General features: G+C 43.2%; 2 protein-coding genes across 6 annotated transcripts in view; both read right to left on the bottom strand.

Annotated features, from left to right (window-relative positions):
• LOC106579405 (cyclin-dependent kinase 14) overlaps window positions 1-23,162 on the bottom strand; it is a 215,627-nt gene extending 192,465 nt beyond the window's left edge. For 3 of the 5 annotated variants that reach the window (XM_014159277.2, XM_045701627.1, XM_045701603.1), the window contains exons 1-2: window positions 22,693-23,162; window positions 17,957-17,988 (exon numbers count right to left, since the gene is read on the bottom strand). In XM_014159277.2, the coding sequence (XP_014014752.1) occupies window positions 17,957-17,988; window positions 22,693-22,786 (126 nt within the window). In that variant the 5' untranslated portion in view covers window positions 22,787-23,162. Of the gene's footprint in view, window positions 1-1,769; window positions 1,905-17,956; window positions 17,989-22,201; window positions 22,376-22,692 lie in introns of those variants that run through there. The other 2 variants (XM_045701610.1, XM_045701614.1) reach the window with 2 other exon arrangements.
• Window positions 23,163-30,338: 7,176 nt separating this feature from the next.
• LOC106579409 (pituitary tumor-transforming gene 1 protein-interacting protein) lies at window positions 30,339-49,967 on the bottom strand. Its single transcript, XM_014159301.2, has 7 exons — window positions 49,657-49,967; window positions 49,306-49,352; window positions 48,539-48,647; window positions 40,012-40,120; window positions 38,973-39,038; window positions 35,320-35,366; window positions 30,339-30,916 (listed from the first exon to the last, which is right to left on the bottom strand). The coding sequence occupies exons 1-7, from the start codon at window positions 49,769-49,771 to the stop codon at window positions 30,867-30,869; spliced, it is 543 nt and encodes a 180-aa protein (XP_014014776.1). The 5' UTR covers window positions 49,772-49,967; the 3' UTR covers window positions 30,339-30,866.
• Window positions 49,968-72,089: the final 22,122 nt, after the last annotated feature.

Below are 72,089 nucleotides of genomic sequence, written 5' to 3'. Positions count from 1 at the left end.
CGGGACGGAAGCTTGCCTAACAACGGGGGAGACAGGTCATACTGTTCATGCCACATTTGCATTTTAATGTCTCAGCAATATTTAATCCATTAGGTATCCTCCTGGGCCTATTGAGGGAAAGGTAATTCGCTAGCGAATGGCTGGATTAACGACAGTTGGATTATACCAATGTTATTCACGATGAGACAGGAGATGGTGGGTTTGAACACCAGGACTGACACTCAGAGGCTTCACACTGGCAGGACTCATACATCCACAACCATCTCATACAGTATTAGCCTGGTCGCAGATCTGTTAGTGATGTTTTGGCAACTCCTATGTTTGAGTTGGCAAAACAGCACAAACTGATCTTGGACCAGTCTAATCATGTATGGATTCTTACTCACACAAACTAAGCTAGCCATAGCATCATTCAACTATACACTAATCCTGTATGAAGTTCCAAGATTATAACAGCTAGCTGGAGTAACATTACAGCCAAATATGAGTGATGGTTAAAAACGGAGAGCGCTAATATTCTCAGATTAGCACTAATCTTAGATTGAGAAAAAACAGAGTACCTCGTAGCTAACGCTTCTTAGATTAACCAGGGGAGAGTGATAAATAGCTGACCGCCTGTCAGAGTCTTGAAGCTTTCAGATGAGCCATCATCCTCAGATTGGGAAATAGCTGACCTAACCCCTGCAGGCTAACACCCCCAGATTAGCTGGCCGTCAATACTCAGACTGACAGAAGCACAGAAACATGGCTGCTGCTGCTGCTGAAAAGTCAAGCCATCGTCACCAGTCATTCAGGCTTACGGCTGCATCAAAGTATCTTCTAGGAGAATGTACACTGATCATGAGAAGTGAATGAGTTTAGAAGAAGTGTGAACTCGTCTTTAATCTTAACCGGAATTAGATTGAGTTAATGGGTTAATAGCAGAGGATGCACACAAGCATGTAGGCAAACACACACACACACACACACACACACACACACACACACACACACACACACACACACACACACACACACACACACACACACACACACACACACACACACACACACACACACACACACACACACACACACACACACACACACACACACACACACACACACACACACACACACACACACAAACTCACACACACACTTCCCTTATAAAGTGAAATGAGTAATGATGTTGGCTCTATATTTCTCCCCACCCTAGTGTGCCCTGTGAGGGGGTGGAGCAGGAGTGATGTAGCGTTGGCAGAAGGAAGACGGTTCCTCCCAGCTTCCCCCCTGGGCCGCTCTGGAGAGAGGAGGATAGAGGGGTGTTCAAGGGTATCTGTCAATATCTTACTCTACTACCTCAGGAAGAAGGAGGGAAAAAAGAGCGAGAGAACAAAACGCATAGGCTTCTGAGGTCAAATGAGTGCTTGCGTAGGACATCTTGAAGTGATTTTCAAACGCGTTGCTACAAAACATGAGCTGGGTCGGACAGGGAGGCAGGCAGGCAGGCCCAGAAGCCTTTTCCCTCACTGCAGAGAGTTAACATAGAAACACACCGCCTGGTGGAACTGCCTGGCTAGCTGTTTCACATGAGGGCTAAACGCCTTAGAGACAAAAAATACAGCATAAACTACCTACTGTAAATTTCATGCACAGTACACTAAAGATACATATTATATGGAGTGAGCAGGCTATACTGACAGCAGAGATGTGAGCGATACCTTTTGGTTTGTTCCACAGTCATTGGTTTGATCATGAACAGACAGAAGTAGGACACCGATGCTTACATTAACCTACATACACCTGATCTGGAGTCCCTTCCAGTCACCTGATAGGAACGCGGTGGTGGCAGTCTATTTTCACAGGCTCTCAGCAATTCCACATTCATTTCAGTGATGGATACATCTTAGAGAAAAATAGGCCTAAAGCAGAACAAGAAAGAACAATTGTTTACTCAGAGAGAAGTAAATGTATTCCTTTGTGACAGTATTGTGACCGAAGACATACATATGGAACTTGTTGTGTACAGTAGTCATGGTGATGTAGCCAATAGAAACATTTGGGGAGCTGACGCCATATTCTAGCCATCCTAATCAGATCAGAGGAGGAGCAGCACAAAGCAGCCAGGAGACCACCCACAGAGAGAGACAGAGAGAGACAGAAAGAAAGAGAAAGTGAGAGAATATAGAAAGAGGGGAATGGAGCGAAAGAGAGAGAGAGAGAGAATGCAGAGAGGAATGGAGTGGAAGAGAAAGATGGCAACTAGGGGCAACATTCCCAGTGTGTGTGTGTGTGTGTGTGTGTGTGTGTGTGTGTGTGTGTGTGTGTGTGTGTGTGTGTGTGTGTGTGTGTGTGTGTGTGTGTGTGTGTGTGTGTGTGTGTGTGTGTGTGTATACGAATAGGTTCTGCTTAATGTCTGAGTGAAGTCAACTCAACGTCTGTTGCATTTCAGGAGGACCAGACTCACAGTGTAAATCTCTACCTGCTCAACAAACAGACAACCTAAAGTAACCTGGCATCGAAAGCTTGCCTGTCTAGGAAAATTTACACACACACACACACACACACACACACACACACACACACACACACACACACACACACACACACACACACACACACACACACACACACACACACTTGAATATATGTTTACAAAGAAGAGACCCTTGAGCTCCTCCGCAGTGCAACAGGACAGTGGGTGAAACTACACCCTCAGAAAACATTTACCCTGGTTCACAGAGAGGGATACTCCAACCCTACAAAATGGCCCCTAAAATGTCTCAGCCCTGAAAGAAACTGAGAAAAGGATTCTCTATCTAGCGTCTCACAGAGAGTAATTTCTGGTTTCGGAAACTATTCCTCTGACCTACTCTAACCTAATTTCATTCAGATTCCTTCCTTATCGTTCCCTCCCTACCACAGCTTAAAACTTGATTTAATAATATTCGCTGCCTGATAGTATGGCTAAGCAGCTTACAGAGAGGAAGGTTAGCAGCACAGTGAGCAAAAAGTGTGAAATGATATCCTGCCGTCATTAAAGCCGGATGATTCCGGTCGGAATATTCAACATGCGGTACAGAACGGGAAGAAACCTCTGGGAATCATCTCTCTCTCCCGGGAACTACAGAGACCATAGAAATGAGTGAGACGTCAGTCGTCCTCTGATCACATTGTAAGAACTCACAGGTTTGGTTTCTCTCTATTTAAAAGCATATGGATCCTACCTGTTCTAATCTGCAGCCTAAGTTACAGCGGATCCAGTCCTACTTACAGATGAATGGTGGATATGTATCTGTCAGTGACAGGATCCACAATCTCCCAGTAGAGCTATTGTATATGATATCAACTACTGCACTGACTGCAGTGAACCATCACCTCTGCAAGGTCTCTCAGAACAACAAAAGGTGTGATATTTCTGATCCTGTCTATGATCCTGAAAGACAATGCATGTCATCTTTGATTATTTTATTTGAGTCCTCGACGATAACATTAATGTTGCCCACGGTGATGCTAAGCGGGAGAGGGACGTTATCTAGATTCCTGGTGACCTCTGACCTTGTCCCTTATCTAGGAGACGCGGAGGACGGGAACGCTGTGGCTTGGGGATGGGGAGGACGGTAATATTGAGACACATCCAGGGGCAGGAAGGGTGACATTGGCGAGCGCACCGCTAGGTGAATCGATAAGCCATAGGCGGCACCTGCGTGTGTTATCAGTGTGCGTGTGCGCATGCGTTATCAACGTTAGGGTGAAGGAAGGTTCTTATCGACACCATGGTGTTTCACACCGCAGGCCACTGCTGGTCTCCTGGTACTCTCCTCTCCTCCTCTCTTCCTTAGCCTCTACGGCCCTTACTCGTTCTTTTTTATCTTCCCTCCTGATTTCCTCACAGAGATGTGGCCTTTACGTTTCCTTTCCACACCTTTCTAGCTCAACAGTTATTGAATTCACGTGGAGATTTACTTGAACAACATTATAGGACATGAAAGTCAATGGGACCTGAAAGCAGGAACCAGTGAGTCAATCCCTGTAATCAACGCTACCACCCCGCATGTTATCAATGTAGAACATTGATTGGATTTTTCAAAGTCACCAAAATACGCTGTTTTAATTGAACTTTGAACAATGAAGACTGTAACCAAAAATCAATAGGGGGTGTTTGTAGCTTGAGTTTTCTACGCATTTTGAATTCTCAATGGGAAGTGTTTTAACCGAATAACAATCACCACTGACCTTGGCTTAGAGACAGATGTGTGCGTCCTGAGACAAACGTGTGCGCTCGTGGGACAGACGTGTGCGCTCGTGGGACAGACGTGTGCGCTCGTGGGACAGACGTGTGCGCTCGTGGGACAGACGTGTGCGCTCGTGGGACAATATGACAATGTCATCAGGATCTGACAGCATTTCAAACGTCATTAATGGTGTGAGACAGACATCCAATACAAGCTATTCAAACTGTCACACCTCTATGTCACTCAGGAAAAATATGATATACATCCATAATGTCCCAGCTGCCCCTCCTCCTCTCCTCTCTTAACCACCAGTGTAATTCCAACCAGTTTCTAACAACAGACATTTGTGCTCTGAGACAGAAAGCAAGGCTAAAGTCTTGGTAAAGAACTGGAGTTCCATGGAGTCAGCAAGCGAGAGATGAAGCAACAGAGAGAGAGTAAGAGAGAGAGAGAGAGAGAGAGAGAGCGAGAGAGAGAGTGAGAGAGAGAGAGAGAGAGAGAGAGAGCGAGAGAGAGAGAGAGAGTGCGAGAGAGAGAGAGAGAGTGCGAGAGAGAGAGAGAGAGAGTGAGATAAATCCATGGTCTATCTGGGTATTCTGCTGGGCTGTGTCCGTCCCCAAGGATCACCATGGCAGAATACGTGACAGCGCCTCTCTCTCTCCCTCCCTACCCCTTCTCCTCCTCCTCTCTCCCCCGTCTACCCCACCTAGCAGTTCCTCACTGGGGCTTAACTGTGACCCAACCCTCCCTACATCCCCTGATGGAGGAAACATTCACTATTCCAGGCATCTCTCTTCTGGCCATTTCTCTCCCTCCGCCCTTGGCACGCTAACATTCTAAGACCTGGGGAATGGCTCCAGCCTATACCATACTGCTATTCAAGAAGTGACTGACTGCTAGTGATGACATAAAAGATGATGACACAGATGATGATGATGACAATGATGAAGGAGAGCACAGTTCCTCCCTTTGTAAAACCTTCAGATAACTCTCAAGGACCAAAAGGTGATTTGTTTCCTGTGAAATAAATGACATTTTCCATCCGGTTCAGTCTTAATGGCTCCTCCACTAATATCGCTGGAGTCTTTAATGTGATAGATGAAGACGTTTATTGCATTCATTTCTGATCCTGACACCAAACACATGCAATTATTCAATGTGCCAGACTCCAATTCTGCTGAGAATAGATAATGAAGTTCTCGTGCGACAGAGACAGAAGAGAGAGAGTGTAAGAGAGAAAAAGAGAAAGTAGAAAATGAGGGAGAAAAGTATTATTAATAGCCAGAAATAATTGAAGACCTTGGCCTTAATCTAACAATATTTAGCAATTGTCATTATACAGAAGTTATTGTTTGTTTGCGTTGCAACACCTTTAAATTTCTCTGTGTGCATACAATGTGTGAAGTGAAGACAAAGTGACACTCATGGAACTCGGCTTACATGTTAACTAAAATTGGATTGAGTCTATGGGGCAGCAGCTGAGGACGTGTGCGCGCGCACACACACACACACACACACACACACACACACACACACACACACACACACACACACACACACACACACACACACACACACACACACACACACACACACACACACACACACAGGCCATCCTTTACGATCTGCCCACTCTAATGAGGCCATTTCAGCATTCCAGTGTGTGTGTGTGTGTGTGTGTGTGTGTGTGTGTGTGTGTGTGTGTGTGTGTGTGTGTGTGGCTGTGTGTGTGTGTGTGTGTGTGTGTGTGTATTACAGTGTCCCAGAGTTCTCTAACAGCCTTCTGTAATAGAACAGTCATACCCACAGCAGTGTTATTTAACATTCAGCCAGGCCACACAGCACAGTGCCTGTGTTTCCACTAGAAGAGGGGAGCAAGGAGGACAAGGAGAAAGAGAGAGAGAGAGAGAGAGAGAGAGAGAGAGAGGGGGGGGGTAGGGAGATGAAAAGAGAAAGATTGAGTGTGAGGGAGAGAGAGAAAGAGAGAGAAAGACAGAGACAGAGAGAGATATAGGGAGACAGAGAAAAAGAGAGAGGGACAGAAAGATGGGTAGAAAGGACAGAGAGCAGAGAGGTATAGAGATGGGTAGAAAGAGGGGTAGAGAGGAAAAGAGAGAAGGAATCAGGGAGGGCAGAGATAGGAGCAGGATGGGGAGAGGGATAAAAACAGAGAAAGAGGGAGAGAGAAGAGGAGACAGGGACAGAGAGAAGAGGAGAGAGGGACAAAGAAAAGAGGAGAAAGGGGAAAAAGACTGCTGTGGATGACTGGTCTCTTTCTCTGGGAGTTATGACCAGATGATATCTCTTTCTGTGCCAGATACAGTCACATTACCTTGGAGCAACAATTTAATATCAAGACAAACTAACAGGGTACTGTTGCTAATTCTTTGGGCAGTGTAGTAGGCTAGCTACTCTGGGTACAATTTAATCAGACTCGTGGTGTTCTGCCCATGATGAATGGGCATCAGCTGAACAATGTAGCAAACAATGGGCCCTTCTTTAAGACACAAACACACGCCGGCTAATTCCTCTCCTTACTGCTCACTCAGAGACAACCTGGTGCTGCATAGGAAATTGCTATTTTTCTTTCCAAAATTCTTTTTAAAAATTATCTGGCGGCAGAGACCATTTATAGCCAATGGTCCGGTCTATTTCCCAGGGCACCAGCTTCTTGGAACGGTCCGGTTCACATTATTTCACCACAAAAGTCCCAGTAGCATAAAATGGACTGGTGGTGGCGATATATCTAATCTATGTTCATCAGCGTAATCACAGGAAACATAACTAATGCCAATGTTAAATAACTTAGATTTTATATACAGACATTTTATATACAGCTAGACTCCAGTGCCAACACAAATAATGACTTGTCCAAAGCCCCAGTGATGGCAAAGTCTTAAAATGAGCATAATCACTTCCTCAGTGCAACCACAGAGCTGAGACTGCAGATTACAAGAGAGTGAGCGAGTGAGAGAGGGAGGGAGAGAGAGAGAGAGAGAGAGAAAGAGGGAAAGTGGGAAAGAGAAAGGGGGAGGGAGAGCAAGAGAGAGATAAAGAGAGAGAGTGAGACCAAATAATACCATAATTAGAGGTCGGCCGATTAATCGTAATGGCCGATTAATTAGGGCCGATTTCAAGTTTTCATAACAATCGGAAATCGGTATTTTTGGACGCCGATTTGGCCGATTTGTATATAAGTATTATTATTTTTTTATCTTTATTTAACTAGGCAAGTCAGTTAAGAACACATTCTTATTTTCAATGACGGCCTAAGAACGGTGGGTTAACTGCCTTGTTCAGGGGCAGAACGACAGATTTTTACCTTGTCAGCTCAGGGATTCAAGAAACCAAAGTAAGTTGCTAGCTGGCATTAAACTTATCTTATAAAAAACAATCAATCAAACATAATCACTAGTTAACCTGTTAGGGCTAGGGGGCAGTATTGACACGGCCGGATAAAAAACGTACCCGATTTAATCTGGTTACTACTCCTGCCCAGTAACTAGAATATGCATATGCTTTGGATAGAAAACACCCTGAAGTTTCTAAAACTGTTTGAATGGTGTCTGTGAGTATAACAGAACTCAAATGGCAGGCCAAAACCTGAGAAGATTCCATGCAGGAAGTGGCCTGTCTGACAAGTTGTGTTTTATCTTGGCTCTTTTTATTGAAGACTGAGGATCTTTGCTCTAACGTGACACTTCCTACGGCTCCCATAGGCTCTCAGAGCCCGGGAAAAAGCTGAACGATATCGAGGCAGCCTCTGGCTGAAACACATTATCGCTTTTGGCAAGTGGCCGAACAGATTACTATGGGCTTAGGCGCGTGCCCGAGTCGACCGAATGCTTTATTTTCTTTCGTCTGTTTACCTAAACGCAGATTCCCGGTCGGAATATTATCGCTTTTTTATGAGAAAAATGGCATAAAAATTGATTTTAAACAGCGGTTGACATGCTTCGAAGTACGGTAATGGAATATTTAGATTTTTTTTGTCACGAATTGCGCCATGCTCGTCACACATATTTACCCTTTCGGATAGTGTCTTGAACGCACGAACAAAACGCCGCTGTTTGGATATAACTATGGATTATTTTGAACCAAACCAACATTTGTTATTGAAGTAGAAGTCCTGGGAGTGCATTCTGACGAAGACAGCAAAGGTAATAACATTTTTCTTATAGTAAATGTGACTTTGCTGAGTGCTAAACTTGCTGGGTGTCTAAATAGCTAGCCCTGTGATGCCGGGCTATCTACTGAGAATATTGCAAAATGTGCTTTCACCGAAAAGCTATTTTAAAATAGGACATATCGAGTGCATAGAGGAGTTCTGTATCTATAATTCTTAAAATAATTGTTATGCTTTTTGTGAACGTTTATCGTGAGTAATTTAGTAAATTCACCGGCAGTGTTCGGTGGGAATGCTAGTCACATGCTAGTCACATGCTAATGTAAAAAGCAGTTTTTTGATATAAATATGAACTTGATTGAACAAAACATGCATGTATTGTATAACATAATGTCCTAGGGTTGTCATCTGATGAAGATCATCAAAGGTTAGTGCTGCATTTAGCTGTGGTTTGGGTTTATGTGACATTATATGCTAGCTTGAAAAATGGGTGTCTGATTATTTCTGGCTGGGTACTCTGCTGACATAATCTAATGTTTTGCTTTCGCTGTAAAGCCTTTTTGAAATCGGACAGTGTGGTTAGATTAACGAGAGTCTTGTCTTTAAAATGGTGTAAAATAGTCATATGTTTGAAAAATTGAAGTTTTTGCATTTTTGAAGGTTTTGGTATAACGCGCCACGGGATTACACTGGCTGTTACGTAGGTGGGACGATTTGGTGCCACCTACCCTAGAGAGGTTAACTACACATGGTTGATGATATTACTAGTTTATCTAGCCTGTCCTGCGTTGCCTATAATCACTTAGGTACACGTTGTTCCAACCATAAACATCAATGCCTTTCTTAAAATCAATACACAAGTATATATTTTTAAACCTGCATATTTAGTTAATATTGCCTGCTAACATGAATTTTTTATAACTAGGGAAAATGTGTCACTTCTCTTGCAAACAGAGTCAGGGTATATGCAGCAGTTTGGGCCGCCTGGCTCGTTGCGAACTGTGAAGACTATTTATTCCAAACAAAGACAGCCGACTTCGCCAAACGGGGGATGATTTAACAAAAGCGCATTTGCGAAAAAAGCACAATCGTTGCACAACTGTACCTAACCATAAACATCAATGCCTTTCTTAAAATCAATACACAGAAGTATATATTTTTAAACCTGCATATTTAGCTAAAAGAAATCCAGGTTAGCAGGCAATATTAACCAGGTGAAATTGTGTCATTTTGCGTTCATTGCACGCAGTCAGGGTATATGCAACAGTTTGGGCCGCCTGGCTCGTTGCAAACTAATTTGGCAGAATTCTACGTAATTATGACATAACATTGAAGGTTGTGCAATGTAACAGGAATAACGTTTTGTTTTCGAGATGATAGTTTCCGGATTCGACCATATTAATGACCTAAGGCTCGTATTTCTGTATGTTATTATGTTATAATTAAGTCTATGATTTGATAGAGCAGTCTGACTGAGCGATGGTAGGCAGCAGCAGGCTCGTAAGCATTCATTCAAAATAGCACTTTCGTGCGTTTTGCCAGCAGCCCTTCGCAATGCATTGCACTGTTTATGACTTCAAGCCTGTCAACTCCCAAGATTAGGCTGGTGTAACCGATGTTAAATGGCTAGCTAGTTAGCCGGGTGCGCGCTAATAGTGTTTCAAACGTCACTCGCTCTGAGACTTGGAGTAGTTGTTTCCCCTTGCTCTACATGGGTAACGCTGCTTCGAGGGTGGCTTTTGTCGATGTGTTCCTGGTTCAAGCCCAGGTAGGAGCGAGGAGAGGGACGGAAGCTATACTGTTACACTGGCAATACTAAAGTGCCTATAAGAACATCCAATAGTCAAAGGTATATGAAATACAAATTGTATAGAGAGAAATAGTCCTAAAATTCCTATAATAACTACAACCTAAAACATCTTACCTGGGAATATTGAAGACTCATGTTAAAAGGAATCACCAGCTTTCATATGTTCTCAGGTTCTGAGCAAGGAACTTAAACGTTAGCTTTTTTACATGGCACATATTGCACTTTTACTTTCTTCTCCAACACTTTGTTTTTGCATTATTTAAACCAAATTGAACATGTTTCATTATTTATTTGAGGCTAAATTGATTTTATTGATGTATTATATTAAGTTAAAATAAGTATTCTTTCAGTATTGTTGTAATTGTCATTATTACAAAACAAAAAAAAACAAGGGGCGATTAATCGGTATCGGCTTTTTTGGCCCCCCAATAATCGGTATCGGCGTTGAAAAATCATAATCGGTCGACCTCTAGCCATAATAATAATAATTCAAAATCAAGAAAAGAGCTGTTAAATTCTACAACCACCTAAAAGGAAGCGATTTCCAAACCTTCTATAACAAAGCCATCACCTACAGAGAGATGAACCTGGAGAAGAGTCCCCAAAGCAAGCTGGTCCTGGGGCTCTGTTTACAAACACAAACAGACCCCACAGAGCCCCAGGACAGCAACACAATTAGACCCAACCAAATCATGAGAAAACAAAAAGATAATTACTTGACACATTGGAAAGAATTAACAAAAAAACTGAGCAAACTAGAATGCTATTTGGCCCTAAACAGAGAGTACACCGTGGAAGAATACCTGACCACTGTGACTGACCGAAACTTAAGGAAAGCTTTGACTATGTACAGACTCAGTGAGCATAGCCTTGCTATTGAGAAAGGCCGCCGTGGGCAGACCTGGCTCTCAAGAGAAGACGGGTATGTGCACACTGCCCACAAAATAAGGTGGAAACTGAGCTGCACTTCCTAACCTCCTGCCAAATGTATGACCACATAAGAGAGACATATTTCCCTCAGATTACACAGATCCACTCCTCCCAGAGTGCTAAGAGCCTTGGCGTGACCCTGGACAACACCCTGTCGTTCTCCGCTAACATCAAGGCGGTGACCCGATCCTGAAGATTCATGCTCTACAACATTCGCAGAGTCCGACCCTGCCTCACACAGGAAGCGGCGCAGGTCCTAATCCAGGCACTTGTCATCTCCCATCTGGATTACTGCAACTCGCTGTTGGCTGGGCTCCCTGCCTGTGCCATTAAACCCCTACAACTCATCCAGAACGCCGCAGCCCGTCTGGTGTTCAACCTTCCCAAGTTCTCTCACGTCACCCCGCTCCTCCGCAAACTCCACTGGCTTCCAGTTGAAGCTCGCATCTGCTACAAGACCATGGTGCTTGCCTATGGAGCTGTGATGGGAACGGCACCTCCGTACATTCAGGCTCTGATCAGTCCCTACACCCAAAGAAGGGCACATCCACCTCTGGCCTGCTCGCCTCCCTACCTCTTTGGAAGCACAGTTCCCGCTCAGCCCAGTCAATACTGTTCACTGCTCTGGCACCCCAATGGTGGAACAAGCTCCCTCACGACGCCAGGACAGTGGAGTCAATCACCACCTTCCGGAGACACCTGAAACCCCACCTCTTTAAGGAATACCTGGGATAGGATTAAGTAATCCTTCTAACCCCCCCCCCAAAAAAAGATATAGATGTACTATTGTAAAGTGGTTGTTCCACTGGATATCATAAGGTGAATGCACCAATTTGTAAGTCGCTCTGGATAAGAGCGTCTGCTTAATGACGTAAATGTAAATGAATTAGAAAACAAACCCAATTTTGATAAACTCCCATATCTATTGGGTTAAATACCACAGTGTGCCATCACAGCAGCAAGATTTGCGACCTGTTGAGACAAGAAATGGGCAACCAGTGAAGAACAAACACCATTGTAAATACAACCCATATTTATGTTTATTTATTTTCCCTTTTGTGATTTAACTATTTGCACATAATATGACATTTGTAAAGTCTTTATTCTTTTGGAACTTTTGTGAGTGTAATGTTTACTGTAAACATTGTATCGTTTTTTTCCCAATTTTGTTTATTATCTAGTTCACTTGCATTGAAAATGTTATCATATGTTTCCCATGCCAATAAAGCCCTTAAATTGAATTGAATTGAGAGAGAGAAAGAGTTCAGTCAGTGCCAGGGGCGGGCTTAGTGATTTGGAGGCCTCAGTCAGAGACCAGTCTGTATTACCTTTTAATTTGAACACAACCAGTCATGATCTTTTTATCTGATTGTCAAATAATCACTTCAAAAGTAGGTTACCTTCGCACATTCATCCAAAAATAATTCCAGCATCCAAACAGTGCACTGTGCACCCACCAACTTTCCTTCAATTCGCAAGAGGCTAAAACTATCTCACCGACGAAAGCATCCGAGCTAGCGAAACAGCACCCCTCTGTCTTACTATATGTAGCCCATATATCTGGTGCGGGTTTCGTTGGAAGGAGTGGACCAAAGCGCAGCGTGGTAAGTGTTCATGATTTTTATTATCAAAAAACACTCAAACAAAATAACGTGAGGGAAAAACGAAAGCGCACAGTTCTGTCAGGTACAGAATAACAAAACAGAAAACAACTACCCACAAAACACAGGTGGGAAAAGGCTGCCTAAGTATGATTCCCAATCAGAGACAACGATAGACAGCTGCCTCAGATTGGGAACCCTACTCGGCCAAAACAAAGAAATAGATAACATAGAATGCCCACGCCACATCACACCCTGACCTAACCAAATAGAGAAATAAAACGTCTCTGTAAGGTCAGGGCGTGACAGTACCCCCCCCCCGAAGGGTGCGGACTCCCGGCCGCAAACCTGAACCTATAGGGGAGGGTCCAGGTGGGCATCAACCCTTGGTGGCGGTTCCGATTCGGGGCGTTGCCCCCGCTCCGCTCCCTGATCCCTCTGCTTTTGTGTCACCGGACCGTGGATCGTCGCCGGAGGAACCGGACCGTGGATCAACTGGACCGTGGATCAACCGGACCGTGGATCAGCGCCGGAGGCTCCGAATTGGGAACCCCCGCTGGAGGTTCTGGACTGGAGACCGCCGCTGGAGACTCCGGACTGCAGACCGCCGCTGGAGACTCCGGACTGCAGACCGCCGCTGGAGACTCCGGACTGCAGGCCGTCTCAGGAGGCTCCGGACTGCAGGCCGTCTCAGGAGGCTCCGGACTGAAGGCCGTCTCAGGAGGCTCCGGACTGAAGGCCGTCTCAGGAGGCTCGGGACTGAAGGCCGTCTCAGGAGGCTCGGGACTGAAGGCCGTCTCAGGTGGTTCCGGAATGTAGGCCGTCTCAGGAGGCTCCGGACTGGGAACTGTCGCCGGAAGCTCTGGACTGGGAACTGTCGCCGGAAGCTCCGAATTGGGAACCCCCGCTGGAGGTTCTGGACTGGAGACCGCCGCTGGAGACTCCGGACTGCAGACCGCCGCTGGAGACTCCGGACTGCAGACCGCCGCTGGAGACTCCGGACTGCAGGCCGTCTCAGGAGGCTCCGGACTGCAGGCCGTCTCAGGAGGCTCCGGACTGCAGGCCGTCTCAGGAGGCTCCGGACTGGGAACTGTCGCCGGAAGCTCTGGACTGGGAACTGTCGCCGGAAGCTCTGGACTGGGAACTGTCGCCGGAAGCTCTGGACTGGGAACTGTCGCCAGAAGCTCTGGACTGGGAACTGTCGCCAGAAGCTCTGGAACGGGAAGGCGCACTGGAGGCCTGATGTGTGGGGCTGGCACAGGTGGCGCCAGACTGGTAACACGCACCTCAGGGCGAGTGCGGAGAGCAGGAACAGGACACACCGGACTGAGCAGGCGCACTGGAGGCCTAGTGCATGGAGCCGGGACAGGTGGCACCAGACTGGTGACACGCACTTCAGGGAGAGTGCAGGGAGCAGGCACAGGACATACCTGACTGGGAACACGCACTTCAGGGAGTGTGGGGAGCAGGCACAGGACGTACAGGGCTGTGGAGGCGCACTGGAGACCTGATGCGTAGAACCGGTGCAGGATATACTGGACCATGAAGGCGCACTGGAGGTCTGGAGCGTAGAGCTAGCACAACCCATCCTGGCTGAATACTCACTTTAGTCCGGCACGTGCGGGATGCTGGCACAGGACGAACTGGGCTGTGAAGGCGCACTGGCGACACAGTGCGTAGAGCTGGCGCAGGATATCCTGGGCCGAGGAGACACACTGGAGACCAGGAGCGCTGAGCCGGCACAATCCGTCCTGGCTGAATGCTCACTTTAGCCCGGCAAATGCGGGGAGCAGGCAACAAGCACACCGGGCTGTGAATGCGCACTGGAGAAACAGTGCGCATCACCGCATAACACGGTCCCCGACTGGTCACATGCTCCCCACGGTAAGCATGGGAAGTTGGCTCAGGTCTCAACCCTGACTCTGCCAATCTCCCCATGTGCCTCTCGTGCTTCCGTCGTTGCCGTGCTAGTTCCTCGTATCGTCGTCGTTCTGCTCTCACTGCTTCAATCTCCTCCTTCGAACGGCAATACTCCCCGGCCTGCCTCCAGGGTATGATTCCCAATCAGAGACAACGATAGACAGCTGCCTCTGATTGGGAACCATACTCGGCCAAAACAAAGAAATAGATAACATAGAATGCCCACCCCACACCACACCCTGACCTAACCAAATAGAGAACTAAAACGGCTCTCTAAGGTCAGGGCGTGACAATATCTGATGCTGTCTGGCCAAAAAAGAGTATGACATGCCAGACAGCGTCAGATAAATGGGCTACACATAATGTAATGTCCTCTGCTTAGACAACGATGGCAGTTTTATCAGCAGCACCTGCCTTTTTACTGAAGAAATGTGTATTGTATCCTCCTAGAGTCCAAGTACCCAGGGCTGGGTCGAGAACCAGTCCTTCCTAAATAGCAAAATGGGGTGGAGACCAGACGTAAACCATTGCAATGTTGCAAACTAGCATACGGACCAACTCTCTGCAAAATGTGTCCTATCCGGTCAGAAAACAGTGCCGAACATAACACCTGGCAATACGCATGTGGGGGAGGGTTCTTGAAAACACCCAATCAAAATATTGCCCCTAGGAGCCAGAGACCATTCAAACTGTTTTTGCAATACAAAATTCTCCACACAGCGACGCGATTTTGGAGGTATGGCAACGTGAGACTACTTCTAAACAAACATATGGAATTGTTTTAAGATGCTCATACCACGGACGATTTAGATATTTGATTTAGAATTTTAAGATACAAAAACTATTATTTGATGAAATATTACATTTGGCCTTACTGCTATTATCCTATAGAAACTAATTGAATGACATATTCATACATGAAAAAACCTGTATACCTTTGACGTGGAAATGCCCTATTCACTTCCATTCATTTTTCACCCTGGTACCGAGTTATCTAATTTGACAAACACTGCTGTAGCTCTGCCACCTTCCGCCAACATCGGTGGATATCTCTATCTTAAACACAGATTATGATGGAGATGTATTTATTGTCTCGAGCGGAGGGGGGGGGGGTAGAATTTATTTTAATATTATTTTAAAATGCCCAGCTCATGAGGTCCATTGATGATGTGAGGCCTGAGGCAATTGCCTCTTCTACCTAATGGTAAGTCCACCAGTGGTCAGATTCTCTATACACAAGCAGGGAGAGACGATGCTCATTATGAACTGACAGGTGGTAGGGAGAGCGGGACAAGGAGAGAGAGAGTGAGAGAAAGAGACAGAGAGTGACAGAGAAGGCAGTGAGCACCAGTCCAGGCCAGTGTTATGTAAAGTCCTAAGAGAGATGTTGATCCGTGGCCTGGACCTCAGAAAGAAAGAGGGTGAAAGGAAAGAAAAGGACAGAGGAACATAGAGAGAGACAGAGAGAGAGAGAGAGAGACAGAGAGAGAGACAGAGAGAGACAGAGAGAGAGAGACAGAGAGAGACAGAGAGAGAGACAGAGAGAGACACAGAGAGAGACAGAGGGAGAGAGAAAGAGACAGAGAGAAAGAGACAGACAGAGAGCGAGAGAGAGAGAGAGAGAGAGAGAGAGAGAGAGAGGGCAGCAAAGAGTAATTGCCCATCACTCTTATAATCTGTGTAGGGCTTTGCAAGAATACAGGGACATGGGAGGAGGGGACATCCCCAGAGATTTTACACTACATGACTTCTAAAATCTTAACAACTTGGACGTGGTCACATTTCATGATTTCCTTGTCCCAAATATTTCCTTCCTTCCATCCTCAACCCCAGGACGTGGCTGCTCACATTACACAATGATTCCCTAGATGATCCTGCCCTGCGTTTCTCGGTTGTCGTAGGAAGAAAATGCTGACACGCAAACAGTGAGCTGTTTTATAGGTGTGCACATTATTATGTGCAGAAACATTTTTAAAAAGCCGGAGGCGCAGAATATGAACTTAAAATGAAATAATAACGATAATATGAATTTATCTTTTTGGTTTATGTCATGGTAGGACACAGATGTATTATTGGTAGAGTTTGTTTTGCGTGGTGGGTGGAGATTTCACTTAAGGACCAATGGAATGAGCAAACTGCGCTTATCTGGGGCACCGGGCCATGTAAAACGAACTTGCACATTGAAGGCAGCCAAGTTCTCTCCACAGCTCCACCAATCTGTCCTCCATCACCTCGGTCCACACGGTGCGTGTTGTTGTTGCTTTCCTTTACGCCATCATTGCTTTGGTCTCACATGCTGACTGCTCATTGGCTATTGGCAGCAGTCCTTGCCCAATCTCGTCGTAGCACTGCTCATACTACAAGATGCACAACCAAAATTATCGGGACATATGACAGGGGTCTGGAGAACGCAACAGCCATCATCGGTGCGTCCTTGACCCACTCAAACTATGCGAGTCCCGACGTATTGATCCTAGCCCAAGTTCAAAGGATTTCACCCCGATCTGGGACGGCAAAAACGTGGGGAATTTGTGGCAAAATTGTGTAGTGTAGAGCTGTTCAGTTAGTTAATGCAATCCCTGGTTTGCCTGTACCATCACCGCCTTCATAAGCTGAACAGATAAGGTTATCATTAACCAAAGCAAGATCAGCAAACATTCACACTGGCTGCTGTCTCCTCAGTCTCTCTACACCTTGTGTACTTGAATTTCCAACTGGAAAAGGGAAAGGCTTAGAGACCACAGGAGTTAAGCCTTATCTTTCACCTAGAACATCTCTTTAGATACCAATCTAAAGCACCGCATTGAGGGCTTGGGAAGAAAATCTATGTTACTTCAACACAAAAGAGCAAGCAAGCAGAATTTCCCTGCCAACGCATTTAACATTTACATCCTAGTGTCTACGGCCTTATCGGCTTCCTCATCAACACACGCGCGCATGCAAGCACACTCACACACACACACACACACGCGCATGCAAGCATTGCTATACATTGGGAAAACATTCTCTAATACTTTCATCATTCTGATGTTAGTTTCTCTGTCCACAGAATAATGTGTCTGGTTGGCTTCCTAGTGACAAACACTGGCCCAGAGGACTAGGACTACTGAGATGATAGGACAGCCCTGATGCAGTACACATAAATACATTACAAATCCTATCTAATGACTGTTCATAGAAATAAATTACTGAACTGCATACAGTACCACCACAGTATTGTCTGTCTATGAATTCAATCCATGATACCACACAATAAACACAATAGGCATTAACATCAAATATTGTTGTATTGCACTGAAAAATGTGCCAATCATTTCACCAGCTGTCCAAATTTCATTGGTTTTGAACTCACCTCATCAAAGCCACTGTCCTCTTTCTTGAAAGCTGAAAATAGAGAGAAGAAGAAAATCAAGCTCACATTGACGTCTTTTGAACAGGGAACAAAAACTGTGACTACAACCACAGTGTACACTCACTCATAACCCACACACACACGTACAGTACGCACACACACAGCCCTCTAATGGTGTCCTGATTTCCTATTCGTGTGATATAGATTCATTATGCTTCCTTCATTAAGGCAGACAGTCCGAGGTCAATCAACATGCTCCGACACTGGCAGCGTTCAGAAGAAGAGTTTGTTTGTGCTTTATTAGACTGACCTTTCAGACACTGCATCATCATTAGTAGACTAGTGAATGGCTGGGAACACACCTGGGTTCACTTCAAATAGTATTGGAAATCTTTAAATATACTTTAGCTGTGCTTGATCGATCTTGCCTGGCGCAACAGAACCCAATAGAATAGTCCCAAAAGTGCACACCCCACCCACATGGCATTCTAGGCAGGCTTAAACAAATGCTAAGTAATTTTGAAAGATTTCAAACAATATTTGAACCCAGGTGTGGCAGGGAAAGAGCAACACAACACTAGCAGCCCATTGTTGTGACTGAGGAGGTCTTGTCTTCTCTCTCCACTATAAATATAATTACAGGAAGTCATAGTGATTGCACTGGACAGCTATATTCTTCGTATTTATGAAAAGGAAGGTAAACAATGCTGTGTTGCCGGTGTGATTGTTTCCTCCTTGACAGCTAGATGTACTGTATGGCACATTCAGTGCCAACCAGATCTTATCTTTAGCTTTGTTTTTAACTGTGAAAGACAAACCAATCCACATTGCCTGGGAGGAGTGCTGAAAAATGCTTTTCGGAAACATAGCCTAATAAATATATTTTTCATTACAAATTTCTCATAATTAAGTCAATAATAATTATCTGATTGGAGGGTATCACAACTAATCTGTCACAATGAGAAAGGGGAAGTTGCAGATGGGAGTAACAGTATTTTGTTTGGCCTTGATGTAAAATGACTTATTCATGTCAATGGCATTGTTTTGAGGCAGAGTCATCTAGACGCGGAGCCAAAGAATTGCATCTTTCTCATCATAGAACAGAGACACATAGAGGAGAGGAGAATTTCCTCAAAGTAGAAAACACAGCAGGATCATTACAACTACAGTAAATGGGGACTTGAGTCAATACACAAGACTCTGTACCATTGTTATTAGTTTGAACACTCCTTCACATACAAGTCTGACATATTGAACATTTCCAAAACAGAACTAAACATGGACTCGTATTCTAGAACATAAATATAAGATACTGTAAATGATATCACCTGTCTACAAGTCACTGTGTTATACCATGGTAAGGAGGAGCATAGAAAAGAAAGAATAGTCTACATCAACTGCATGCATTTCTGATCATCAAGGAAAGAACTGTGTGGGAGTCATACAACATAAAGGGAGAAAAACAGGGAGACAATTTTTGCCCAACTTCACTCGAAAGTAAAGAAGAAAAAACAAATACTCTCACATTTCAGAAAACCAAATCGGCCCATAACTTCTACTGCTTTCCTTTATATCCTACATGAAACATATCCCCCTTGAAGCTACAACTAAACTAACCTCCTTAAATCACTCAGACTACATTTGTATTCCATGCTTATGGGATGAATGTGAATTTGTAAGCAGAGGAACAAGCTAAAATAAAATGCATGCCATTCTCTTTCCAAACGAAGACGACAAACGATGCAACGTTTCATCCGTGTGGGATATATATATTAATTATTCAACAGTAAAGCAAGTTATTATTTATGGTGACAAAGTAAAATATAAAGGTTAAATAAAGGTTAAATAAAAGTTGTTTTATATATATTGACATATACAGTTGGCCAGGGTTCCACAACTGGCGGCCCACGGGTGATTTTTTTTTTTTAATAAAATCAGACTTTTTTAATTATTGTTATTATTGTTGGACATAAAAAATAATAATTGGGAAATCGGTTCCAAAGTATTCCCACACATAATACAGAGATATACAGTGTATGCGATCGTGTACAAATGTAAGAAAGGTTTAAAATTCTTATGTTTTAGTCAATTTGCAGTCTACAAATGATTTGTGATTATGTTCCGGCCCCCTGACCATCCGCTCAAGAAAAAATCAGCCCGTAGCTGAATCTAGTTGATGATCCCTGAAGTAGGCCAACAGTCTCATCCCGGCTAACCTCAGAAGGCTGCATTGTCATAGTGATGTACTGTAAATACACAGTAACAGTCAAAAGACAAGGATAGAGTTGTGATTTTGCAGATCCTACTGTACATGAGCTTAGCACAGTTAGCAATTGACATGCAAGGTGGTAGCATAGCCTGGAATAGCAAGGTAGGATAAATAGCCTACAATCATGGTCCACATCAAATTGGACCATGCTTGTAGCTTGATTGTAGCTAGAGCTACAATCATGCCAGCTAGAATGATTGTAGCTGGCAGCATCATTATAAAGTACCCGCAAAACACCAGTCTTAACATCAACAGTGAAGAGGCGACTCCGAGATGCTGGCCTTCTAAGAAGAGTTGCAAAGAAAAAGCCATATCTCAGAATGGCCAATAAAAAGAAAAGATTAAGATGGGCAAAAGAACACAGAAACTGGACAGAGGAACTCTGCCTAGAAGGCCAGCATCCTGGAGTCACCTCTTCTCTGTTGACGTTGAGACTGGTGTTTTGCGGGTACTATTTAATGAATCTGCCAGTTGAGGAGAGGAGGACTTGTGAGGCGTCTGTTTCTCAAACTAGACACTCTAATGTACTTGTCCTCTTGCTCAGTTGTGCACCGGGGCCTCCCACTCTTCTTTCTATTCTGGATAGAGCCAGTTTGCGCTGTTCTGTGAAGGGAGTAGTTCACAGCGTTATACGAGATATTCAGTTTCTTGGCCATTTGTCGCATGGAATAACCTTCATTTCTCAGAACAAGAATAGACTGACGAGTTTCAGAAGACAGTGCTTTGTTTCTGGCCATTTTGAGCCTGTAATCGAACCCACAAATGCTGATGCTTCAGATACTCAACTAGTCTAAAGAAGGACAGTTTTATTTCTTCTTTAATCAGAACAACAGTTTTCAGGTGTGCTAACATCATTGCAAAAGGGTTTTCTAATGATCAATTAGTCTATTAAAATGATCAACTTGGATTAGCTAACACAACGTGCCATTGGAACACAGGAGTGATGATTGCTGATAATGGGCCTCTGTACGCCTATGTAGATATTCCATTAAAAATCAGCCGTTTCCAGCTACAATAGTCATTAAAACATTAATAATATCTACACAGTATTACTGATCAATTTGATGTTATTTTAATGGACAAAAAATGTGCTTTTCTTTCAAAAACAAGGACATTTCTAAGTGACCCCAAACTTTTGAACAGTAGTGTAGGTTAAAGGATTATGGTTAGGGTTAAGGGAAGGGTTAACTAGAAGGGTTAAGGTTAGTATTAGGGTTATGGGGAAGGGTTAGCTAACATGCTAAGTAGTTGCAAAGTAGCTAGAATTCTAAACTTGTCCATGATGAGCTTTGAACTCGCAACCTTTCCACCCCGACCAACCACCCTACCTTCGTTTTTGTTGCCATAAGTAACAATCTGTCTTATGTAATCATACCAAAGGTAACATATTGTACTAATTTGAGGGTCCAGAATTTTCAATTACTATGTTACGTCTAGTCTATGAGACCAGGCTGAACTATGATGTGACATTGAGTGTGAGTGTATTATTAGGACATGTATGGAAATAATAATATCTACTGGAATACATTAGGGATGTCGCATTATGACTTGGTTACAAGAAGCCTAACTTCTCAAACTAAGCTGTAACGCTCTTTGTTAAACCGTCCGTGAAACACAGACAGACAGTGAGTGATCAATCAATGCCTATATAGTGCAGTGCACCACGTTGATGCGCTGATGCAGATATCAGCAGCAACAGTGACCAACATGGACAAGGACAATCCATGCAGCAGAAAAGTCAATGCCGACCTTTTTTTTCATGCAGCCTCATATTGGTAAATGTTCCCTATTCTTGTTGCATCTGAGCCGTTAATTTGGGGGGAGACAAATCACATAGGGGGTGAATTTTGGTGAGCCTTTAATGCACCAAACCGTATAGACCAACACCGGGATGAGAGAGAGAGATAGAGAGGGAGAGAGAGAGAGAGGAGAGAGAGAGAGAGAGAGAGAGAGAGAGAGAGATGCAGTGTGTGTACCTGCTTAGATGCCTGAGTTTACGCACGCGGACCATTTGGATAGCAAGCTTCTTCCAGTTTTACAATAAGCACATCGGCAATTACCGATGTTTATATGGCAGTAATGATAACACTCAACATGAACTAACCATTTACAATATTCACATAGCTAATATGACAGCCATGTATTTAGAATGCAATCTGGTTAATGTAATTTACCGTCACAGTGTAACAATGTGTTGAATGGCAGCATCACAATGACAGTTATTGCCATAATGCATCATCGTAATGTCGTAAAAGTGATTGCCACAAGTGTGAATGCCACCTGTGTTTTTTGTGTAAAGCTTTTTGTAATAGTGAAATTCCGCTATCGTCCCGACTAGCTGGGGTGGACATTATTAGAATAACTTAGTTCCCTAGGCTACAGCAGCACCGTTTTCCATAACCGTTAGTACTGCGATAGGCTATGCATTGTTGCACTATAACCGCTACAGTAGGGGTAGGCTACTTACCTATGCGACTGAAGCTCTCTGACAAAGTTCTTCGCAACTTTTTCATTTTGCCGATTTTTTCAGAAGGTTGCGAAGCTGGCATCAGGTCACACATCTTGACGGTTGTATTGTAGCAGACAGTGATCTTCGCACAACTGGAGAGGAGAACAGGGTTCAAACCAAGGGGTTCTCCGTTCCACTACGCTGTCAAAAAACAGGAAACGTTTATGCTAACGCTTTTGTTTTCAAAAACACATTGGTGTACTCTTCTCAGGTTTTCTTTGTATCCAACTACATTTCTAAAGTCGGGATTTTCCACAAGATGCCGAGTATGAAGCTGTAAAATAAAACATGCGCTGGCTGATTCTCTGTTCTCTCTCTGAAACTGAACGGGTTGTTGAGTTCTTTCTTTCTCCCAGTCTCTCTCTCACTCACTCTCTGCTCTGCTCCCCTGCAATCTGGTTGTCATTTTTGGGATTCTCTCTCTCCGGTTTGCGAGAGGGAAGAAAAAAATACACTCCAGCAGAGCTGCAAGCCCCGCCCAGGATACCCAACGATTGGCCAAATAAGAACAGGGGATTCTGTGATTTGCCAATGATCTATCAATCATGCTTTTGTGCCGCTCGAATACAAAAAATATATAAAAATTTTTGCGCAGGGAACCGCTCAGGGAACCGCTGTTCAGATAAAAGTAACTCACAAACTATACTGTGGCATTTAGCCTACCACAATTAGTTTGGCTATTGTTGATTTATCAAAAAGATCACTTAGCCAATGATGCAAATAACCTAATAATAACAATAATATCGAATACGATCAGGAATGTCTTCCAAATATCCTTTGTTTTAAAATATGATTGGATTATTTGATAATTTCATTGTAGTGTTGGGGTGTGTGAAGGGATGTTTGGGAAGTAGGCCAACCCTAGTAGGAAACCGTTAGAATGTATTGAAACTTTATGCAAAAAATGTTTTTATCACAGGCTCTAATGCTATCTGAGAGGTGTCGAACTTGATATTAGGCCTACACCTGTTAATACAATTTCGCTTAATTTTCATTACCAAAGGACATGATGAGTCAGAGGACATTGCCAGTCAGCCGCATATGCGCATTAAGCGCATTTGGCATCTCCAAATGATTGGTTACACATGGAGTCATACATTTATTGGATTTTAAGCAAACGCACAGATGCCAGTTTACATTTTATATATTTCAACGTGAACTCCAAAGACAACTGTTTTCTCCCACCTAGTTTCCCTTGGTGGTGCAAATCTCCACCGAGGACCGTGAGAATTAAACCTGAAACAAAGCTGAGTTCAAACTGTCAATTATGTCAGCGAATGCGAATGTATAACACCTGTATTCTCTGATATGTCTGATGGCAGTATCAAGCACCTGTTTTGAGACCCACCTGTTTAGCTAACAAAAAATATATATTTATATATATACCATACTGTTCAAAAGTTTGGGGTCACTTAGAAATGTCCTTGTTTGTGAAACAGTTTTCAGCTGTGCTAACATCATTGCAAAAGGGGTTTCTAATGATCAATTAGCCTTTTAAAATGATAAACTTGGATTAGGTAACACAACGTGCCATTGGAACACAGGAGTGATGTTTTGTGATAATGGGCCTCTGTAGCCTATGTAGATATTTCATTAAAAAACAGCCATTTCCAGCTACAATAGTCATTTACAACATTAACACTGTCTACACTGTATTTATGATCAATTTGATGTTATTTTAATGGACCAAAAAAGTGACCCCAAACTTTTGAATGGTAATGTATAGACAGTACCATTCAAAAGCTTGGACACACCTACTCAATGAAGGGTTTTTCTTAATGTTTTACTATTTTTTACATCAAAACTATGAAATAACAAATATGGAATCATATAGTAACCAAACAAGTGTTAAACAAATCAAAACATACTTTAGATCATAGATTCTTCAAACTAGCCACCCTTTACCTTGATGACAGCTTAACACTCTTCGCATTCTCTCAACCAGCTTCATGAGGTAGCCACCTGGAATGCATTTCAACTAACAGGTGTCCAAATTGGAGATTTTTGGTTCCAACCGCTGTGTTTTTGTGAGACGCAGAGTAGGTGAACGGATTATCTCCACATGTGTGGTTCGCACCGTGAAGCATGGAGGAGGAGGTGGGATGGTGTGGGGGTGCCTTGCTGGTGACTGTCCGTGATTTATTTAGAATTCAAGGCACACTTAACCAGCATTGCTACCACAACATTCTGCAGCAATACGCCATCCCCTCTGTTTGCTCTTAGTGGGACTATCATTTGTTTTTCAACAGGACAATGACCCAAAACACTCCTCCAGGCTGTGTAAGGGCTATTTAGCCAAGGAGAGTGATGGAGTGCTGCATCAGATGACCAGGCCTCCACAATCACCCGAGCTCAACCCAATTGAGATGGTTTTGGATGAGTTGAACTGCAGAGTGAAGGAAAAGCAGCCAACAGGTGCTCAGCATATGTGGGAACTCCTTCAAGCATTCCTCGTGAAGCTGATTGATAGAATGTCAAGAGTGTGCAAAGCTGTCATCTTGGCAAAGGGTGGCTACAATGAAGAATCTGAAATATAAAATATATTTTGTTTAACACTTTTTTGGTTACTACATGATTCCATATGTGTTATTTCATAGTTTATGTCTTCACTTTTATTCTACAATGAAGAATATAATAAAAATAAAGAAAAAACCCTTCATCGAGTGTCCAAACTTTTGACTGATACTGTAATATATCATTTTTTGTTGTTGTCATGCATGTTATTTTCGCTTTAATACGTGTCACATATTAGTTTGCAAACAATGTAAAAAAATATATATAGAGAGTTAATAAAGCCACATACAAACATGGTCTCTTTTTTGCTTTCTTGAGTAAGGCAGCTCCAAAATGCAGATGATTCAGCCTAGCTCAGTGCTTTCTGTGGTGGAGGGGCAGCCAGTGGAAAGTACAGAGCTTAGGCATTGGTAATCTTCTCTAGTTTCTAGTTTTTTGGCTCAGTGTTCTGTCACTCATGGGGACACTATGTCACCACTGAATCTATAGGGAGAGCTAGGCAGTACAAGCCCCCTTGGATCCTAAAGATTAAGGAGGCCATGGATTCAACCTTGTTTTTTTCAGAGTTCCCAAATGTCTTGAAAGCAGCATAAATCCAGAGAATGCCAGACTTTGATGACAAAGTTTCATGAAAAAAATTGCCCACAAGAAGGATCGCTGCACCACCTTCCTGTTCAAGTGAGCACAGCACAACAACAGTGAGTCCTAAAATGTCTTGTATGGTGTTGCATAAATTATGTCATATGCCAGAGAAATATGTATACTATAGCTAAGAAAGCAATGTTAAGTGTATGTTGTGTATTACGCTGTTAGTAGCCCATGTGGCTCGCCCTAGTAATTTGGTCCCTTTCCCCCTCACAACTTATTGTACTGTTCTGACTTGGTGGTGCATATGTAGCCTACAGACTGTTTTAGAGAAATTGTATGTAAAAAAATGTATTTAACCTTTATTTAACTAGGCAAGTCAGTTAAGAATAAATTCTTATTTACAATGATGGCCTACCAAAAGGTAAAAGGCCTTCTGTGGGGACGGGGGCCTGGGATTAAAAATAAATAATTAAATACAATATAAATATTGGATAAGAGTGTCCATGATTGAGTCTTTGAATGAAGAGATTGAGATAAAACTGTCCAGTTCGTTCCAGTCGCTACCTGCAGCGAACTGAAAATAGGAGCGACCCAGGGATGTGTGTGCTTTGGGGACCTTTAACAGAATGTGACTGGCAGAACGGGTGTTGTATGAGGAGGATGAGGGCTGCAGTAGATATCTCAGAGTGAGGCCTAAGAGGGTTTTTATAAATAAGCATCAACCAGTGGGTCTTGCAACGGGTATACAGAGATGACCAGTTTACAGAGTATAGAGTGCAGTGATGTGTCCTATAAGGAGCATTGGTGGCAAATCTGATGGCCAAATGCTAAAGAACATCTAGCCGCTCGAGAGCACCCTTACCTGCCGATCTATAAATTATTTCTCCGTAATCTAGCATGGGTAGGATGGTCATCTGAATCAGGGTTAGAATTGTCATCATCGAATATTGTAAGAGCTTTCATTGTCTGCTTATATGCCCCCTTCATTTATCCTATGGTTCTGACTTGGTGTACAGGGAGACTACTGTAAGAATGGCCCATGTTCTGAATTCTATCGCTGTACATTTCAAAAGTGCTGAACAAATAGTTATATTGACTACGTACGTCTTAGCTCGCTCCTTAATGTCTTAATCGAAAAAAATTGTGGGAGTTTGCTCCACCAAGATTTACATGCTAAAATCTCCACTGGTATCAAGTACCACTGATCTTATCTGAATAGAATGAGCAGAGTTAGGAAATGAGGCTTATGACATGGTACAAACATGATCTCCCCTTCCTGATGTCAAGGTTTTAAAGCATAGGCAAGGAACTGCTCTGTTCCCCAGCCAAATTTCTTTGGGAAACATGCTAGGAATGTGGAGGGGTTTGTCAAGGCCATGTTGTTTTAATGTACACATACATTCCTCCAGGGAAGGCAGGGTGTCCACTGTCCTATCCAAATCTGAGAACCTACATGGTTCTGTCATTTTTATGACTCAATGGGTTTCATTGTTCAACGAGAACTTCTTCAATACAATTAAACATGATTATAAAGTATAGCCTGCTCCCAGATCTGTTGGTGTTCCTGCCAACTCCAAACACTGTCATGTTTGGCATGTCACTGAGTGACATGGCATTATGGCACAAACAGACTGGCATGATGGCAATGTAAAGTATGCTATGTATTCCAAATCAATTGTGACAGGCTGTCCAGGGTCGGCCCTGTACATGTGAAAGGGAAATCCTTTGAGGTATTCTTATTCAATGTGTAACCCATATGAGACTGCCAATGAGTCAATTACACGATTACCCTATAAACAGGTGCACGGCATGTCTGCCCAAGAACCTCTTTATAACTGTTCAATAAAACCAATAAAAGTGATGAGCCTCAGATGAATTGATATGTCCTTAAATCTGCCTTGGACCACTCCAGAGTGGTAAGGCATCCACCTTAGTGTTTCATAATCACCTGATTTGACTTCTCTTGCTCAGTATTTTCACCGTTTAAAAACGTCTGATCTGGTCTGGGTGTTGTCAGTCTGGGTGTTGTCAGTCTGGGTGTTGTCTGTCTGGATGTTGTCAGTCTGGGTGTTGTCAGTCTGGCAGTCTGGGTGTTGTCAGTCTGGATGTTGTCAGTCTGGATTTTGTCTGCACTGCAAATGATGGAACTGAATAAAAGCTTTTCAGGAGATTTGCATGTCAAATCGGCTGGGCCTGTCCTTGTAGATTTAGACTGTGCACGTGTGCAGAAGCTGCAACAACAAAGCATCGACTAGCATTAGAATTAGATTCGATTAAAGATAGCAGTTTTGCCACTAGCCTAACCAAGTGTACACTCTCATATTTGAAACACATTTCCAACTGTTTTTGTGAGGGACTAGATCTACAATATACCTTTTTTACTAACAGCATTATCAAGTCCCTGCAGATTTTTAAACAAAGTTATAGGGATACTTCGGGATTTTAGCAATGAGGCCCTTTATCTACTTCCCCCAGAGTCAGATGAACTCGCGCATAGCATTTCTCTGTCTCTAACTGATGTTAGAGGAAGTTTCGTGAGCCAATGGGAACTATACTGAACAAAAATATAAACACAACATGCAACAATTTCAAAGATTTTACTGAATTACAGTTCATATAAGGAAATCAATTGAAAAAATGTATAAGGCCATAATCTACGGATTTCACGACTGGGAATACAGATATGCATCTGGTCACAGATAACCTTAAAAATATTTAGTAAGGGCGTGGATCAGAAAACCAGTCAGTATCTGGTGACAACCACTTGCCTCATGCAGCAAGACATAGCTGCTTCGCATAGAGTTGATCAGGCTGTTGATTGTGGCCTGTGGAATGTTTTCCCAATCCTCTTGAATGGCTGTGCAAAGTTGCTGGATACTGGAACACACTGTCTTACACATCGATTCAGAGCATCCTAAACATGCTCAATTGGTGACATGTCTGGTGAGTATGCAGGCCATGGAAGTACGGGAACATTTTCAGCTTCAAGGAATTGTATATAGATCCTTGCAACTTGGGGCCATGCATTACCATTCTGAAACATGAGGTTATGGTGTCAATGAAAGGCACGACACAATGGGCCTCAGAATTTCATCACGGTAGCTCTGCATTCAAATTGCCATCGATAAAATGCAAATCATTGTGTGTAGCTTATACCTGCCTAAATTTGCGCACTAAGAGAAATAAGGTTTTGTGCATATGGAACATTTATTTTATTTCAGCTCATGAAACATGGGACCAACACTTTACATGTTAAGTTTCTATTTTTGTTCATTGTAGCAATGACTGGAAGTCTATGGGTATCTGCTAGCGAAAGTACCTCCAACATCCTTCATACCGGACAGACATAAAAATGCTATCTACGAGTTCATCTGACTCAGCGAAAGTAGGTATAGGGCATCATTGCCTAAATCCCAAAGTATCCCTTTAATGACCAAACTTTCTATAGCAGCACCGCCATTAAGATGTCGAATGGCTATACAGGGAAGTAAATTGGCTAACATGAGGTCATTATAAGGACAGACAACTCCATCCAGACATCCGGTAGATTGGGGTGTGTTTACGAATAAAGGATGGAGAGGCTGTGGACACCTGCACGTCAAACATCTAATTCCAAAATCATGGGCATTAATACGGAGGTGCTGCTGGGAAGGCTTTCCACTAGATGTTGGAACATTTCTGCAGGGACTTGCTTCCATTCAGCCACAAGAGCATTTGTGAGGTCGGGCGCTGATGTTGGGCGATTAGGCCTGGCTCGCAGTCAGCATTCCAATTCATCCCAAAGGTGTTCGATGGGCTCTGTGCAAGCCAATCAAGTTCTTCCACACCAATCTTGACGAACCATTCCTGTATGGACCTCACTTTGTGCACGGGAGCATTAATCATGCTGAAACAGGAAAAGGCCTTCCCCCAAATTGTTGCCACAAAGTTGGAAGCACAGAATCGTCTAGAATGTCATTGTATGCTGGAGCATTAAGATTTCCCTTCACTGAAACCAAGGGGCCTAGAATGAACAATGAAAAACAGCCCCAGACCATTATTCCTCCTCCACCAAACTTTAAAGTTGTCACTAAGCATTCAGGTAGTTAGCATGCACCTGGCATCCCCCTGGCATCCCCCAAACCCAGATTCATCTGTCAGACTGCCAGATGGTGAGTGATTCATCACTCCAGAGAATGCGTTTCCACTGCTTTAGAGTCCAATTTACATTTACATTTTAGTCATTTAGCAGACGCTCTTATCCAGAGCGACTTACAGTAGTGAATGCATACATTTCATACCATTTCATGCATTTTTTTTTTTTCTACTGGCCCCCCGTGGGAATCGAACCCACAACCCTGGCGTTGCACACACCATGCTGGCGTTGCAAACACCATGCTCTACCAACTGAGCCACAACTGAGCCAAAGCTCACCGCCAATGGCGGTGAGCTTTACACCACTCCAGGCGACGCTTGGCATTGTGCATGGTGATCTTACGCTTGTTGTTAAGTCGTTAAAATTCTACATTAAAATAAACATTTTATTAGGAAATGTATCAGATTGAGCATAGATTATGATGTTCTTGGTTTATGAAATATATACAAAGCGCAATCGCACTCACAGATATTACAGTAATTTAAAACAAAGGCATTTAAATCAGATTTCACAAAAATACAAAGAATGTGCAGAAAGTTAAGAAGCTCCACTCAGTGCCATGTCTCCAACAGCAAACTAAATATTACAAACTTCCTCAAACTTCTTAATCGTGTGACAAACGTAACATTTTCTCAACCTGGAAATCATTTTCATTCAGAACCTAAAATGAATGAATAAAAACTGCATTTAATAATTATAGGCAAAGGTTTGATTTAGATGAATCATGATGATAGACCGGTCTTGATATATAGGTGTTTGTGTGTCTCTCAGAGTAGGGTGTCTCTGCTCTCTAAGCTAAAACAGTCAGCAGGACAGGATGATAGTCAGTCCAAACAGGATGGAGCAGAGTAGAGCAGGGCCATCTGAACAACTTCTCTTCACATAGGTTTCTGGTTTACTCATTTTCAAACTTGCTGTATGGGTGGTCAGAGTCAGGGACAAGACCTGTAAAAACAAAGAGAGAGAGAGAAATAAAAAGGAGAGATGGGGAACATTGAAAAACAGTGATTAGAAGCTGTTGTGTTATGACTGGGCTGTGTAGGGTTGTACAGAGGCTGGCTAGAGCATAGAGATCCTATTAAAAGTTCCAGAATGTGGTCAAAATGGCAACCATATTGGTCAGGGAAAAATCCAAAACGAGTCTAATTGGAATGAAAGGCAGTAGAGGCATAATCCTGACTTTACATATGTAGGGAAAAAAAGTATGGGACGTGATATCAGAAATTGTGTAATAAAATGGTCTACCTAAAATACTTTCATAATTATAAATAGAGTTTGTAATGGGGTTTTTACAAATGTTATGTTTAAATAGCCTCTAAAATATTAGCAAACAGACCACAAATGTCAAATGTTTTGTTATCTTGGAAAACTATATATATTTGTATTTTTTTTTATTTAACTAGGCAAGTCAGTTACGAACAAATTCTTATTTACATTGAGGGCCTACACCCAAACCTGGACGACGCTGGGCCAATTGTGCGCTGCCCTATGCGTCTCCCAATCACGGCCGGATTCGAACCAGGGACTGTAGTGACGCCTCTTACACTGAGATGCAGTGCCTTAGACCGCTGCGCCACTCGGGAGCCCTAATGATACAATCAGTACTTGTTGCATTTACAACTTGTCTAAGACCTATCATCAACTGATATCAGCCAGTGTATGGATGTGGATTGACTGCATTGTTCGAATGGAATGTTGGCAAATTTGTTGTTAAGTTAAAACACTAATGGAATCATTCCTCTAAAATGGCCTGGCTAGCTAGTTAACAAACAAACATACAGTGCAGATCAATTCTTCAAATTCATTATTTTACACAATATCTTATCACAGCACTGGCAAACCATGGTAGACCAACTCCCTGACAAAAAGGCAAAAATGTATCCCATCATAAGAAGGTTCATGTCCATTGTAGTATTCTACACTGCTCAAAAAAATAAAGGGAACACAAAAAAACATATCCTAGATCTGAATGAATGAAATAATCTTAAATACTTTTTTTCTTTACATAGTTGAATGTGCTGACAACAAAATCACACAAAAATAATCAATGGAAATCCAATTTATCAACCCATGGAGGTCTGGATTTGGAGTCACACTCAAAATTAAAGTGGAAAACCACACTACAGGCTGATCCAACTTTGATGTAATGTCCTTAAAACAAGTCAAAATGAGGCTCAGTAGTGTGTGTGGCCTCCACGTGCCTGTATGACCTCCCTACAACGCTTGGGCATGCTCCTGATGAGGTGGCGGATGGTCTCCTGAGGGATCTCCTCCCAGACCTGGACTAAAGCATCCGCCAACTCCTGGACAGTCTGTGGTGCAATGTGGCATTGGTGGATGGAGCGAGACATGATGTCCCAGATGTGCTCAATTGGATTCAGGTCTGGGGAACGGGCGGGCCAGTCCATAGCATCAATGCCTTCCTCTTGCAGGAACTGCTGACACACTCCAGCCACATGAGGTCTAGCATTGTCTTGCATTAGGAGGAACCCAGGGCCAACCACACCAGCATATGGTCTCACAAGGGGTCTGAGGATCTCATCTCGGTACCTAATGGCAGTCAGGCTACCTCTGGCAAGCACATGGAGGGCTGTGCAGCCCCCCAAAGAAATGCCACCCCACACCATGACTGACCCACCGCCAAACCGGTCATGCTGGAGGATGTTGCAGGCAGCAGAACGTTCTCCACGGCGTCTCCAGACTCTGTCACGTCTGTCACATGTGCTCAGTGTGAACCTGCTTTCATCTGTGAAGAGCACAGGGCGCCAGTGGCGAATTTGCCAATCTTGGTGTTCTCTGGGAAATGCCAAACGTCCTGCACGGTGTTGGGCTGTAAGCACAACCCCCACCTGTGGACGTCGGGCCCTCATACCACCCTCATGGAGTCTGTTTCTGACCGTTTGAGCAGACACATGCACATTTGTGGCCTGCTGGAGGTCATTTTGCAGGGCTCTGGCAGTGCTCCTCCTGCTCCTCCTTGCACAAAGGCAGAGGTAGCGGTCCTGCTGCTGGGTTGTTGCCCTCCTACGGCCTCCTCCATGTCTCCTGATGTACTGGCCTGTCTCCATGCTCTGGACACTACGCTGACAGACACAGCAAACCTTCTTCCCACAGCTCGCATTGATGTGCCATCCTGGATGAGCTGCACTACCTGAGCCACTTGTGTGGGTTGTAGACTCAGTCTCATGCTACCACTAGAGTGAAAGCACCGCCAGCATTCAAAAGTGACCAAACATCAGCCAGGAAGCATAGGAACTGAGAAGTGGTCTGTGGTCACCACCTGCAGAACCACTCCTTTATTGGGGGTGTCTTGCTAATTGCCTATAATTTCCACCTGTTGTCTATTCCATTTGCACAACAGCATGTGAAATGTATTGTCAATCAGTGTTGCTTCCTAAGTGGACAGTTTGATTTCACAGAAGTGTGATTGACTTGAAGTTACATTGTGTTGTTTAAGTGTTCCCTTTATTTTTTTGAGCAGTGTATATAGTTACATTGTCTAGGGGTGGTACAGAGGCTGCCAAGGGGTGGTACAGAGGCTGCCAAGGGGTGGTACAGAGGCTGCCAAGGGGTGGTACAGAGGCTGCCAAGATGGGAATGTGGTGCAGGTCACTAGGTGTTTGATCTCTGAGGATTGACTGAGTGAAAAGGCACACACAGGTAGAGATTTACACTGTGAGTCTGGTCCTCCTGAAATGCAACAGACGTTGAGTTGACTTCACTCAGACATTAAGCAGAACCTACTCGTATACACACACACACACACACACACACACACACACACACACACACACACACACACACACACACACACACACACACACACACACACACACACACACACACACACACACCTCGTTTGAGTAGCAGACAAATGCCAAGCGGTCCCTAATGTACATAGACTTCAGTTAGCAGGAGGCATGTGAAGGAGACCACCATCCATCACTCTGTCATATTGTCCATAAAGAAAATCACAATTGATGTGGAACTGCAACCAATAGTACAGAACCATGTTATTAACACATACACACACCTCGAGAACGTGAAGGCAATGTATGGAAAGATCTCAAACTTGACAACGCATCAATACCAGAAATATTCACTATGAATATGGAACAACGGGGATCCTGTCTTTCTATCTGCTCTCTAGTCACTTTTCAGAGAGCTTTAGAGTTATGCTACCCCCTTCTCACACTTAACCAGAAGCAGATGTCTTCATACAACCCCCCCCAGGGTCAGAGGCCTAGCATAGAGCAGAGGTCACAGTATCAGACCCCAGGGACACTCTACCCTGTTTGTCTCATAACTCCCATAATTCCTATAGACTGAAAAACGCCAGTGACTTTCCCAAAATGTCTAGGTTTTCCAAAAAACCTTTGTTGGATAATTCCTGGAATAAGCAGGAAGTCCGGGAATCCCACCCGCATTTCAGTCAACCTTGGGACTGACTGCAGTGCTCATATGTCCCATCATTCCTATTCACCCCAGGGAGCCCTCTGCCCTACAGACTGCTGTTCATTCCTAGTCACCTCACCTCTCTGCTCTCCCCACTCTCCTACACTGTCTGGCACACTGAATAAACCAGCTATCCGAGCTTTACGGGTTGTTACAGTATTCAGAATCAAGATATTACCTGAGACTGAGTTGGCCTGTGTTTCTGTATCAATGTTTCAACATAGGGAACTGTGTGTGTTGAGCTGACCTGTACTAACATGCAGATGTTAATGAGATGCCCAGTATCTGACATCCAAAGTGTGATGCATCGTGTTAGAATTGATTTCGAGAGACTTGAGGTAGAGTAACCAATATGTGGGCTGCGTTGGCTTGCTTTGGGACACGTTCACTACGCTGAATAATGCATTCATGTGACCGAGGATGGAAATTCAATAAGCAACACCTTAGAAAATATGGAAATGGACGGCCCTATGGATAGAGGACAATGAATGCCGAACGCTCATCCCATTACACCCATGTAAAGTACATCAGGCCACAGAACAGTAAGAGGCTTGTAAATGTACAGTCTCAGAAGACTTTCATATCAGGTGAAGTAGAGCAAGGTCATTGGGTCAGGTTATATGAGGAGGTGTATCTTGGGTCTAATTGCATAAGAGGTTAGAGGGACTTGGTTCATATCAGATACACAATAAGTTGCAAGTAAAAGTTGAGACATACCACTGTATACATTTATGTAGTTCTGTCCTTGAGCTGTTCTGTGTCACGTTTCATGTTGTGTGTGGACCCCAGGAAGAGTAGCTGATGCTATGCAACAGTTAATATGGATCCTAATAAAATAGCTAAAATAATGATATTATCGTAACTTCTATACATGTAGAGAGGGAGATACGTACCATACTTCTTACGGATGTCATCATGCCTCACCTTCCTCTCCACCTTCCTGTCAGAGTAGAGGACAATGCTGGTCATGCTCTATCACACAGTAACAAGACAATAAGCAACACTGGAACATGTAATAACCCGCTGACAGAAGAACACAGTGCAGGATAATGAACAGTAGGAAATGAAGGATTTATAAAGTCTTCTCAGTCAGTACTTCTGGGTAATGTAGGATTTATAAAGTCTTCTCAGTCAGTACAGATTGTGAATACAAGCCTCATACTATATAAACCACCAGTCAGTGAGCACTGTTACATGCACACAATTACACAATTATTGTAGATAGTCAGATTAATATAATAGTTTGTTTTAAACGTTGACATGTCTTGCAAGAAGAACGATTTCCCAAATAATCCTTACATCGACACATCTGAACAAGACATTTGATAAATGCAGAAAATCGCCAAATGAAATAGAATTCTACCACAGCGACCATGTTATTTTTTCGAAGCCCATTTGAAGAACCTTGGTGTGATCCTGGACAACACCCTGTCGTTCTCCACTAACATCAAGGCGGTGACCCGATCCTGTAGGTTCATGCTCTACAACATTCGCAGAGTACGACCCTGCCTCACACAGGAAGCGGCGCAGGTCCTAATCCAGGCACTTGTCATCTCCCGTCTGGATTACTGCAACTCGCTGTTGGCTGGGCTCCCTGCCTGTGCCATTAAACCCCTACAACTCATCCAGAACGCCGCAGCCCGTCTGGTGTTCAACCTTCCCAAGTTCTCTCACGTCACCCCGCTCCTCCGCTCTCTCCACTGGCTTCCAGTTGAAGCTCGCATCCGCTACAAGACCATGGTGATTGCCTACGGAGCTGTGAAGGGAACGGCACCTCCATACCTTCAGGCTCTGATCAGGCCCGACACCCAAACAAGGGCACTGCGTTCATCCACCTCTGGCCTGCTGGCCCCCCTACCTCTGAGGAAGCACAGTTCCCGCTCAGCCCAGTCAAAACTGTTCGCTGCTCTGGCACCCCAATGGTGGAACAAGCTCCCTCACGACGCCAGGACAGCGGAGTCAATCACCACCTTCCGGAGACACCTGAAACCCCACCTCTTTAAGGAATACCTAGGATAGGATAAAGTAATCCTTCTAACCCCCCCTTAAAAGATTTAGATGCACTATTGTAAAGTGGTTGTTCCACTCGATATCATAAGGTGAATGCACCAATTTGTAAGTCGCTCTGGATAAGAGCGTCTGCTAAATGACTTAAATGTAAATGTAAAATGATTCTGAGGACATATAAAGTTTATATGTAAAAACAAACCGTTCAATTTTTCCTAACTCACTTCACTCGTGCATAAGAGGGAGGCTTGTGCTACCGGTGCTGGCACATGTGCAGATCAATTACACCGCTGGAACACGGATTAAGCTGTTTACATGCCCTAATAATTCCAGATTGCTTAGAAAACCAGGTGTTATAATCGGCGTATGCTTACTTCGATGTAGACCGTATGCTGATTAAGCTAAGCAGACAAAGGTGTTTACATGGCTATTGCCATACTTGGCCTACTGCCATAATCACTTTAATATCCAATTATTAGTGTGCATGTAAACGTACTCAGTCAGTGGGTGTTTCTGCTAAACTTGTTACATGTTGTTTCACACTGCCGCTTTTAGCACCTCAGCTTTCTCACCAGTGACACTTCACAGTCCCTGCACCATACTCCCCAGCCTCCTCAGAGGAGCCCCGCTTAATGGAAGAACTTTGCCCAAGCTGCAAATACCTTATCAAGTCAACTAATGGACTGCAGTGACTGCAGTAGTGGAAATATGAAATATGGATGTCAAAAGCAATCAATAACCAAAGTGGCATCTATATCTGTGCTCTACAAACCAAAAGTTGACTCCAGCCTCCATCTTGCTGAACGAAGCTGCCATGCCTTAGTGGCAGCATTAAGCCTTTAGACATCTGACATTATTTAAGGCGGCTTTAGTGTCATTGTTTACCTCCCCGTGGCCCCTGATAGAGGCTCGTAAAGAACAAGACGCTGTGTTTTACACCGGCATTGCCAGCAGTAGGTGAAATACGAGCACAGGGCAGGCTGAGGAGCCTGCCACCCAGCCATCGCTCTAACTTTATGGGGGACACAAAGGAGGCAGGGAGGGGAGGTGGTTGTGATTGTTTTGTTGGTCCCTCCAGGGACGTAAATTCACTGGGCACCAGTGGCAGTCCCACACAAAGACAGACAGTGTAAATCAATCTGGGCTCTTTAATGCCAGGTAGTGATCTGGGGAGCAGCAATCAGAGGAGGCAGGCAGGCTGACAACACAGGGAGCAGAGAGGAGCAGAGGCTGTCCTGACCACCATCTGTCTCCTCCACCCCCCTCCCTCTCAGCTGACTGACTCCCACATAACCATGCACCAAGGCAACAAGTGGGCGGGAGCAGGCAGGGAGAGTGACCGGAAGAAAATGAAAAAGAGCGAGAGGGATGAATACAATCTCAAAGACTCAAGTGCACTGTCTTTCTAAACTCACTCTCTAACACTGTCTTAGACCTCCCTAAACCCCTTGGTTTGATAGGGAGTCAGGACAAACTTAACCTAAACCCTGTGTTATTTCAATGGGACATTCTCCAACATAGAGATCCAGTAAGAGTCGGTGGAGTTTGGATGGTGGGGATGTGGTAACTTATGTCTGTTAAGGTGTTCTGTAGAACGTTCCCCATCTGTGGCTCAGATGACAGAGGGCTCAGAGCTCTTAGCTGTGTCCTAACCTCTCCATCTGCAGACTCTGGGGACGTGCTGTAATCTCTCTAGAGGCTCCCTCCTCTCCCATGGTGCATAAAACAGGCCTGGGTCCTCTCTGTTCCCATCAGAACAGCAGGTCAGTACACCAACACAGACTATGGTGGTTTGATCCACATCAGGAACTGACTGAGTGAGTCTACTCTACATTCCCTGGCTTGATAGAAGAAAGGTTCAGAGGCTGGTTTAATTCAGAAACACACAGTGAGCCAAGACTCCCCAGTACACCACGCAGCACGTGACATGATACATTTACTGTACCGACTGTCTTTCTGCATGACTGACTGCTCACCACGTTAAACAACACATCAAGCTATCCTCGGTGGACGACAGGCAGGAAAACATTTAAAGAAAGGATGAAACATTTATGTAAAGGGAGTGATTCAGTGTAGGAGGAAGTGTGGCTCAGAATCCCATTTCTACCACTACACTATGTAGTAGCACATTCTATATTTAAACACACACTGATCAAAGTGCAGCTGCTGAAGACTAAGAGCTGGAATCAGTGATTACAATCCTCTCGGTTGGTGTTTGGGGACACACACACAGTATTTCTCCTGTGGACGGTGTTGCTTGAAGAGCCGCAGGCACAGCTCACCAACTGTTCAAATCCCCAACCCTGACAGAGAACGTCTCTATAGATCACCAGCAGCAGAGTAGAAAACTTTGAATCTGACCAGGTAGCTGTGGGAAGTGCTTTCCATCATTGAAACAGATACAAGCACCTCCCCAAAAATCTAAGCAACTAACAGTGTGGGCTCACACAAATCATTGTGTTGATAAAATGGGGCATCTTTTAGTAGTAGTTTGAAAGCCTTTGTGAAGCTGAGTGTGTGATAACTAATGAATACTTACCGTTCATCAGCACGCTGTCTGATCTCCCCTCTCCTCCTGGCAAACCTCTCCTCATCTCTGTCTGGCCTGGTGAGACACAGAGACACAGGCAGCGTTACAATCACCTTGAAACATCACGTTTACAGACAGAGACACTAGCACAGATTGGTCTGAGAACACACTTTCCTTGTACAGTATATGATATACTTTGTCTCCAAGTGGAAATGAGACTTAGTATTCCTTGTCAACAATAACACTGCAAGATCTGTTGTATAGAATGGCTGTTGCTGTTGCTCTTAACTTTGCATAGATGATGCCAACAAAAAGCAATCCTGTCATTCTGCTGCTTGTGTTTAACGCAAAAAGTGAGGCTGCTGTTGTGTAAGCTTGGAAAGGGGATAGGTTCTGACAGGTGAGAGGTTCTGCTGGGGAGACGAGAGAGGTGTCATCTTTGTTAATTGGATGCAATCTTAAAATGGAACAAATTATGCCAATATATGCAGAGGCCTTCCAATGATTGGGAGGTGAGAAATATGAACTGTGTGGAACTTCATTTTGGACAGACATGTTGTTTCATCTTCACAGCCTTCATGTTTATTTAGGATAGATGATTGAGATGCACAGAGCGGCTGCATTTAAATGGCTGCCAATCAGGGTGTCAGGCCAGCAAGCATTTGATTGACATGCCGTTTTAAAACATTCCACTTTGTGGTGACAGTTTCTTCTTCCTCCCTCCTAGCGTCGCATAACAATCAGGGCAGGATCAGCATCCAGCACTGCACCTACCTGTTTTAATAAAAGGGTATAACCACTGTACATGGATGGTGCATGTTAATAGAGATCTGCATTTTGAATAATCTGATGCTGGATGCAACAAAGGATATGCAGAATATCAGCACATTTATGAGGAGTCTGAGGTATTGAAAGACATAGTTATTAGTGTGGAGGTTTTCCTAGGATTATGAACAAGACCGACTGATAAAACCCTTGCCATTCTTTGCAAGTATGCCTTAATATTAGGCTAGACAGGGCAATTTGGTGACATCACTTCCTGTCTTACCCCGATTGATGTTTCTTGCAGCAACAGCAGCAGCAGCAACAGACTGTGATGCTGATGATGATGGTCCCGCCTAACACTGCCATGGCGATGATCAGGGCCTCGAAGTTCACTGGAACAGAGAAAAGGTCAAGGGTCAAGATATGAACAAATAACAACATGCTTCAAAGTTATTTGACTTAAGTGAATTTCACAAACTATCCTTTATCAAGGATGAAGAAAACATTTAATTATTTGATTTGATTCTCTTTTAGTCCCCATTTGGACTAATCTTCCAGGAGTCCTTAAAAATTAAAATACAATTTATATACAAAACACATTTCACATATAACACACTATTACAAACATACATAGTATACTAACATAATGAACCAATAAATACTCAAATCTAAAAAAATATTGATTCTTCATCTACTGTAATCCCACAACATTTCTGTGTATTATATTTAAATCATTTAAAAATATGTTTAAATGTATATATTGAAAGGTTTCTGATTTGCTCAGTTAATTTATTCCATTTCTTTATTGCTCTAAATCGAAATGTTCTTTTGCCCATTTCTCTTTTCTGTCTGGATAACGCATAGATGGTGGACAATCTATTCCTAGTATTTACGGAATGTCTCTCTCTTACCAACTGATTACAGTTGTGAATAGAACTTGGCTGTTTTAAATGATGTATATGAAATAAAATAAGCATGTTTTTTTCAATTATCTTGTTGATTGATGACCAACAAAGAACATTGCGCATGACTGCAACAGAAGAACCATATCTCCACCGTAAAACAATCCTTGCTGCTTTGTTCTGTGCAATCTGCATCCTCCTAACTTCACTTGCTGATGCATTTCCCCAGACCACAGAACAGTAGTTCACCTGACTCTCAATTAATGCTTGGGTTATTTGCTTAAGAATTTTTCCTGGAAAATATGTAGCTATCCTTCTGATTATACATGCTGTTTTAATATATATATTTTTTTACATAGATTAGTTATTTGAGACGACCATGATAAGCAGTTGTCTAGCTGCACTCCCAATAGTTTGGTTTCTGCCACTTGTTCAATTTGTACTCCTCCCATACTTAATTGTATCCCATGCTGTTTTGGCCTTTTCCTAGTGGAACAGACCAACATAACTTTGGTTTTCTTGGTGTTTAAAACAAGTTTGTTCTGGCAAACCCACTCCCTGATATTCTCCAAATCTCCTTGTAAAGCTTGCTGTACCTGTTGAACCGATTGTCTTGCTGCATAAATTGTAGTATCATCTGCAAATATAGTAGCTTGAGTTTCAGCTAAGGCATAGGGAAGGTTGTTGGTATATATTAAATAAAGAAGTGGCCCAAGGCAGCTGCCCTGCGGTATTCCACAGTTTAACACGAGGGGAAGAAAATGAACCATTGATATAGGTGGACTGTTTCCTGTCAGTTAGATATGACTGTACCCAATTCAATGCTACCTCCTTAAAACCATAATGCATTAATTTTGTCAAAATTATTTCATGATCCACTAAATCAAATGCTGCACTGAAATCTAAAAATAGTACACCCACAAACTTGCCATTATCCATAGCATTGAGCCACTGGTCAGTCATGTCAACCAATGCAGTGGTAATGGAATGGTTTTTGCGACAAGTATGCTGATTGGCTGTAATCAGATCATTATTTTCCATGTACTCCCATATTTGTTTACTCACAATAACCTCCAATATCTTACTGAGTGTAAGGAGTAGACTAATTGGTCGACTATTGGCAGGAGTAATGGGTTCTTTGCAGTCTTTCGGACTAGGACACAGTTTTGCATGCTTCCATACATTTGCAAACATCCCCTTTTCCAGTGACCAATAAAATATGTATCTCAGTGGAACTGCAATCTGGGGAGCAGCACAGCGAAGCAAAAAATTAACCTGTAGATTTCCCATCAGGTAATGACTTCAATAGGTTTAACACCTCCTCCACTGACACCGTTTGCAGACTAAAAGAGCAGATCTTGTTGCTCATAATATGATCATCAATCCATTGGACAATAGCTTGTTTGGAAGAATGTATGTTTACATTGTTGCTCAGTAAATTCATTTTCTTTGTAAAAAAAAATTTAAAATCGGCAAAATTGGCAATATCAACTGGTTTTGTTATTATTCTCCCGTCAACCTCCACACTAGATGGGCATGATGAGATAGATGTACCAAGTAAGCCCTTAACTGTGTTCCATACCTTTTTAGAATCATTTTTATAATCAATAAAAGCATTGTTGTAAAATAACTTTTTTTTCCCTTTCGATTGAATTTAACTGCATACTTATGCAATGTTCTATAATTCTGTTCATCAATTTCTAATTTTGACTTGGCTGCTAAGAATTTTGACATATTTCTTTGAGAAAAAGCCTTACCCAGTTCATCATCAATCCATGGAGATGGACGAGCACCAACTGTACTCTTTCTTATAGGGGCATGATGGTCCATTACTTCAGTGAGCAAATCAATAAAACATTCTGTAGCGCGATTTAAATCATCCTCTAGATAAATCAGCTCCCAGGGTACAGCAGCCAAATCATTTTGAAATAGCTCATGATTAAATGTTTTAAAATTTCTCTTGACCACAATCCTAGGGGGTTTCTTTGGAACCTTGGTGTTCATGGTTATGGTCACAGTATTATGGTCTGTCCAGCCCACTGGCATTGATCTGGCTTTTAAGCATTGCAATGGTATATTACAGAAAATCAGATAAATGCATGTGTCTGAACGATGACCCAACTTAATTGATGATCTAGTAGTATCATTAACCATTTGTTTCAAACCACAGTTCTCCGCATATCTCATCAATTTTGTTCTATTCGAATTATTGTGATCCTTCCAATTTATATTAAAAATCACCCAAGATAAATATATCTCTGTTGCTATCTGTGGCCTGGTCAAACCCAGTACATAAGTCATCCAGATAGGACACCTTAGAGCTAGGAGGTCTATACACACATCCCACCAATATGGCTGCCAGGTGAGGCAGATGTACCTGAGCCTATAGTGCCTCTACGTGACATACATTAAGGTCATCCCTCCTCTTAAAAGGTATATGATTCTGAATATACAGTGCTACACCCCCACCATTCCTATCCTATCCCTTATAAGTAGACTATATCTATGAATGTTAATTTGCCCATAATTTACAGATGCATCTAAATGCATTTCGGTCAAAGCCAAAATAGGAATATTATTTATTTTGACCAAGTTAAAAACCTCATGTATTTTGTTAGGAAGGCTACATACATTAACCTGAGCTATATGCAGCCCTTTCCTTATCAAGTGGAGATCAATAGAGCATGTATTCGTTAAGGTTGAAGTTGTCATGATACACTACAACACACTACAACACACAAACTCAAATTTGAACATTAAATCAAAATAGCCAGGGAGTTACTCGAGAGTCCCGATACAATTGCCCGTTGATATAGTTTATCCATCACCATGGAGACTCGTTGATTCAGGCAATGTTTTTCCTTCATGATGGGATATAGTTTTTTTCTCCTTTCATTGATCTCGGTGGGGAAGTGATCATTCATTCCAAAATCAGTGTTTCTGAGTTCTCTGCCCATGTTCTTTGTCATTTCATTTTGCTTAAATTTGCCAAAACAGGCAATAATAGCCCGTGGCCTATTTCCAGAGGCCTTACCTATTCTATGGACTCTGGAGAAAGTGACATTACGCACAACATCAGTGGGCAGTTTTAGTTGAGTTGACATAAAGTCTCGGACTGTGTCCTCACAGCCTCTGCTGTTGTCATTCTCCGGTATCCCTGAAAATATTAGATTGTCCCGCATTGATCGACACTGTACATCAAGCAAGGTTTCTTTAAGTTGTTTGTTCTCCCTTTGTACCACCTCCACCTTGCTATGAATAGAGTCTACAGTACCTTTTTCAGCGCCGCGTTCCTTCCTTAGATCATCAATCTGGCGTTGGCTGAATTCTAGACTAGCACATAATGCATTGATGTCCTCTCGTAATATATCCAAGATATCAAGTTCGGCAAGCCTTTCATTGATGGATTTTAACAAGTCAACATCCATATCAGTAAACCTCTCCCCACTCGCGCCCTCTTACTAGGGGATGGTTTGGTTCCATCGTTGATACCTATTGGCCAACCTGGTTTTGGTTTGTTTTGTTGATTGTCCTTAACAGTGCTCGAGTCCTCCGAAGCCAGCGACATGTTTCTAAGAGTTTGTAAGTATCTCTCGTCAATGAATCGTTCAAGCTCTTCAATGGATTCTGAATCATCCAGCGTGTTTACAGGCAGAGTTAAACACACAAACATATTGTTCAGCCGCAACTGCGGGGCCTAGCGACTGCTAGATGCTATGTTGATGTAACATGCCACTGTGTATGTTTTCCTCCAAGCATCCCAGCTCTAAAAATGTCTATTCATTGACTTATTATGAGACCATAAGTGGAAAAAATACCCCCCCCCAAAAATGCAGGAAATAGAAAAGGAAATTAGTTACAGTTACTGTTGCGTCACCAACCACCAAACAGGAAATGGGCTGTCTTCATCATTCTAGATTGCAGCCGATAATGATTGCAGCCGATAATGTGATTATGCATTTATTCTATCAATATGTAGGTATATGACTAATAAACCCATGAGGAATCAAACAGATCCAAATGAGGGGTGCAGACTGCACTGATGCTGATTGGTTGAGCAAGTCAGATATGCAGTATTATTTAATAAGCCTGAGCAATACCAGCCTGTGATTGAGCGATATGAAAAGCTCAGTTTGGCACTCAGACTACTAATTCAACAATGCACCTTTGTTAGACAATACTGCCACCTGCCGGTGTGTTTTTCAAATTACAAGTGGGGTTTTATGTCAAGATTTTTGTACTTGCTCGATTTGGTTTGGACAAAAGAAATGTTGGTCAAGAATTGTAGCATAATATTCTTCTTACCTTTAGGTTTTGAATGCACGAGTCACAAGTTGAGAAGGCTTTTTAAACTGATTAGTAACTAGTTTGGACGAAGATGGTTGTTTCCAGATTCTCATGTCATAAAACATTGTATTCTCAATTAAATATGCCAATATTTGTGGCAGGGAGATTTTTTTACAAAACAAAATGAAAAGATCTCTTCTTTAACTATTAAAATGATCATAATACTGTGGAATGTATGTTATTCCTTAGTATCTAGCCCTGGTATCTAACCTCATGCTCAGAAACCAGCCAGACACCCCATGCTGTTGTCATCTGTGGCCCAGAGGCCTGTGTTCAGAAGCCCAGCAGGCAGCTCCAGCAGGCAGCCCCAGTGTGTGTGTGTGTGTGTGTGTGTGTGTGTGTGGATCAGTCAGTGGGGTGGCTCTAATCAACACAGAACAGCCAGAGGGGGCAGGCTGGCTGACAGACATCTACTAGGCCTGAAGAAGCCACAGCCTGTTCACCCCGCTACCATCTAGAAGGCGGAGACAATACAGGTGCATCAAAGCTGGGACAGAGAGACTGAAAAACAGCTTCTATCTCCAGGCCATTAGACTGTCAAATAGTCACCACTAGCCGACCTCCGCCCGGGTACCTACCCTGAACTTTAGTCACTGTTACTTGCCAGCTACCACTAAGTACTCTACCCTGCACCTTAGAGACTGCTGCCCTATGTACATAGTCAATGAACACTGGTCACTTTAATCATGTTCACATACTGCACACGTGGATTGTACAATATTTGCACCTTATTCTTAAAAAAAAAAATTCTTCCAAGCTCTGTTAAGTTGGTTGTTGATCATTGCTAGACAGCCATTTAAGTCTTGCCATAAGATTTAAGCCGATTTAAGTGAAAGCTGTAACTGGGCCACTCAGGAACATTCAATGTTGTCTTGGTAAGCAACTCCAGTGTACACTGAGTGTATAAAACATTAGGAATACCTGCTCTTTCTATGACATAGTCCGCCCGGGTGAAAGCTATGATCCCTTATTGATGTGACTTGTTAAATCCACTTCAATCAGTGTAGATGAAGAGGAGACGACAGATTAAAGAAGGATTTTTAAGCCTTGAGACTATTGGAGACATGGATGGTGTATGTGTACCATTCAGAGGGTGAATGGACAAGACGAAAGACTTAAGTGCTTTTGAACAGGGTATGGTAGTAGCTGCCAGGTGACCGGTTTGTGTCAACAACTGCAACACTGCTGGTTTTTTCTTCTTCATGCTCAACAGTTTCCTGTGTGAATCAAGAGTGGTCCATCAGCCAAAGGACATCCAGCCAACTTGACATCTGTGGGAAGCATCTGAGTCAACATGGTCCAGCATTCCTGTGGAACGCTTTCGAAACCTTGTAGAGTCCATGCACAGACTAATTGAGGCTGTTCTGAGAGGAAACGGGGGTTGTTCCTAATGTTTTAGGAAGGTGTTGTTCTTAATGTTTTCTACACTACACAGTGTGTTTCAGGTTATTGTCTTGCTGAAAGGTGAATTTATATCCTAGTGTCTGGTGGAAACAGACAGACAGGGTTTCTTCTAGGATTTTGTCTGTGCTTAGCGCCATTCCATTAATTTTTTTTTATCCTGAAAAACTGACCCAGCCTTAACGATTACAAGCATACCCATAACATGATGCAGCCACCACTATGCTTGAAAATATGGAGTGGTACTCAGCAATGTGTTGTACTGGGTTTGCCCCAAACATAACACTTTGCATTCAGGGCAAAACGTGAATTGCTTTGCCACATTTCTTTCACTATTACTTTGGTGGCTTGTTACAAACACAATGCATATTTTGGAATATTTTTATTCTGTAAAGACTTCCTTCTTTTCACTCTGTCAATTAGGACAGTATAACAGCATACTGTACAATGTTGTTGATCCATACTCAGTTTTCCTATCACAGCCATTAAACCCTAACTGTTTTAAAGTCACTGAACAGTTTCCAACCTCTCAGGCAACTGAGTTAGGAAGGACACCTGTATCTTTATAGTGACTGGGTATGTTGATACACCACCGAAAGTGTAATTAATAACTTCCAAGTTCAAAAAGGATATTCAATGTCTGCTTTTTATTTTTATTTTGACCCATCTACCAATAGGTGCCCTTCTTTGCGAGGCATTGGAAAAATCGCCCTGGTTTTTCTGGTTGAATCTGTGTTTGAAAGTCACTGCTCGATTGAGAGACCATACAGATAATTGCATGAGTGCAGTACCGAGATGAGGTGGTCATTCAAAAAACAGGTTAAACACTATAATTACACTTTGACATTATGGGGTATTGTGTGTAGGCCAGTGACAAACAACCAAATGTAGAAAAGTCAAGGGATGTGAATACTTTCTCAGCAGCCAGTTTATTAGGAACACCACCCAGTTCACAAAAATGGATTGCTCCTACAGACAGTGAGCCACATGGCAGTGGCTTACTATATAAAGCAGGCAGACAGGCAGAGGCATTCCGTTACTGTTCGAACGTTAGAATGGGAAAAACGAGTGACCTAAGCGACTTTGAGCTTGGTATGATCGTCGGTGCCAAACACACCCTTTTCCAGTATCTCAGAAACACACACAGCAGTGTCAAGGGTTTACCAAGAATAGTGGGACAAAAAAAAACATCCAGTCAGCGGTAGTCCTGTGGGCGAAAACAGCTTGTTGATGAGAGAGGTCAAAGAAGAATGGCAAGAATTGTGCAAGCTAACAGGCGGGCCACAAATAATGGGACAGTTCAAAAGTTGTGTGCAGAACTTGTCAGTCCTTGTCAGGGATGGGCTATTGCAGTAGACAACCACACTGGGTTCCACTCCTATCAGCTAAAAACAAGAAGAAGCGGCTCCAGTGGGCACACGATCAGTACATGGTGCATCCTGCCCAGCGTCAACGGTATAGGCTGGTGGTGGTGTAATGGTGTGGGGAATGTTTTCCTGGCACACGTTAGGTCCTGTGATACCAATTGAGCAACATTTTAACACCACACCCTGTAGAATCCATGGACCAAAGAATTCAGGATGTTCTGTATGCAAAGGGTGGGGGGGTCCAACCCAGTGCTAGATGGGTGTACCTAATAAACTGGCCACTGAGTGTATATATTTATATTCCAGACTCAGACATTGCTCATTCTGATACTTCTTAATTTCTTTATTTTGGGGGATTTGTGTGTATTGTTTTGTATTGTTAGGTATTACTGCACTTTTGGAACAAGAAACATAAGCAATTCGCTGCAGCTGCAATAAAACCTACTAAATATTTGTATGCGACCAATAAAATTAGATTATGAACTATGCCAACAAGGCTCCACCATTCACATTCAGATGTACTATTATGTATTAATCTGACTGTTGCTATATTGACCTGAACAGACACCCAACTAAGCATGTGGTCCGCCATGGGCTGATGTGCGTACAGGGCAGGCTTTTGTTCTAGCAAAGCAGTAACACACTTGATTACACTAATCCATGTCTAAATCAAACACAACAATAAGTTGATTAGTACAATCAGGTGTGTTCTTGCTGGGGTGGGACTAAAGCCTGCACCCACATCAGGTCGTCTAACGGGAGGTCCCATCATGTAAAACTTAATTTCACTCACCCCAACACATTCCCCATCGTGCCTGTGACAGTTTACACACTGCAGGTGGAGGCAGAATGTAGCTCACTGGGTAGTCTGTGCACGTGTCGTTGGTCATGCACCACAGGCACTGAGAAAAGACACTCATCATTAGCCTACTACTTCAATTCTCAAAGACGTGATATGTGCAGGATCACCTATTCCCAGCCTTCACCCATGTCCTTGACTGTGTCCATCATTTATTAATATTACTGATTGGGGGTGGGGAATTGATAATTACATAAAGATATTATTTTTGACGATATATCATATTGCATTGTTTTCACAATATCACTATATTACTTTTGAACAAGTTGGCTGTATCTACACCAAAACTCCAGTATGTTTCCTTCAAAGTGATTTCCATCTTTTTAAATTGGTAGCCAATTTGTTTACAGCACTTTTATTTCGATGACTGATCAAAACTTGTTTTCTCATGGCTCTCTCTTGTCCCTCTGCAGCAGACATACGGTGCGCAATATGTTTGGAACATCAAATCGCAATACATATGGAATAATGAGAATCACAATATATATCGTATCGGCATCTAAGTATCGTGATAATATCGTATGGTGAGGTCCCTCGCAATTCTCTGCCTTCATTTATAGAGTAACTCTTGTACAAAATGGTACAAATTGACATATATATATATATAGTTTTATTGAACATAGCCTCAGTGCTATAGTTAGTAGCAAGACTATAATGTATATGCTTTACAAATAGGAAGTGTTACATAATATTCTGCTTACCTTTGGGTGTTGAACGCATGAGTCACAAGTTGAGAAGGCTTTGCAAGCTGAAATGAAATGTGTGTTCTTATTTGAATTCAGTAAGTCTTAGCTGTGCCATGCTTAAAACTAGGCTAAATCACCATACTGTCTACAATTGTGCATGTCACACCAACTCAAAGTTGATGATTTTGGCTAACCTAGCAAGCTAACGTTAGCTGATGACGCATTTCAGTTCTAGTTAGCTAACTAGCCATCGAGACCTTACAAGCGACATAATGCAAACAAACAAATAAATGAAACCAGCAACGACAACACTGAATCATGCTGTTGATACATTTCGTAACCAAAAATGTAGGAATAGTATCTTACAATTCAATGGCGTTGGCGTAGTACTAGTGTGACATTCTGCTCGGCTCACGAGGACAAAGGCAACGGCCACAACAACAAGCATTGAGCGCATGATTCCTCTCTCTGTTTTATTCATGTTATGATGCTGTTTTGAATTACTCTATCTAGCTACACTTTCAAAAACAAGCAAAAACGTAACTCCTGGAGTTGTCAAGACCAAGCTAGGAAATCTAAACAAACGACAGAGTTTGTTCCTGGTTCTCCCCTTAGGTTGAAGATACTTTTCAAAAGGATGAAGAAGAACTTTTCAAAAGGATGAAGAAGAACATACTGACACCTACTGCAGTGCAGGGCGCAGTACAAGCGAGAGTGCTCACATTATCCACCAGGTTGCAGTACAACACCATCAGTCTGGTACCTGCAGAGGAATAAAATATGAATTGAATTTGTCATAGAAATAGTCAGGGTAACTATCAAACCAGTTTCCCATTGAGACCTCACGAGGGTGAGATCTCATTTCCGTCGTCAGATTTAATATGATTCTATGTAGTTAGACTCCATGCCAATAAAGCCTTTTGGATGTAATTTAATTCAGAGAGAGATAAAGGTCATATGTATCTAATTCGAGTCTAATCTGGGTGACCTTCCCTTGCACGCATTCACCACAGTGGTGAATTAACAGGTTAAATGTCGATCCCAACTCATGGTGGTAATGATGCAAGGCTCTCCTTAGAGCTCCAACCTGGCTATCTACAGCAAGGGTTCTGGGGTTACATTTGTGCTACAGTATAGAGAACAAAACTAGCACCTGCCACATTCATCTGTGCTACAGTAGAGATAACAAAACTAGCACCTGCCACATTCATTATTCCTACAAGGTCGATGCCCTAACAACAATGGCAAAAGATAATTGCTTTAATATATAGAGCCAAAAAGCTTTAGATCATTTAAACCAGGCCTAATTCTAGACTGAATTGGTGTCTAATAGCTATCAATTGCCTTGTAATAACATGTTTTGAATGAATAGACTCTCCAATGCCTATAAATAATAATGGATTTTATTATATCTGTGAGTGAAATGCATTGCTGATCATTATACAGTCAAGTCAATAATTATTGGCATCCTTGATAAAGATCAGCCAAAAATAGTGTATAAAATAAATAATACAAATACTGAGCTATACCGTATGCATTTAAAAAAAAAAAAAGTATATTATTTTAGACTAATACAATTGCTCGGAGAAAGACTTTGTTTCACAAATAATTTGTAAAAAATCTAAAAAAGATAGGGGTCAAAATTATTGCCACCCGTGTTTTCAATACTCTGAGCCTTTTTCTAAAATGCTTTGTTAGATTGGAGAATATGTTGGGAGGGATCTTAGCCCATTCCTCCATACAGAATAGTCAGATGACATGAAAATAAAGCTCTTTGGCCACACCCCGGTGTGGGTTCATGGGCATTGAAAAACAGAAGCATGTAGAAAAGTACCTGATACCTACAGTAAAGTATGGTGGTGTGTCTTTAATGCTATGGGGCTATTTTGCTTCCGCTGGTCCTGTGGACCTTGGTAAGGTCGACGGCATCATGAACTTTACGAGGTAGCCTACCAGGGCATTTTATGAAAAAACCTGGTTGTCTCAGCCAGGAGGATCTAGAATTTTTTATATCCTAGATATTCTTTGTCGGCTCTTATGGACTAGCCTCTTCAATTCATACCACAGGTTTTCAATGGGGATGAAATCTGGAGACTGAGATGGCCATTGCAAAATTTAGATTTTGTAGTCAATTAACCATTTTCTTTGTGGATTTTGATTAGTGCTTGGGGTTATTATCTTGTTGGAAGATCCACTTGTGGCCAAGTGTCAGTCTCCTAGCTGAGGCAACCAGGTTTTTGGCAAAAATGTCCTGGTAGGTTCCTGGTAAAGTTCATGATGCCATCGACCTTAACAACCCACACTGGTGTGTGTGACCAAAGAGCTCTATTATCATGTCATCTGACCATTCTTTATGGAGGAATGGTCTACGATCCCTCCCAATGTGTTCTCAAATCTCATAAAACATTTCAGGAAAATGCTCAGTGTCATTCTCCTCGCATGGGTAGGATGCTGGTGCACTGAAAACAGGGGTGCCAATCATTTTGACCCCTATCTTAAAAACAAATTAGTATTACTTGTTATACAAAATCTCTTTCTCTGAGCAATTGTATTTGTATAAAATAATATAATTTTCAAATTGTTTTGAGCAATATACCTCACTATTTGTATTATTTATTTTATACTCGCAATTGTAAATGAGAACTTGTTCTCAACTTGCCTACCTGGTTAAATAAATGTGAAATATATCTATATTTTTTTTAACTGTCTTTTTTGCTCATCTTTATCAAAGGTGTCAATAATAGAGGACCTGACTGAATCTATTTTTATTTCAGACAACGTTTTCACTTAATTAGAATTTCAGGGACATAATGACTATAACGCAGTCCTGATTTATGTATATAATGTTGAGAAAAACAACCTCGCCAGACAGGCCTTAGATACAAGACGAACGCCCTAACGAACTGCATTAACTGCATTAATAGTAGGCAGGGTGAAACAGGGTTATTTCAGACTGGCCAGTAAGCCTTGGCAATGTCCAGAGTTCCAGTCTGTACCAGACCAGATTCTCCAGTCATCAGTGTGCAGACCATGAGAAACTTTAATTTCCTTTCTCTGTCTCTCCCTCATTCCTCTTCCCTTCCTGCTCTCTTCCCATCCAGCTGTCTGTCTCCCTCGCTCTCCCTGTCCTCTGGCTCAGTGGTGTGTTTCCAAAAGATAAGACCCTTGCTCATTTCACACATGAGCAGAGAAGAGTTTGGGGGTGGTTGGTGTGTATTTGCGTGTATGAGAGAGAGAAAGGACAGAGGAAGTGGGAAAGTGTGAGTAGTGGAGTCTAACTTGGAATCACAGCCTCTCCTCCCATTCTTTCTCCTTTTCCCTTTTCTCTCGTCAAAGAGGATGATTGGTTCTCCCAATGGCTGGGTGTGTTCACCAGACCAATTTGACAGATACTGGAGACGTGGCCCATCTCTGTCACTCTGTAGCTTTTACAGATTCACCGTGTTCACTCCCAACACCAGGGATCAGATCAACAGTTGTAGTGCACTATGCTAGGGATGATTAGGTGCATTTCCTTCATGTCTTATATACAAAACTTCACAGCAATACATTGCACCAGGTTTCTGACAAAGGGCTACCCCCCCCCCCAACAAATCTACATCTATGCAATTTGGTTGTTTGAATGGAAAGAAATCTCTCTCTCTCTGTCTCTCTCTCTCTCTCTCTCTCTCATTAATAGAGAGAGTAAATGTTGAAGAATGACCTGCCAGTGCCCACAGTCGACTAGGCCTGTCGCATGAAGGCGGAGAGAGGACAGTGGCAGACACTACTTGAAAAGAGTTATTCATGCAAATACTACAAGCTAATGAAGAGTTTTCACTGTTCTCCGACCGCTTCCTTTGTCTCCCCTGCACAGCTTGTTCTGATGAGAACCTGGTAGGAGGGGTGGGGGAAAGGAGGGAGGACAGAAGATCTCACTGTGCACTGTTCATTCATACAGACAAACAAGACATTCAGATCCTCAGGGACCATGGTGAAGGTGCCACTACTGGGTATCATATAGAAACCTTAGGGGTTTTAATTTTAAGAGGTATGCTTGGTTGCTCTGTCTCATTTTTGGTTCGCTCTCTGAATACTGGACTCTGACCAGTCTTGTCATAGCTGGATGGCTAACTGTGAATCTGCTTCATCTAAGGTTTCACTATGCATTCAGAACTCTTATGCAACACATATCTTGATGGTAAAATTCCAAGGATCCCAAAATGCTTGTCAATTCACTTCCTGAACTTGGAGGTCTAGCACTAGTCGGCTGTAGTTTCTTGAGATTTGGAATGAGAACCCTGAGGTTAACAGGGCACCAGTACCATAGAGAGTGAGCAGGGTTCCACTCCATTCAAAAGCCCCAGAGGACTACTGGAGGTGCAGAGGCTAATCAAAGTCTGGTTTGATGCTCTGGATGTTCAGTGGACTGCTCAATTTTAGTATTGCAGAAACTGACCTTCGGGACTTAACTTATGCAGCGCTAGTTGGAACTAGGAAAGTCTTACATTTCCGACATGCTAACTGGTTCTAGTTATACACATGCCGCGTTCAAACAGTTATGAGAACTTGTTGTTTATCCACATAATATAAGGTTGGTGTAAAGAAAGTCAGTCAACAATGCGTTGGAGAAGGTGTGGTACAGTGTGTGTGTGTTCTTGTTATTAAATCAGACAGTAAATCCGGTTCACCACTCCACTCAATACCTACATGTTTATACCACAGGAGGTTAGTAGCACCTTAATTGGGGAGGATGGCTCATAGTAATGGCTGAAACGGAATAATTGGAATGGTATCAAACTCATCAAGCACATGAAACCATGTGTTTTATACCATTTAATTCACTCCATTCCAGCCATTATTATGAGCCATTCTCCCCTCAGCAGCCTCCTGTGGTTTATACAGCACATACTGTACACCTACAGGACAATATATGATTAAATATGAAATTGCATTACTGCCATATCCCCAGTGGAGTAATGAATGAATCCGTTCTGGAACTGGAGACATCGAGACAATCACCGATCTACTGTGAGCCATATGTATCTGTCCCAGAGCCATATACAGATACAATATGTCTCTGGATCTGTGTATTTGTATAATAATAATAATACTGTAATAATAAAAACCCCACATACAGCCATGAAATGGAAAACACATATTGTTGCCAGCTTCCCTTCTTCTCCTAGCACCACTATAGGTGAGGCGAGAATCGTGAGACTCTGTAATAATAATGACAGTGCCAAACTTATCCTGACTGCTCTGCTGTGGGTCTGAAGCCTGGTGTCTGAGGTACTGTACCTGGCTGAACACTGACTGACTCCTATTGCCCTCCAGCAAGGGACACTCCGACAGGCCCTCTACCCATCAGGCCCCTGGGTGGCGGGGACGGCAGCCTGTATCTGTTTGTGGTATAGGGTTATTACAGAGCTGCCAGCCACAGTGAGGTCAGTCTACAGTAAGTCTGTGGTGTAGGGTTATTACAGAGCTGCCAGCCACAGTGAAGCCGGTCTACGCCTCTATGGTGTAGGGTTATTACAGAGCTGCCAGCCACAGTGAGGTCAGTCTACAGTATGTCTGTGGTGTAGGGTTATTACAGAGCTGCCAGCCACAGTGAAGCCGGTCTATGCCTCTATGGTGTAGGGTTATTACAGAGCTGCCAGCCACAGTGAGGTCAGTCTACAGTAAGTCTGTGGTGTAGGGTTATTACAGAGCTGCCAGCCACAGTGAGGTCAGTCTACAGTATGTCTGTGGTGTAGGGTTATTACAGAGCTGCCAGCCATAGTGAAGCCGGTCTACGCCTCTATGGTGTAGGGTTATTACAGAGCTGCCAGCCACAGTGTGGCCGGTCTACAGTATGTCTGTGGTGTAGGGTTATTACAGAGCTGCCAGCCATAGTGAGGCTGGTCTATGTTTGTGGTGTAGGGTTATTACAGAGCTGCCAGCCACAGTGAGGCCGGTCTACAGTATGTCTGTGGTGTAGGGTTATTACAGAGCTGCCAGCCACAGTGAGGCTGGTCTATGTCTGTGGTGTAGGGTTATTATAGAGCTGCCAGCCACAGTGAGGCCGGTCTATGTCTGTGGTGTAGGGTTATTATAGAGCTGCCAGCCACAGTGAGGCCGGTCTATGTCTGTGGTGTAGGGTTATTATAGAGCTGCCAGCCACGGTGAGGCCGGTCTATGTCTGTGGTGTAGGGTTATTACAGAGCTGCCAGCCACAGTGAGGCCGGTCTACAGTATGTCTGTGGTGTAGGGTTATTACAGAGCTGCCAGCCACAGTGAGGCCGGTCTATGTCTGTGGTGTAGGGTTATTATAGAGCTGCCAGCCACAATGAGGCCGGTCTATGTCTGTGGTGTAGGGTTATTACAGAGCTGCCAGCCACGGTGAAGGCTGTTTCTGTCTGTGGTATAGGGTTATTATAGAGCTGCCAGCCACAGTGAGGCCGGCCTCTGTCTGTGGTGTAGGGTTATTATAGAGCTGCCAGCCACAGTGAGGCCGGTCTATGTCTGTGGTGTAGGGTTATTACAGAGCTGCCAGCCATGGTGAAGGCTGTTTCTGTCTATGGTATAGGGTTATTATAGAGCTGCCAGCCACAATGAGGCCGGCCTCTGTCTGTTGTGTAGGGTTATTATAGAACTGCCAGCCACAGTGAGGCCGGTCTATGTCTGTGCAATAGTGAGAAAGATGAATATTGTGCGAATGGGTGCAATCATACGCCCACTTGATTGTCATATTTTAATTTATATTTATTCTGCTCTGCCCCTTACTGCCTTGGTACTGCTGTCCTTATCAGAATATAACTAACTACAGTCATCAATGCTGTTATCAAGGAGAAAAAATATATATACGGATGTCTGTGCATCAAGGATGCAGAAATACCACCATCCCATCTGCCCCCATTTAACATAGCCTACATTTGCTTGAACAGTCGCTAACATTATATTTGGTTGTCATCTTTGCAAAATACCTATTTTGGATGCAGCAATTGTTTTTGCTAGAATGCTAACGGTCATTGACATACGCTGTAACAAAAGCTAGCCAAAGAGCCATTTACTGGTTTTTGAGTATATTGCAGTTGATTTGTGACAATGACACAAACATTGTGTTAAGCAGGACATTCATACATTCATACAATCCAATTATAATCCAGAGGTATTGTGAAATGCATTTATAAGCAACATGTAAATGGAGGCTTGTTTTCTCAGCGCTCTTTGAGAACTCCAGTGTTCTGCTACCAACATGGCCCGCATTGCCCGTTTACAAACACACAAAGGGGTCTATTTAACATTGTACTGGAAAATAATGTCTGGAAATTGGACTGAATCTCTTGGGTTTAAATCCAGAGTTCATGATAAAGTATAAGGAATGGGAATAAGTGGAGGTGGAGTGGGAAAGAGAAAAGGAGAACAACAATGATTGGTGCATAATAAGAAAAGTAGGCTGTATCTCATAGTAGAAGATGATTGGTGCATAATAAGAAAAGTGGGCTGTATCTCATAGTAGAAGGTGATTGGTGCATAATAAGAAAAGTGGGCTGTATCTCATAGTAGAAGGTGATTGGTGCATAATAAGAAAAGTAGGCTGAATCTCATAGTAGAAGATGATTGGTGCATAATAAGAAAAGTAGGCTGAATCTCATAGTAGAAGATGATTGGTGCATAATAAGAAAAGTAGGCTGTATCTCATAGTAGAAGATGATTGGTGCATAATAAGAAAAGTGGGTTGTATCTCATAGTAGAAGGTGATTGGTGCATAATAAGAAAAGTAGGCTGTATCTCATAGTAGAAGGTGATTGGTGCATAATAAGAAAAGTGGGCTGTATCTCATAGTAGAAGATGATTGGTGCATAATAAGAAAAGTAGGCTGAATCTCATAGTAGAAGATGATTGGTGCATAATAAGAAAAGTAGGCTGTATCTCATAGTAGAAGATGATTGGTGCATAATAAGAAAAGTAGGCTGAATCTCATAGTAGAAGATGATTGGTGCATAATAAGAAAAGTGGGCTGTATCTCATAGTAGAAGGGTGAAGATGAGGAGGGAAAAGAGAAAGAAAAGAGACAGCAATATGAATCAAATGATGCTCTCTCTTCTAAAACTAGCTCTCAAATTGAGCTGCGGAAGCTCCAGGTAAAAAGAGAAATACCTGTAATTGTCTACATTTAACAAGAGGGAGGACTGCACCTGTCATTAGAGCTGTACTATAAAATGACATATTTTCTATCTGCCGTGCAAGAGGCTACATTCTTTAATGACCTAGCAATGTCCTTCCTGTCAGTTGTTTTACACTTATATACAGCATTCAGTAATTGAATAGACTATTGGATATGCTGCTCAGGTACATTCATTCATACTTGGATTCTTGGAGATCTTATGGTCAAAATATCTCCATTGTACACATGAGTTACCCACATGAGACACGTCTATATGAGAAAGAAAGAAAGAAGGAAAGACAGAAATGAGAGAAAGAAAGGACATTGCTATGGAATGTCAAGGTCTGGGGTTGAGAAATGCACCCTGTACATTCATTTATTTGATCTAAAAAGTACAATATATGCTCTTCACTTCATAAGCAGAAGAACAAATGACATTGTCACAATACATTCAGGAAACAAACACAAATCAAGCATGTTTTTTCTCCTTTGTCTTTGTATCATTTTTCTCTCAAACATCTTCCACCAACACCATTCAGCTCTGCCATTAACGGAGCTGCAGTAATGGGGGCCCGAGAAAACCTGTTTAGAGTGGTAGTGTGTGTGTGTGTGTGAGAGAGTGTGTGTGATATAAATTATGGAGTCATAAATCACGTTGTGGGGTGGGCAGAAAGGCATTAACATACACCAGTGACGTGCCAACAAACAACGGTCTAATTATTAGCCAATTACCTGGTTTAATAATGCCTTTCCAGGACCAGTCTGACGACCTGTCGCCACGGTGATGAGGATCATAATGAATTGGTTAATACGTGTACATTAGATACTGGGAGGTTACATGTTGTCACAGAGAGGCGTCTCAGGGTCACCTTGCTACTGCAAGGAGGTGTCAGAGCTCTGAATATGGCTGCCCCAAAGGGCTGTCTTCCACCTGCTCATTCAGAGAAAGACCAACTCAGTGTTCATAATGACACCTTTAGGTGGTTAGATCATGGACAAGGACAAAAAGGCCTGCACACTGTATTCATCTCCTAATACCACATTTTAACTGTGACAATGTTTTGTTCCACAATGGATCTTTGTCAGGTCAAACATGCATGGTTTTAATCACACATATTCTGTGACACCAGCCAGTGTTTTTCAGCCATTTGATGGACACCTGACCTTATTCTAACAGAAGTGGGATGTATGTCTGCTGGGTATTATTCTGTGGGTGAAGGCCTTGACAGACAGATCATGTAGCAGATAAATGGACTGCATCACAAATCAGATGTGGTTTCTTCTCCTCTGAAAAGGTCTTGTCATAGCTGACATTTCCCATCATACCGCAGGGCAGAATCAGACCTGGGTCTCTTCTACTCTGTCTGACAGGGCATCATACTGGTAGGTAGTAGTACAATAGCTAAATGGTGTTTTCCATTTTCACACTGAGATGTGGTGCTGGCCACAGGTCAATGAGTTTTACCCTCACCTATCCAAACCTTCAAAATAACACCCCAAACACTGTCTCGACCTGCAGGAGCAACCTCAATAGATACGGTTGGTTGCTGCAGTCTCAAAGCAATTGGCCAGCCAGTTTAAAATCAGCCCACCCTTTTCTTATTTTTACTTCAAAAGACCAACCAGCACAACCAATCCAGCCAATGCTACCCATTTAGATGCCCATGACAGACTACCATTACATCCAATCCAGTTCCCACACCTTCAAAGTTACCAATGGTGGACCACCAATCAAGTTCCCACCCCTCCGATGCTCCCACTGGCCAACCACATCCAATCCGATTAACACCCCTCCCACACTCTCAATGGTGGACCACCACATCCAATCCAATTTGCGCCCCTAGGTCGACCAATTCACTTCCCGCCCTGTCGTTGCTCCCAATGGTGTACCACCTCAACCAATCCATCTGCTGCCCCTTCAATTCTCCTACTGGAAGGGGAAATAGTACTGGTTTATTAATTCATTATTTAATTGAAATTTTCTCTGCTTAGTTAATCACCACACTGGCCTGCGGGAGGATGATTGGCGTGTAATTACAGGCTGTTGGTACAGACAAGTGCAATGTGTGCTTTCTCTACGGTTTCCCTCTCACTATCTCTATTTTTTCCCGCTCTCATCTACTTTCTCTCTCGTCTCTTAAGCTCTCGTCTCTTTGTTAATCTCCATCCTCTCCTCTCTCCACGTCTCTCTCTCCATCTCGTACCATCCTCTCTTCCCCTATTCTTTTCCATCTGCTTCCTATTCTCTCTTTCCTGTCTCTATCCTCAATTTCTCTCCTCTTTTCTTTCGTCCTGGCACTTCATCTTCTCTCTCCTTCGTCTATCTGTCTATCTGAGGAGATATCATCTCCCTAGGGAGTGTGTGAGTGGGTGTTAGTTTAAAAAAGATCTCTTTATTTCTCCTTTTGCCAGTGAGTGAGATAAGCCTGGAAGAAGAACCGTTCGGTTTTCAGTTCTGTAATAATTTTCTGTCAATCTATCGAGGCTGGTATCAGGTCTGAGCCAAAGGGCGAGTTAAACTTCTCTGTTCATTCTGTTGAGGACACATGTTAATAAAGCAGGCCTGAGATAACAGTAATTACCTCTATGTGGCTTCTGCTCCGCTCCTCGCTGGGGACACACTGTACTGTACTGCGCTGGGCTGGGAGAGAGCGGTCTGCCTCTAGTCAAGCCGTTACGTCGCGAAGATTAATTCTGTTTTTCGTTAGAGATACACCAAACGTAACATTCCGCCTCTCCTCACCCCTCCTCCTCATCTCCCTTCCTCCTCACCCGCCTCTGTTTAACTCCCTCTACTTCTCTCTCTCTTCTTTCTCTCCCCTACCCCTCTCTCCCATTCACTCTTCTCTCCTCACTCCCTCCTCCTCACCTCACTTCCTTCCTCACCCGCCTCTCTCTAACTCCCTCTGCTTCTCTCCTCTCCCCCTTCTCTCCTCTACCCCTCTCTCCACTCTTCCCTCTTCTCTCCTCACTCCCTCCTCCTCACCCTGTCTCCCCTCCCCACCCGCCATTCTCTTACTCTGCTTCTCTCCCTCTCTCCCCTCCTCCCCCTCTCTCATCTCCACTCTCTCTCCTCACCCCTAACCTCCTCTCATCAACCCTCTTCCTCCCTCCTCCTCACCTCTCCATATTAGCATCGTCCTCACCTCTCCAACCCTCTTCCTCTCCTCTCTTCACTCGATCACTCCCTCTGCTTTTCTCCTTGTCTCTATCGCCTCCATATTAGCATAAGTAATTAGAGATTACTATGTGCCTGCATGGGGTGCCAATTTAAAATGAATATGTTGCTCTCTTTGATTCGTTTGGATTTGGGAGCTGCCTGTCAGGTACAATTATGATAACGCGTAGGGGTGGTAGACTGGAGGGTGGGGGATGAGGGCCTCGGTGGGGGTGGGGGGGTGGGGGGTTGCAAACCCCCCCTCTTAAACTGTTATCTCTTTTTGTTTTTTGTTCCCAACTCTCCAGAGCTCTGTGAAGACTAAAGAGCTGTGGAGAGGAACAGAGGGCTGCTGGTGAATACTGAAGTATAGTGAGTCTGTGGGGCCAGTGGCGGTACAGGAAGATGAATGGGGGTTGTGACTCTGGCTCCATGTAATTCCATTGATTTAACTTCACAGGAAATCTGCAAGAAACACAGGGATCTATACCCACTTAAACTGACAAATAACACTTGCTTTAAATAAAGGGCCATGCCAAAACAGGCGAACAGACTGAACAGTGCTCTCACACAGTTAAAGTAACAGCATTTAAGTTTTACCCAATCAAAAAGCATCTGATTTGTAGACGTGAGAAAGTTTCAGTAGGAACTGTCATGGACCATGAATTCATTTTGACCTACTAAATGAACACTGAACAAGTTACAGACGTAAATAAATAGATGGACATTGACTCATGCTTGCACAACACACACATCACTTCTGTCACTTTAAAGTAACCCTGGGGCCGATTGTTGTTCAACACAAGAGATTTCTTCGACCTGGCATCTTCTGTGACTTCCTACTTTGCATGCTCGGGCTGGGGAGAGATGGTTCTGTTCATCATTTGGAGATCATTTTTTGTTTTCATGCAGAGGGCCCGCTGACAGGGGGGCCCGCTGTATGTAAAAGGGCCCACTGTATGTAAAAGTAATGTGTGTGAGCATGTGTGTGAGCATGTGTGCGTGTGTATGTGTGTGCGTGCATCCGTGCGTGTGTGTGTGTATGCTCCCACAAGGTATACTTATTAAACCTGCTTTGAAAGGAGGAGCAGGAAGGCAGGCACATTTTTTTTTACTGTTCTGACAACATAATTTGCATTCTGTAATTAACTGTCTCTCGCTCCCCGCCCCTCTTTTTTTACTCCCCTACCCTCACTTTTCTGCAGGGGTTAGTGTCTAAAGCTTCTCAGCCTGTGAATTAGGTCTGTGTTGCCCTGGTAACAGGTCTTTATCAAAGACCAACACACTGAGGTGGGAGAAAAGCTGACATCTGAGGTGAGTGTGTGTGTGTGTGTGTGTGTGTGTGTGTGTGTGTGTGTGTGTGTGTGTGTGTGTGTGTGTGTGTGTGTGTGTGTGTGTGTGTGTGTGTGTGTGTGTTTGTGTGTGTGTGAGTGTGAGATTGTGTGGGTGTGTGTGTTTGTGTGAGTTTGTGTGGGTGCGTGTGTTTGTGTGTGTGTGTGTGAGTGTGTGGGTGTGTGTGTTTGTGTGTCAGTGTGTGAGTGTGGGTCTGTGTGTGTGTGTTTGTGTGTGTGTGAGTGTGAGATTGTGTGGGTGTGTGTGTTTGTGTGTGTGAGTTTGTGTGGGTGCGTGTGTTTGTGTGTGTGTGAGTGTGTGGGTGTGTGTGTTTGTGTGTCAGTGTGTGAGTGTGGGTCTGTGTGTGTGTGTTTGTGTGTGTGTGAGTGTGAGATTGTGTGGGTGCGTGTGTTTGTGTGTGTGTGAGTGTGTGGGTGTGTGTGTTTATGTGTCAGTGTGTGAGTATGTGTGTTTGTGTGTGTGTGAGTGTGAGATTGTGTGGGTGTGTGTGTTTGTGTGTGTGTGAGGGTGTGTGTGTTTGTGTGTCAGTGTGTGAGTGTCGGTCTGTGATTGCATGACTGTTTTTTCTGAACTGGAAAGAATAAGAGAAAGAAAAGGAAGCTGGAGAAACAATGACATTGGAGTTTCCACAGCAGGTTGATTGCTGCAGGCAGGCAGGCAGGCAGGCAGGCAGGCAGGCAGGCAGGCAGGCAGGCAGGCAGGCAGGCAGGCAGGCAGGCAGGCAGGCAGGCAGGCAGGCAGGCAGGCAGGCAGGCAGGCAGGCAGGGTTTCAGAATAATTGCAGGTGGTGGGGCCTCTCTCTGATAACACTCCATCAATGCTGCCATGCCGCTGCGACAGCCAGGGTCCTGCAGAGTAAGGCTCATTCACAACTACTGCACTCACTGCCACCACACTGCAGAGGGACTGCATAAGGGTCTCCATATACCCCCTTCTCAAATTCCTCTACAGAAATACTGCAGACATAATAACATGCCACCTCAATGTGTTAGTGCTGTAGAAACATGCTAGAAAACCCTGAAAACCAACTTCCACAACTATTTCTGCCTATACTACTATCAACTATTACAACTCACACTAACATTACCACTAGCTAATAATAGAAACATTTATACAAAAAACTCTATTGATGTCTTGGCAGTGTTTGTCACTTCTGCTGTCTGTGTATGTGCGCATGTGTGTGAGTGTGAGTGTGTATCCCAACCCAGCAGTGGGTTTATCCCAGTCTAGATCGATCACTTCATAGTAGGGGTATCTGAACACTAAACAGTATACTGCTGTGAGTCCCTGCCTTTTGTCTGCTCCCTCCCTTCCCTCTGTGTCCTCTGAGTGGGAATGGAGTCATGGCCATTAGCCAGCGGCCAGGAGAGTGTCTCCATGTAATGGCTATTGAACGGGCCGCTCCACTCACAACGAGAGGTAATCAGAGCCCTGTATAATTACACACCTCTCCTCTCCTCACCTCCTAAAGACCAGCCATTGTGCGTTGAGCTCTCCACTTTATAATGACACAGGTAGGGGATGAGGCAGGGTGGAAGGTGGCTGGAGTAAGGGGGGGGGAGTCACAGATGCAATCATGTACCAATAGTGGAGGTGCATGAAAATGGTTGCCACTATGCACTTAACACAATTTTCTCGTTTGCTAAGTTCACTGTAATGTACATTGCTCTCTGTGACTCTTTCTTTGTATGGTCATTAGCACAGTAAACATGATCCCAATTTTGGCTCCGAGACGAAGACAAAAAATGTATACATGAAAAAGTAGATTGTGCAGGTTTATTGGTGCATTGAACCATGTAACGCACCGTAGATTAAAAACTCTATGAACAGTGCTAAAACAATGACGTCATATCTAAATTCTGCAACCTTTATACACGTTCGCCATTGCAAAGAAGAATTTGCAATTTAGTTTTACTATGAGTGGGTTGGCTAGTAAAGATACAGAGCAATACTTCATCTCTTCTTCTGATCAATAGGTGGTGAGAGCACAAACAATTTGAACTTTTGGAATTTGGACTTTTTATTTAATATAAAAAAATATATATTTCACCTTTATTCAACCAGGTAGGCCAGTTGAGAACAAGTTGTCATTTACAACTGCGACCTGGTCAAGATAAAGCAAAGCAGTGCGACAAAAACAACACAGAGTTAAACATGGGATAACCAAACATACAGTCAATAACACAATAGAAAAAATCTGTATACAGTGTGTGCAAATTAAGTAAGGAGGTAAGGCAATAAATAGGCCAATTGTCACAGCTGTCTGAAGAATGGGACCAAGGCGCAGCGTGTGTATTGTTCCACATTTTATTTAAACTGTGAAACTATGCAAGACATAGAAATAAACTTAATAAACAAAACAACAAACCATGACGAAGAGGTGCAACATACACTTACTCAAAATAATCTCCCACAAAACCTAGTGGGAAAAACAACAACTTAAATATGATCCCCAATTAGAGACAACGATGACCATTTGCCTCTAATTGAGATCATCCCCTCAAAAATAACATAGAAATACATAAACTAGAACCTCACATAGAAATACATAAACTAGACAAAACCCCCAACATAGAAAAAAGTAACTAGAACCAACATAGACATAAATAAACTAGACAAAACCCCCTGTCACGCCCTGACATACTCTACCATAGAAAATAAAAGCTTTCTATGGTCAGGACGTTACACAAATAGTGGTGAAGTAATTACAATTTAGCAATTTACATTGGAGTGATACAGTTGAAGTCGGAGGTTTACATACCCCTTAGCCAAATACATTTAAACTCAGTTGTTGCAATTCCTGACATTTAATCCTCATAAAAATTCCCTGTCTTAGGTCAGTTAGGATCACCACTTTATTTTAAGAATGTGAAATGTCAGAATAATAGTAGAAAGAATTATTTATTTAATATTTTATTTATTTCATCACATTCCCAGAGGGTCAGAAGTTTACACACACCCAATTAGTATTTGGTAGCATTGCCTTTACATTGTTTAACTTGGGTCAAACGTTTGGGGTAGCCTTTCACATACTTTCCACAATAAGTTGGGTGAATTTTGGCCCATTCCTCCTGGCAGAGCTGGTGTAACTAAGTCAGGTTTGTTGGCCTCCTTGCTCACACATGCTTGTTCAGTTCTGCCCACAAATGTTCTATAGGATTGAGGTCAGGGCTTTGTGATGGCCACTCCAATACCTTGACTTTGTTGTCCTTAAGCCATTTTGCCACAACTTTGGAAGTAATCTTGGGGTCATTGTCCATTTGGAAGACCCATTTGCGACCAAGCTTTACTTCCTGACTGATGTCTTGAGATGTTGCTTCAATATATCCACATAATTTTCCATCCTCAAAATGGCATCTTTTTTGTGAAGTTTATCAGTCCCTCCTGCAGCAAAGCACCCCCACAACATGATGCTGCAACCCCCGTTCTTCCCGGTTGGGATGGTGTTCTTCGGCTTGCAAGCCTCCCCCTTTTCCTCCAAACATAACGATGGTCATTATGGCCAAACAGTTTTATTTTCGTTTCATCAGACCAGAGGACATTTCTCCAAAAAGTACGATGTTTGTCCTCATGTGCTGTTACAAAACAATAGTCTGGATTTTCTATGGTGGTTTTGGAGCAGTGGCTTCTTCCTTGCTGATCGGCCTTTCAGGTTATGTCGATATAGGACTCGTTTTACTGTGGATATAGATACTTTTGTACCTGTTTCCTCCAGCATCTTCACAATGTCCTTTGCTGTTGTTCTGGGATTGATTTGCACTTCTCGCACAAAGGTATGTTCATCTCTAGGAGACAGAACGCGTCTCCTTCCTGAGCGGTTTGACGACTGTGTGGTCCCATGGTGTTTATACTTGCGTACTATTGTTTGTACAGATGAACGTGGTACCTTCAGGTGTTTGGAAATTGCTCCCAAGGGTGAACCAGACTTGTGGAGGTCTACATTGTTTTCTGAGGTCTTGGCTAATTTCTTTTGATTTTCCCATCATGTCAAGCAAAGAGGCACGAGTTTGAATGTAGGCCTTGAAATACATCCACAGGTACACCTCCAATTGACTCAAATTATGTCAATTAGCCTAACAGAAGCTTCTAAAGCCACGACATCATTTTCTGTAATTTTCCAAGATGTTTAAAGGCACAGTCAATTTAATGTATGTAAACTTCTGACCACTGAAATTGTGATACAGTGAATTATAAATGAAATAATCTGTCTGTAAACAATTCTTGGAAAGATTACTTGTGTCATGCACAAAGTATACTGCTCAAAAAAATAAAGGGAACACTTAAACAACCCATCCTAGATCTGAATGAAAGAAATAATCTTATTAAATACTTTTTTCTTTACATAGTTGAATGTGCTGACAACAAAATCACACAAAAATAATCAATGGAAATCCAATTTATCAACCCATGGAGGTCTGGATTTGGAGTCACACTCAAAATTAAAGTGGAAAACCACACTACAGGCTGATCCAACTTTGATGTAATGTCCTTAAAACAAGTCAAAATGAGGCTCAGTAGTGTGTGTGGCCTCCATGTGCCTGTATGACCTCCCTACAATGCCTGGGCATGCTCCGGATGAGGTGACGGATGGTCTCCTGAGGGATCTCCTCCCAGACCTGGACTAAAGCATCCGCCAACTCCTGCACAGTCTGTGGTGCAACGTGGCGTTGGTGGATGGAGCGAGACATGATGTCCCAGATGTGCTCAATTGGATTCAGGTCTGGGGAACGGGCGGGCCAGTCCATAGCATCAATGCCTTCCTCTTGCAGGAACTGCTGACACACTCCAGCCACATGAGGTCTAGCATTGTCTTGCATTAGGAGGAACCCAGGGCCAACCGCACCAGCATATGGTCTCACAAGGGGTCTGAGGATCTCATCTCGGTACCTAATGGCAGTCAGGCTACCTCTGGCAAGCACATGGAGGGCTGTGCGGCCCCCCAAAGAAATGCCACCCCACACCATGACTGACCCACCGCCAAACCGGTCATTCTGGAGGATGTTGCAGGCAGCAGAACGGTCTCCACGGCGTCTCCAGACTCTGTCACGTCTGTCACGTGCTCAGTGTGAACCTGCTTTCATCTGTGAAGAGCACAGGGCGCCAGTGGCAAATTTGCCAATCTTGGTGTTCTCTGGCAAATGCCAAACGTCCTGCACGGTGTTGGGCTGTAAGCACAACCCCCACCTGTGGATGTCGGGCCCTCATACCACCCTCATGGAGTCTGTTTCTGACCGTTTGAGCAGACACATGCACATTTGTGGCCTGCTGGAGGTCATTTTGCAGGGCTCTGGCAGTGCTTCTCCTGCTCCTCCTTGCACAAAGGCGGAGGTAGCGGTACTGCTGCTGGGTTGTTGCCCTCCTACAGCCTCCTCCACGTCTCCTGATGTACTGACCTGTCTCCTGGTAGCGCCTCCATGCTCTGGACACTTGGCCAGGTCGATGAAGACGGCTGCACAGTACTGTCTTTTATCGATGGCGGTTACGAAATCGTTTAGGACCTTGAGCGTAGCTGAGGTGTACCCGTGACCAGCTCAGAAACCAGATTGCATAGCGGAGAAGGTACAGTGGGATTCGAAATGGTCGGTGATCTGTTTGTTCACTTGGCGTTAGAAGACTTTAGAAAGGGTAGGATAGATATAGGTCTATAACAGTATGGGTCTAGAGTGTCTCCCCCTTTGAAGAGGGGGATGACCGCGGCCACTTTCCAATCTTTAGGAATCTCAGATGATACGAAAGAGAGGTTGAACAGACTAGTAATTGGGGTTGCAACAATGGCGGTGGATAATTTTAGGAAGAGAGGGTCCAGATTGTCTACCCCAGCTGATTTGTAGGGATCTAGATTCTGCAGCTCTTTCAGAACGTGAGCTGTCTGGATTTGGATGAAGGAGAAGCGGAGGGCTTGGGCCAGGTGCTGCGGGGGGTGCAAAGCAGTTGGCCGGGGTTGGGGTAGCCAGGTGGAAAGCATGGCCAGCCGTTGAGAAATGCTTATTGAAATTGTCGATTTATCAGTGGTGACAGTGTTTCCTAGTCTCAGTGCAGTGGGCAGCTGGGAGCAGGTGATCTTATTCTCCTTGGAACTTTGGACTTTGGCACGGAATAGACTGGTTCTGCACTCATAAACGAAGAAATAAAGGCTTCAAGAAAATTAAACTACTGATATAACATGGGCCCAAGGGCCTATAGAAAACCAGTCAGTGCGATTGGTAGGTCTGGCTATCTTGCCTCACAGCTTTTAGAGACTGAAGAAGGCCCAATAACCCTGACCAAGGCAGCTTAACTTGAGTGTTGCTTCTGTCATTAAACCAAATCCTTGCTTTCATGGACTGATAGCGTCTATAGTATGGCGTGCATGGCTATCATTTGAATAGTGGCGGTTCTGTGGTCACTAAGTGTTCTGACTTCAACACTGACCTTGATCTGCATGCTGTTCCAGTCCCCCTCTGTCATCTCTAATAGGAACGGCCCTAAATAGAGGCCCTCTGCAGAACTTACACACATTCTCTTTTTCTCCTCTTTCCTTCTCTTATCACAAATTTAGCATTTATATTGCCTATGATTATACATTCCCAAGCATTCCGTTTATAGGGACTGTTGTATCATTTCAGATACACGCAATCACACTGATGCATCTGTTATAACATCATCGTGCCCCCCTGTGAACCCAGTACCCTTTAGATGGCTTTTATTTCAGACCAGGTTTCTTGAGCTGGCTTTGGTGCATTAGGGGCTTATTTTCTGATTCGCTCAATTCATTGTGTGCTATTGTTAAATATTTCTAAAATAGAGAAGGGTTTTCATACAAAAGAACTGTCAATGCTCCCACTTCCCATTTTGACTTGTACTTGTTCACTCAGAGAGACCCATGAGTGATTGACAGGCTACCCAGATTATTTGCATTGTCCCCCCCACCACCTCTTTAACACTGCTGCTACTCTCTGTTTATTATCTATGCATAGTCACTTTTACTCTACCTACATGTAAATATTACCTCAATTACCTCTACTATTTTTTACTTATCTATCTTTTACATGACACTTATTTTTCTTAAAACTATATTGTTGGTTAAGAGCTTGTAAGTAAGCATTTCACTGTAAGGTCGGCACCTGCTGTATTCGGCGCATGTGACAAGTACAAATTCATTTGATTTGATGTTTACAGGTTGTCCCTGAGAGACAGAATGTATTTGAAGATAGGCCTGTTCTCTATGACAGGGAGAGAAGGTTTTCTTAGTCAAGCGGGAATCACAACAGGTGTCCTGCTAGGTAAAACAAGTGTCCTCTGTCCTTTCTAGTGTGCTGTCTCACACACTTCACCTACGAAAGCAGGACATTGTCCATACTCACTCCCCTGTTGTCTCCTCTCTCTCTCTCTCTCTCTCTCTCTGCCTCACCTCTCCCCCAACTCTCTCTGTGTCTGTGTCTGTCTCTCTCCCTCCACTAATCATCAGGGGTGGGTACATGACAAAACTAACTGGAAAAGTCTTAACCATTTAGAAAAAAAGGCATTTCTCCCGACTCCTGTGTGCTTCTTTGACTGTTGGGTTCTGGCTTGTCCTTATCAGTGTGTGTCAGGGTGGAGGGAGAGAGAGACAGAGGAGAGAGAAGAGGAGAGAGGAAAGAGAGAGAAGGGAGAGAGGGTAGAGAGAGAGGAGGGAGAGAGGAGGGAGAGAGGAGGGAGAGAGGAACGAAGCTAATCCAAAAGAGCTCTTCTTCGCTAATCTCAAATGAGATGGAAATCCGGCCCGATTCAGAAGACCAAAACATGCAGCCTTCTGCTGTTCGAGCTGGCTTAAGGCAAAAAAAACAATCATTTACAAATATGATCAATTAAAAATTAATAATGAAATGGAAAAAATACAGAGTAAGAAAAGTATTTTAAACTCAGTAGCCACTGTTTTGGATTTTCAATGCAGAAGTTTGCATGTGTTGACTACATAGAATATACATATTTGATAGGATCACTGTGGTGTTGAGTTTGTTCATGACATTCATGACCCTCTTTCTTTTCTTCATTTACAGCTAATTCCCTTGGTAGTGTGAGCTTAATTATGTGCAAATGAATAGTTGTCCTTCCATGTAGCACAGCTGTTGTCATGCCTCCTTCTGAGGTTAGGAGGATAAAGAAGTATTAGGCAGAGAAACAACGTCTACCTGTTCACCCTCTGCTTATGAATCTGTATGTTTCTCTCTTTCTCTCTGCATCTCCCTTTCTATCCCTCAATCTCTCTTCCTCTTTCCCTCCCCCTAATAATTTCTTTCTCTCATTATCCCCCCTTCCTCCATATCCCTCCCTCACTCATCTATTTCTGCTGCCTTTTCACTAAAACTCCTAGAGCTTTAAGACTGATAATGTTCAACGTTCCGCTCTGTCATTTCTCAAAAACAGTATTGACTATTCAGTCAGTTTACTATGGTATGGCATCCTGTTAGGTGTTGTGTGTTCTTTCCTCCAGCCTTGACAACACACTTCAATCTAACCTGTTGTACAGTTGAATTTGATTGATGACCCACTTCAGTGTTGGGCATCAGAGAGATGGACAGACAGAGGTCGCTGAGTATTTTAATCACCTGCAGAGAGAGAGAGAGAGAGAGAGAGAAAAAAGAGAGAGAGAGAAAGAAAGAAAGAAAGAAAGAACATCAGAGTTTGGCAGGAGAGAGAAAGCGAGCTAGTCATTTAGTGAGGCATGGAAGACAGATCAGTCTGAATCCTGATTGGAGCGTTTTACAGTTTAATCATCCCCAGATGTGACAGAGCCTCACCTGGTCTGGTCCCTACACAGGGCTTAATCAGCAGTGTGTGTGTGTGTGTGTGTGTGTGTGTGTGTGTGTGTGTGTGTGTGTGTGTGTGTGTGTGTGTGTGTGTGTGCGTGTGTGTGTGTGTGTGTGTGGTGTGAGTGTTGGGGCAGTGACACCTCCATTCATCTTTGAGGAACTGGCAAAGAACGCCCGTCTCACTAATGGCATTATTTGTTATTCAGACGTCAGACAGATGCATTCTAATTCACCCTCACCCTTCTTCTCGGCACACACAGACACACAGGCACACACACACAAACAAACAAATAAAAATAAATAAAAATGACATTCATGAGCCAGAACTAAGCAGGGCTTCTTTCTTGTGTTGTTGGGCTGTGTTTTTCTTTCTTCACGCCTGTGCGCTTTTGTTATTTCTATTTCTTTTTAAGACACTCATTTCCTGTTCCTGTTTGATCCTGGAGAAGAAAGGCCAGTGGTGCTGAAGGAGTCAGAGCCGGCCTCCCAGACTCACACAGCCAATAAGATTAGTCCCCCGCTTGTTGAGGAATCTGGGACTTTCCTTGTCAAAGAAAAACCCTTTGGCCAAACTCACTGCTGACTGCACTGCAGTAAAAAGGAGTGGCTGGCTGCATCGTAGCTGGTGGCTCCAGGACCACAGTCAGCTCCATGGAGGGATGTGGCAGAACAAGAGTAAATACTAGCTGGGATTATCCTGTTCAAATTGGGGTCTGGGTTCTCAGTTTGACAGTTTTTCTATCTGCGGCTCTCTCTCTCTCACACACATAATTATCACACATTTTCCCCTGTCTTTCTCCCTTGTCCCCCTCTCTTTCCCTCTTTCCCGTTTTCCTTTCATCCCTACCATTGGTTCCTAATGGTTATCCTCTTACATGATTTCTCATACAGTTCTTGGAAAATGTCACTTCATTAATCAGAGAGACTGGGAGAGAGCATAATGATAAAAGGGGCTGAGGGGCAGGGAGGGGTTAGCCACTGAACCTGTTAAGAAGTCTGACCTTTAAAGCATGAGGAGAAGGTCAGGGAATCTTAGGGACATACCCAAATATTCAGTGAGCCTTCTAGGGCTTCCCCCCAAGCACTGACTGCGCTCAGTCTGAACACTAGAGGGAGCCAATGGTCTTCTCTCTCACTCTCCGACACCGCCAGCTTTGCAATGGGGTGACTGCAAAATATACAATAGCATCTATTGTATATGTACAGTAAAAAAAATCCTGTTGTTTTTACAGTAACTTACTGGCACCCAGTTATCTGTAAGTTACTATAAAAAAAATGTACAGTATTTTACTGTAAATTCCAAATAAACCAAAGTAATGTACTGTTAAACCAACGTTTCCCTGAAATTTATGGTAACATACTGTACCTTTTTTTTTGTGTGTTAGAG

The sequence above is a fragment of the Salmo salar genome, chromosome ssa02 (assembly GCF_905237065.1).
Source record: "Salmo salar chromosome ssa02, Ssal_v3.1, whole genome shotgun sequence".
Taxonomy (NCBI): Eukaryota; Metazoa; Chordata; class Actinopteri; order Salmoniformes; family Salmonidae; genus Salmo; species Salmo salar.
Note: the sequence above shows the minus strand (reverse complement) of the source record. Positions and strands in the feature narration are given on the sequence as shown.

What these genes read in the sequence shown, in the direction of transcription:
- LOC106579409 (XM_014159301.2), bottom strand. Translation starts at nt 49,771, where the DNA reads ATGAATAAAACAGAGAGAGGAATCATGCGCTCAATGCTTGTTGTTGTG. An exon ending in TACGCCAACGCCATTGAATT is followed by an intron (nt 49,353 to 49,656) that starts GTAAGATACTAT and finishes ATTTCATTTCAG; the next exon opens with CTTGCAAAGCCTTCTCAACT. An exon ending in CATGCGTTCAACACCCAAAG is followed by an intron (nt 48,648 to 49,305) that starts GTAAGCAGAATA and finishes GTCTTTTCTCAG; the next exon opens with TGCCTGTGGTGCATGACCAA.